The following is a 61034-nucleotide window of genomic DNA, read 5'->3' on the forward strand; positions in this document are numbered from 1 at the left end:
AAATAGTTAGATTATTTTTAGCGAAAGACTGTCCATAGGGGGAAGTCATCTCCATCGTGATAGAGGACTTACTGTTGTTCGGATGAACAAACCCCAACGTATGGAACATATTGATATTGCCTGAGAGGTGAGAAGGATAACCTCCTAACTCCCGAGGCGCTTCTAGATGTACAGAGCAGTACTCGCCCTAACCACCTTTCGTACCCTTATGAAACCCCAACCCCACGACCCCGTTGCCGAATTATAAACGCACACTTTTTTTGGCTAGGAATCTATAGTATAAGACCGAAATTAGAGTCCGAAGACGGACTCTTGGAGAAACTTCTGTGGAAGAAACCGTGGAGTGGTCTCATGAGTCTTCAAGATTTAGACGAATACTCACGAGGAGCTCGGCTCCCTCGGGATACCTGAGGAATGAATCGGGACGTTGGGCAATGAGCGGCGAGGAATCACTAAAACTGTTTCTCGACGCTCATTTTCCGACGAGTCCGATATCTAGCAGCACCAGCTTGGGAAGTATGCCAATTGCCTTCAGAACCCGGGCTGGCTGCTGGATGAGCACCCCTCCTTCGGGCCCTTCAAGTCGCCTGGTCCTGATGGCACCTGTCCAACTGCAGTAGTTCATACTACAACAAAAAAAAAACATACAACGCAAAATTTCAATCCATTTACAATTTTATTTATTTAAACACTTTTTTAAAACTTAAAACATTTATTCAGTATTTTTAGAATTTTTCTGAGTAAGCAGTTTTATAGCCCATTGAATCTTAGCATAACAAAGTGTAAGTTTCAAGTCACTACAAAATACCGTTGATTTTTGACAATTTTTTTCGCCGAGGTCTCACGCTTCTACTTCCATACAAATGTTCGAATTTTTTTATATGGAATAAAAATCTTAGCATCGTCACCAGAAAAAACAATTCCTTAAAATTCTGGTTAAAAGTTAAAAGACAGCAGGGCAGTGCTCCGAGCTCTGAAATAAGATAAGATTATCTCAGATAGCATCACGAAAATGGCACTGGACTGCTACCCGCAAGGGAGCAGAGGTCGCGGTCGACTAAAGATCACTTGGCGAAGGTCGATGATGCGCGAACTAGCAGATGCATGGGACGGCGCAAAAACTTAAGCCCAGAACCATGTACGATGGCAGATGGCCTCGACCCTATGCTCCCGAACGGAATGAACAAGGGTGTAAAAAAACCTCAAAACTGGCATGGGACTGTCGTCAACTATTAGTAGTCATTGCATCCATGATTTGGGTATACCTTATATTGGTATCTGGCGAGATTGGGCAGATGGAGAATTAAGTGGAAAGAAAAGGTGCCGCCTTCCTTAGACTGTTATGAAGTTGAAGCAGTCCCTTTACTGAAGGTTACAAATGAAACCTTCAATTTGGAAATATCAGCAAGGATTTCCAAGTACAAAATTAGAGTAGCCAAATGCTTTCTAGCTCAGAGGAGAGCATTAAAGGATTGATCAATTTTGTTCAATTATGTTATGAAGAGCGGGGAGTACCACAGCACTAAATATGAATGTGCCCGGAAGCACACGACGTCGTAATTGGCATCTCACCAAAGCGCCTTGCAAGGTTCTTTAGTGACATATGTATGGGTGAGTTATCATAGATCAATTCTGGTTGTAGAGGCTGGAGATGGCGTCCTCTCTCCTCTAATGCAAATCTAATATAATCTCGAATTTAATATCTTGCACGTAAAATGTGATGGAAAGAAAATTAATTATTTTTTGATTAATTAAATATGGAATGTATAGGATTACATCGAAGCATCCACTGAATAAATGGAGACTGAGATCCAGCAGAATATACATACATATATTGGGTTAGGGGAAAAGTAATGTCGTATTTTGTCAATTGAGCGCGACATTTAAACATATCTTGCGTTGTACTTATTGCATCGGGTCACACTAAACGGCGATTTGAAGACAACGATCTGTCCTACAAGTGTCTCTTTGACAGTGTTGTGATCGTACATTTCAGTCTTAAGTTATAGCGCGTCAAAGATGGAGTCCACCAAGCAAGAAATTCGTCATATTTTACGTTTTTACTACCTTAGAGGTAAAAGTGCAACGAAGGTGGCGGCAAAAATTTGTGAAGTTTATGTGCCTGATACTGTAACGATTCGCACAGCACAGCGTTGGTTCGATCGATTTCATTCTGGTGTAGTAGATGTCGAAGATGCACCCCGTACTGGTAGGCCAATCGTCGGAGAGACTGATAAAATCGTTGAAATTATCCAAAGAGACCGGCATGTGAGCATTCGCTCGATTAGACAGGAGCTACATAGGTGTAGACCACAAAACCGTTTGGAACCATTTGCAGAAGATTGGATTCCAAAAAAAGCTGGATGTTTGTGTGCCAAAAAAATCTCTTGGACCGAATCAACGCTTGCGAGTCTCTGCTAAAACGGAACGAACTTGACCCATTTTTGAAGCGGATGGTGACTGGCGATGAAAAGTGGATCACGTACGGCAACGCCAATCGAAAATGATCGTGGTCGAGAAGCGGCGAGCCGGCCCAAACCATCGCCAAGCCCGGATTGATCACCAGGAAGGTTTTGCTGTGTGTTTAGTGGGATCGGAAGGGAATTATCCACTATAAGCTGTTCAACTATGGCCAGACCCTTAATTCGGTGCTCTACTGTGAGCAACTTCACCGTTTGAAGCAGGCGATTGACCAGAAGCGGCCAGAATTGGTCAATAGGAATGGTGTTGTGTTCCAACAGGACAACTCACACATCTTTGACGACCCGCCAGAAGCTACGGGAGCTCGGATGGGATGTCCTATCGCACCCACCATATAGTCCGGACCTGGCACCAAGTGACTATCCTCTCTTCCGGTCCATGCAAAACGCCCTTGGTGATATCAAGTTGGCCTCAAAAGAGGCTTGCGAAAACTGGTTGTCTGAGTTTTTTGCAAATAAGGAGGAGGGTTTTATAGAGGGGGGATAATGAAGTTGCCTTCTAAATGGCAACAAGTTTGCGAACAAAACGGGGCATATTTGACTTGAATCGGATAATTCTAAGTACGTTAAATAAAGTGTCGAATTTCGATCACAAATACGACATCTCTTTTTCCCCAACCCAATATTATTTGCAATCCCTAAAAAAATGTGGAATGTAGTGGATTATACTGAATCATTCCCTTTCATACATAAAATTATGATATGGAATAAAATGGAATGGAACAGACGGAAATCGAGCAGAACGGATTTTGTGCAATTCTTTTTACAAGGCGTAAAGTGGCCAACTAATGTAACCAACGTAATGAACTGCCCTCAACGAAACCAAAGTAATTAATCCTCTTCTCATCGATAGTTTATTACGATATTCATAACCACAGCTAAGCCATAAAAAAGCTATTCCCACACATTTATGTGTATTATTTGAAGTGTATGAACGAAGGGGGCTGACGGTGTGAGAGCGGTCGAATGACCGTTTCGAAGAGTACTGAGGGAGCAGCGGCTGATTTTAGTCAGCGCATGCGCTACAAAATACATTGGCAAAGAGACGCAAGAGAAATGGTACCCACAGCGATTGTCATCTCCATCGCTCATATTGATATTAGATTTGTCAACGCCATCAATGTACAGTTGGGAACGAAAACGACAGCAACAGTATCGTCAACAACAACATGCATGCATATACCCATACACCGCTCATGCATGCTTATACACATTTACATACATATACATGCCATTATATTGTAGTATGTATGCATGAGCATACCTAATCAAAAGAGTGATAAAAGCGTATAAGAACTAGCTAATAGGCAAAGCGGCGACTCTGCAATCGAAAAGCACCAGTAGCCACTAACCAACAGGGTGTGAAAGATTAAAATAAAAATGAAGAAATCTACGCCAACGACGCAGAAACAACAAAGCCAACAAGAACAACAACACCAACAAATATCTGTAGTAACGACAGTGTAACAACGAGAATCGAACAACAAACAGCGAGCGAGCGAGCGTGCAATTAAATGAAAAGTAAAAATAACATGGCGGCGGCCAAAGTGACGGCAATGAGAATGACGATGTAGATCGCGGAGTGCAATGTGCCCACTCGGCCACCAACAAACATTTGTCGAACGAGTCAAAGTCAATTCCAGTCCAACAGAAAGAAGGAATATGTACATATGTATGTATACAAAAAACGAAATGAAGTATGAATACAAAACAACAAAAACAATAAAAACAATAAAAACAAAATCCATTACAACAAATGTAGCAATCACAAAAGGAATGGGGTTGTTGCCATCATCATTCTCATCATTTGCTTGAAGCGGCTCAATGGTAACTACTAGACATTTTTTGTTTGCTAGCACAGCACAACAAAAGTCGTCAAGCATTTTTCAATAAAAACCAGTATTAGCAACGTACGTATATTTGGCTATAACAACAACAACAATGCAATTGATTTTGAACAAAAGATATGGTCATGCATGTGAACCGAACATATGAAATTCGTTGTGTTGTATAGCTGCATTGAAGAGAAATTCGTAAAGTAGTGTCCTAACGAACGAACGAAGTGTAAAGAGGGTGGAAGACAAATGCCTGCGCTCTAAAGTGATTAATTCTTGTTGTTGTTGGTACATATTTTAAACCTCTTCCTTTTTTCTTTCATCGCACTTTTTGAAATGCTCTGCGCATGGATAGAATTATTTCGTGATACAACATTCATTCGTTCGTGCCATTGCAAACCAACAACAAAAACGACCTAAAAATAAATTACTTTGGCAGGTAGGCGCGCACACCAAAAACTCGCACTCGAATACGCACACACACACACACACCAACATACTGGCACTAGCATACACAAATACCAACAAAGCATTATTCCGTACGTGTGCACGGCAAGCAAAGAAGCAGGCGCAATGGGTGAGAGGTAGGAAAAATGAAGAACGCACGCGGGTCGCGTAGCTACTGCCTCTTTACTTGCTCGAGTTCGCTGGCTGGCTGGCTCGCTGTATGCTTGCCTGCTTGCTTTGGCTGTCATTGTGTTAATTGAAAGCGGTGTTCAATATAGCAGAGGGTAATAGCGATCGCACAATACAGCAGTGTAGCAGCAACAAAGCAGATGTCGGTTGGTGTCGTTCACCGTATATGTACGTCGTTGCAGAAGGGGACGGGCAGCGGGCATAACAAATTCGCCAGATGTATTTTATGACATTTTTTCTTTCGTTTGCCTTCCGACTGTATACAGATTACAATCACCCCAAAAATGTTTCGCTTGCCTATTCGCGTTGCATGCGAGAACGGGATACGCTGTTCGAGTGCCTATGCCCATGCTGCTCGCACGCCTGGACATCTCTAAAGGTAGTAGACAATTTTTAGCATAGCACAAACGCGACCGGTTTTGTTTTTTTTTTTTGCTACCCGAACATTGTGTTGTTGGTTTATTGTCTGGCTGCCATCGCCTTTGCTCGCTATTGAATTGCTTTGGGCTGTAGTTGTTGGGCTATATATGTTTGTTTTGTTGTTGGGGAAAGTATATGTATAACGCGCCGTTGCTTTTCGACGAGGTGCAGGCCAGCAGAGTTGCCGTGTCAGTTGGTAGTTGCTTGAGTTGGTTTAGTTGAAGTGTGTTCGTCGTAAAGTTCAGTCGCATTTTGGTTCTTGTTCGCAGTATTTTTGAATTTGTGTGCTCTCTGCATGTGAAAGAGCAAGAGAGCAATTGCTTGATATTTGTACAACATTTTCTTGGTTAGCGCGAGAGAGAGAGAGAGTGCGAGAGCACGCGCATACATTCGAACAATTAATAGTAGTAAAAGAAGCCACTGAGCTGCCTTCGTTGATGTGCGCCAATATGAAAATCTCAATGTTAGCAAACCCCATGCAGTGCTGTCGTAGTGTATGGCCGGGGGAGTGTCGTCTGCATAAAAATTGAAGTGAATTACAATTTGAGTAATAAAGAAAGATATGAGAAATGCATTAGCATTAAACCTCGTCAAATAAAATCGTATAAGCGTCTATAAAAAAGCAAATCAAGTGTCTCGTCGTGTAGTGAATTACTAAAATCGCGAAACGTTTGAACTCTGTCGAAATTTTGTGACATTTTTTTGGAGCTTATATTGCATTGCCATCGTGTATTGTTTTTTTTTTGTGTGTTTGTACGCGTAAGTGTGGCATGTTTGTATATTCAGCAACGGTCCCTATACTCTCGCATACAGGTGCTTGACCTATTTGTATATTCCCACAAAAATATATACAAACGCACTAAAATAGGAATAAAAACTCACACAAAAATCGCAGTAAAATTTTTTAGCTGCGTTAATACACAGTGTCAATTTCTGCCTTTCTGTTCGTACATTTGAGTTACACTTCTGTTGTTTCTCTCTGTTTCCCCTATTATCTCTTGCTTTGTTCAATTTGTTGCTCATTGTGTGTGTGTAAAGTATTTATAAGTTGGCAAGGAAAAAGAAATCGAACAGAACTGACTGACTATGCTGCATGCAAACTTTTAAGTTATTTCAATTCAATTTTTCGTTGAACGATGGATCGTCGTGGATTGAAGTTTATTTCGAAAAGGTATTTCTTGTTTTTCATACATTTATTTAAACAAAAAAACAAAACGTAGTAATTTTATTTCCTAAACTTTTACTTTTGCTTCACACTATGCACACTTTATTGTCATCTGACGCTTGGTCTCGTACGAGAGTTGGTGATTGCATTCACAAGAGACTGAAAAAGCGGGAGAGTTAACATATTGAGAACATGGGCATGCGTTTGTTACACCAACAGCGCTGCCAGATTTGCTTAATATATGAAAATTTACACAAAGTAACTGTTGATTTTGCTGGTACTTGCACTTACTCGTAAATGGGGCATAAAGTTATTGTTAGATTTAAAAAAAAAATCGAAGGGAAATTTAAAATAGCAATTGATTTGATCAGTTGTGCTGATAAGATTTTTATTTTGAATACAAATTTTAAACCTTATTATTTTCACTTTAAAACAAGCTACTTTGAATTTGAATAGCGCATTCATGAAATAAAAAAATTTCAAAATAAAATATTCGAACCACTTTTAATGAAGTAAAATATAGATGTAGGATCTGCTTGATAAACTAGTAAAGTAAATATCGCTAAGAACTTCAAAATATTTATTTACATTCTGAACTATTTTCTAATAAGAAATATAATAAATATTTAGAAATTTTAGAAACAAATCGTACTTATTGAAGTGGCAAATGGAAGAGGCCAAGGCGAATATATTAAAGGTGGTATTGGTAAATCAGCTGATGTGTCATTTTCAATGTCAGCCCTGGATAAAACAAGTCAAAGTCATTTTTTGTTTAAAACCATAATAAAGCCAATCTTGTTATATGGAGTCGTTGTCTGGTGGAATTCACTAGAGAGGACGACATCAGTTAAAAAGCTAGAGAGAATTCAAAGGCCTGCACTCATTGGAATCAGTGGGCCCTTCGAACTACTCCCACTCCAGCGCTTAATGTAATGTTAAATGTGGTACCTATAGACATGACAGGTAGAATTGCCGCTGAACGTACCGCAATTAGACTGAGGGGCTTGGGCTATAAGCTCAATCTCACATATGGGCACTCAAGCATCCTCATAAACTTTGAGTTCATCCACTCGTCGACGGATCAGTGTGTGCCTTCGCTTAGTCCAAGCGGAACTTTCTCCACCCATATTCCATCAAGGGAGGAGTGGACCGGGAGCAGCACTTGGGGACAGGGCCTGGTTAACCTGTTCACGGATAGCTCGAAGTTGGACGGCAGAGTTGGAGGAGAAGTTTTCTGTAAATAGCTCCCTACCAAACTGAAATTCAGGCTACCGAATCACTGCAGTGTGTTCCAAGCAGAGGTGACCGCAATTAAAGAAGCAGCTGACTGGCTACTTACTAGCGGAATAACTATAAAGATGGTCAATATTTAGTGCGATAGCCAAGCGGCAATTAGGGTCCTAGGCTCTAATATGGTGCACTCGAAACTGGTCAGGGAATGCCTGGTCTCTCTCTCGATGGCATCAGAGTTCTTCAATATAAAGATAGTTTGGGTACATGGCCACAGTGACATTGCTCGAAACTGCGAAGCCGACGAGCTGGCCAGACAAGGGACCTGTGAGGCAATGTGTCCGCGAACAACCTGCGCTCTACTCCTGAAAGGATGGGCTCTGCACCAACTCAGCGAGCGCTGGGTAAGTACACGAACGTGTAGGGTCGCGAAGTCCTTCTGGCCACGTTTGGATAGGAGGCGTTCGAGGGATATTCTAAGGATGACGAAATCTCATCTCTCAAATTCCGTGGGCATCCTTACGGGGCACTGCCCGCGGGGTACACATGCCGTGAAACTCGGAATCACTTCGAGTCCTTTTTGCGTCAGCTGTATGGAGGATGAGGTGGAATCATCTCACCACCTGCTCCTCAGCTGCCCAGCTCTCGCGGGACTAAGATTCAAGCATCTTGGTTCTCACTTCTTTTCTGCGCCTGCTGATATAGCGGGTCTTGATAACAAAAAACTGATGAACTTCATCAGCAGCATAGAGAGGCTAACACAACCGCAGACCAGTCACCGTTCATAGTCCACATACACTCAACCCTCCCCAACCCTTTCCCTTCGTCCTATCGTCCTTTTCCTTCACCTCTGTTTCCCCTCTTGCAATGGTAACACAAAGGATGTACCAAACTCTTTCGTCCAAGTGAGCCCACTCTCTGGGTAACCATCACTACCTAACCTAACCATTCTCTGTCTTCTACTTTGACAATCAAATGCACAAATATTGTTGGTCTAGTGCCACTAACTTTGATGAATGCGCCTTTGAAGAGGCCTAATAATGCAGAAGTTAGTTTGATTGCTCGAGAACATTGTTGTTGCTTTCACATGCCAATTTTTCGTCAAGTGAGCCGAGCAGAGAGATAGCAAGCAAAGAAGTGGCTTGTAGAAGAGCCTTAATAATTACTAAGTTAGCTTGAGTGCTGAAGAAATATTTCCTCAGTAATATGGCAACACTAAGCCGTGCGGTTTTTGCTTTAGCGCTCAGAGAGTTGTGTACACTCTCGCTTACACAAAATGAATTGAGCAATGCTGCCACTCAACATTTCTTTTCGCTTTCGTGTTTGTGAAAACAAACGAACTGAAAGTGAATTGTTTGGTGCGAGTTATTTCTGAATCTGCGAAGCTAATAAGAATTTCATAAAACAATAAAACTTTGTAAAATATTGAATTCTAAATGTTATAACTTATTTAACTATTTGATGTAGAAAAATTAAAGACGGATTGTCAGCAGTGGCCATTAAATTTGCTTAGTAAATTGGTTTTGTTCGTATCCCCTGCCTGTTTCGCGCTCACACTCCATACACTATGCATCATGAACTATTCTTATGGGAATATATGCGCCCTTTTTCATTTGATGCACAATTCACAATTCACATTTGCTAGTTTTGTTGCTGTTGTATTGTATTTTTTTCGTTCGCTGTACACGTCTTAAGAGTGCAGCCAGGTAGATCTCGCTCTCACTGTTTGAACAACAACGATAGCAGCAGCCGGCAGACTTTACCCACCACTCTAATCAAGCGAAATGATTGAAAACTAGCCATTATATGGATGCGAATGTGTGTTGTTGTTGTTGCTACATTTATGCATATCTTAAATATTTTATTGTTAGGGAAATTATAGAACTTCAATGTATGCACATATTGTAATACTGGCGTTAAGTACATTAAGAGAGAGCAAAAGTTATGCTATGAATCTTTGTAAAGAAAAAGCTAAGTGCGATTTATTGGAGGTATTGGAATTGGTTGAAAAATGTCTGCAACAAAGTCACAAAGACGATTAAATAGTAAAGAAAGCACTTCATTAATGTTGTTGCAAAGCAGAAAATGTTTTTTAGAAGAAAAAAAATAAAAATGAAAATAAGATATGGGCAGAAAAAACTCCATTTTGTGATATATCCAAGTGAGCGGTATTATATAAAAATGTCAATATGAATTTCATGTTAATCACTTCAGTCAAAGTTAGTATCATTGAAATTAAAAATACCCAAAATGCATTTAATAATTGTGTAAAGCACATTTTGAATTTTTACTTCACAGCAAATACTTATTTCTTACTTTATTTTCTCATTACTTCTTCATCCCTTGAGAAATTTTTAGTTAATTTCCATTTTGTCAATACTTTTTCATTTACTTGCCCCCTGGAACTCTAGAAATTTGATGCTGATGACTCCATGTACTTGCCCACTTAATTTTTCATAAAAGCACAATTTTTGATTAAATTCACTAAATTTTAAAAATATTTTATTGCACTACTTTTATGTTTTAATTCTAAAATCAAACGCAAAAGGGATTAATTGTTTTTTAGAATTTATTAATAAATAAAAAACATTAAAACAGTGACCTGATGGATAACATTTCAGTGCAAAAAGCTCCGCTTTTAGTGAGAATTATTTATTTCTCAATTTTATGACTTATTGAAAATCAGCGTTTAAAATTACAGAAAATCATTAGCTCTGAAATCAAAGCTGAGCTCAACTGAAAAAGGGGATGTTTAATGGTTGTAACTAGCTAATATAAATATTTCAGGCCTTCTGTTTCAAAAACATTTCGAAAACGATATTTCTAGATTTAAATTTTTTTTTTTAACATTTTCTACTTATCGCCTCTTACACTAGTTTTCTACTGAATTAACATCAGCTTTTTTACTATTTTTTCTTTTTTTTCTTTATCTAACCACGTCTCGACTTGCCCTTGCATACTCTGCTTGCTGCTTGCTGCTTCTCTTTTTTTACTTTAGCTGTCTACCCGAAATGCACATTTATAAAAAAAAAAAATAATAATAAAAAAAAATAACCAGTTTCTTGGTTGCGTAGCTCTTGCTGTTGGTTGTCGTCGCTGTTGCTGCTGGACACTATACTCTGTTATTGTTGCCGTGTGATGTGACGGAGCACACTTTTCCACTGCACCATGATGAGCTGTGCAGATTATTTTAATATTGGAGATGGTTGGTTAGCTTGCAATGTATAGCAGTTGGCGTCGACAACTTCATTGCTGTCTGGCAATGGCGGTGTGCTGTTGTGTTCGCTTATTGTTTGCGAAGGAAGTAAGTGAAGAAGGAAATTGGAAAGGAGCAGAAAAAAACATATTTAGCAGACAAGGACTAATATTTGGGGAAAATATCAGATTACGTACGAGCGTGAGTTGAGAAAGCTGAAAACATAACGAGACTTAGTTGGTGGTAGAAACAACCGTAGCAGCAGCAAAACTACATGTCCCTCGAGGGTTGCCGTACACCACGCATGATACGCGTATTGAATGTTAAACATCATAGCATTGCTACTTGCCTGCGCCAGCCCTGCACTGGTACTTGTATTAGCAAGGGGTAAATTATGGCAATAATAAGTTGGCAATTTAGTTTGTGCTAATGTGCCATGCTTTGCATTCATTACAAACATTTTATGAGTTTTTAATGCTTAAGGGTTTGCCTATTCGATCTACCACCACCACCACCGCTGCTCAATAACACCGCATTTCGTGCACTCTCTTGTCATTGCTTGACTGCTGCTCTCCGTGGCCGACTGTGAAATTTGTCCACAATTTGAGCTTTGTTACATCTGGCAACCCTCTACGTAGTTTCAGCATTTATTTTTCATTGCCACGATTTCTCTACATTTGCTTGCATTTTGCATTCTTAATTTTAACGTACATTTGCTATTTCCTTCGCACGAGCGGCCATTAAACGTGTGCATCCGCCATCTCTTTTTGGCACCTTTGCTGAGCGGTGGCTGGCGAACCGGTTTTCGGGTTTTTGTTGGCTTTTTGCTCTTGTCTAAGAGACCGGTCGGGGTACACCATATTTGACAACTGCGCGAAAAGGCGCTGAATAATCGATAAATGTTGTTGTTGCTGCATGCGAGTTGGTTAGTATGTATGTGTGCATATTTGTACATATGTATATGAATGTGTGATTTTGTGTATGAGCCTGGGAGTGCATTGACGGCTGCGCCTTATATTTTTTTTGCTTGCTTTCGTTTCACCAACCACCATAGCAGCAGCAACAACACAATACAATGTAGCAGTAATGCAGTAACACACACACACACACGATGGAGAGTAACACACTCACACACATTCTTGGCAGTAACAGCATTATCAAGCTACGCTGCAAGGGCGAGTTTTGCGCGCTGGTGACGAGTAAGTTTATGCTTCTCTTTCTACCCGTCGTACATTTTAATTGAAAGAGTGGCGCAACGAAGCGCAGCCGTCACAACGAAACGAACGCCACCACCGTTGGCACTTTTATCAGCTGCTGCTCTTCCTTCCCCTCTCCCTCTCTCTAGTGAACACATTCCTTTTTCATTTTCTCTATGCCGGTTTATGTGCTCACATTCATTCGACACCGTTTCCACCTCCACCGCTGCGTCCATTATAATCATCAAAAGAATGGACGCCATAAATTTGTACAAAAAAGAAGAGCCCAAGAAATTCAACCCATACTAGAATGTAATAAGCATCAATGAAAAACAACAACAAAGCAAGCGTTGGCCGTTGTATTGTTGTGTATTGTATTAGTGGAGCGGAGTAGAGAGAAGAACTCTGCTTGTATGTATACGGGTGAGCATAAAACAGCGCAGCATTGAGGCGGCGCAGCACTCGATTAATTTTCATTCCAATGTGAATTGCGGACTGTCTGCCTTTTTTATGCTACACAGATATTTTTGTTGTTTCTTTTTTGGGTATATTAACGTTTGCTTCTTACTCTGCGTTTTCTTGCTTTTGTTGCGGTTGCTTATTGCTTTTATGCTAACTCACAAAGTCTTGCTGGTGATTTCGTTTTTTTTTCATACTGTAGATGTTATTGTTGTTGGTGCAATGTATGTTTCACACGTACTGGCTTGCCTGCCTTCAAGTGCTGTTCTGTTTGCTGTTGTTGTTGTCATAGCCATTGGCTTTGCTGCCGTTAGCCGCACGATCAGCCATCATCGCATCAGCAGCACACATTCAAGGTTTGCACTTCGTGCCTGGCGACAACTGTTTTGCCAAGAACAACTAAAGCAATTACAACTACAACAACTACATACACCGCTTAGTGAGTGCAGTGTTGTTAGCGCAGTATAGAGCGCTGCGGCGACACTACTGCACCGACGTACGTGCGGACGGACGGCATTGAACGACAGGCACGCAATCGTCGGCCACAGAGTTAATGTTGTTTGTCGATGAGTTTCAGTTTTCTACTGTTGCCCCATTGTTTTTGTTATTTCGTTTTCTTTTCTTTTTGCCTTTTTTTTGTGTTGTTTTTGTACCTTTTGCTGACTTGCGTTAATGATGATGTTGCCGATATTTCATTTTTAACAGCAGATCTAAAAGAATTAATAGCATTGTGCAACGCCAAGCAGCACAAGGCACAAAAAGAACCGAAAACAAAAAGAAGGATACGATCGCAAAAAGCAACAAAAAAATTAAGTCGTACGTTTGTTCTTTGATGATTTAACAGCGGCGAGTGCATTCGCTTTGCTCTTAAAAAATAATGTCTTATGCTCCATACAAAGCCGGCGCTTTGCACTTTCCACGTAGTAAATCTACGAAACCAGTCTCTTTATGGGGCCTTCTTCTTCTTCTTCTTGTGTGTAAGTTGTTATTACGTTTTTGCTCTACCCACCAAACCAAAAGGTGATGAATGCCTGCCTTAATTTATAAAAAGTAAACCGCACATACTTTTGAAAGCAGGCAGTTGGAATGTATGTATGGACGGATTATATTAACAATGTGTGTGTGTGTGTGTGTCAGGCGGCTGGTGCTGTAGGTTTGAGCGTGAAATACCGGCGGTAGATCCTCAGCTGGAAGGCAGTATTTGCTTATTACTTCTTCAAGTTTTGAACGTCGTAAGTGGCGAGTATTACACACATTTTTTTTTTTTATTTCTAAATAATTTTTCGTTCCTAAGATTGCGTGAATATAATCTGGAATACCTTCGTTTTCTGCACGGTGATGCCCCATTCTCATGTTACTCGTGAATCTTTTGAAACCCTTTTGCATCATTCGACGGACTTATCGGCGAACAACTAATCTCGGCGAATAATCACTAAGAGCGGAATAATCAGCAATGAATTATTTTTGTAATGAGGAAGAGCGAAAGCTACTCTAAAGTAATGCGAAAGCGGTTCCAGAGTGGGCGAAGGTTCCAAACGAGGGGGAGGGGTTTAATCTCCGGACATACCATTGCTGCTACGGCCGCTTCGATGATGCATTAGGCATTTTTAACCCTCCTAATCGCAAAAAAAAAAAATTAATAAATAAAACAAAAAAATTAATAATAAAAAAAAAAGTTATAAAAAAAGTTAATTAATAAAAAAAAAGAAATTAATAAATCAATAAAAAATGAATTAAAAAAATGTATAAATAAAAAAACAATTAATTAATAAAAAAAATAATTAAATAAAAGTTAATAAATAAAAAAAAAGAAATTAATAAATAAATAAAAAATGAATTTAAAAAAAATGTATAAATAAAAAGAAAATTAATAAAAAAAATTGGTAAAACATTAGTTTTCACTATAACAAACAGTAAAAGTCTTGCCGACACCAGGTATTGCGAGTACATCGCACATTTCGAGCGGTGATGTAAAAGTGTGGGGGAACACCACTGATTTTTCAGAAAAAACTATGTTTTGTTGCATTTTCTTAAAGTAGATATATTCAAAAATATATAAAAAAAAATTTAACTTAAAATCTTGAAAATTGACGAAGTTATACCCAATGCAATAAGTGCAGGTAGTGAGTTACAACGGCCAATGCAAACGCGTTTTTCTCAAAACGACTTTTCTGAACACGGTGGCCTCGATTTCTCGAAGACTTATGAACCGATTTTAATTTTTTTTTTAATTTTTATTTTTTGTTTAATATTAAAAAAAAATTTTTTTTTTTTAATTTTTTGTTTTTTAATTTTTTTTTTGTAATTTTTTTTTTTTAATTTTTTTTTTTTAATTTTTTTTTTTTAATTTTTTTTTTTTTGTTTTTGTACATGTAGGTATTGGCTACAGTCGTACATAGCCGTTTTTAAGAATTAGAAAAATTACAAACAAAAAACAACAAAACAAAAAGGGTAAGAACTCAAACTCTTTTTCAAACCTGCACCATTTTCTCAAAAAAAGAAAAAACCGCCATTGATGTATAGATTACGCATTTTTGTGGTTTGTTGCTTTCAGATGATTTTTCACTGCTGTATCGTGGCCACCAGGGTGCACCAGTTTTTTATGACGCCATTGCATTAATTCTAATAACAATTGTAATTTTTAATATTTTTTAATAAAAATTTGTGTCAGTATAGTTGAATATATGTTAAATAAATTATAATTTGTCCGATCCTCAAATAATCATCCCTACTTATAAAAAAAATTCAAGAAAATCACTCAATTTTCACGGGTTCACAGTAGTGTTCCCCCTTAAAGGAAGAAGTAGGTGATACGATTTTCTTCACTTATAGCCAAGTTGAAGTTTCGTAGATTTATTGCTTTTCAACCTGTTTTTGTATGACTATTAGAAGCGATGGGGCTACGTGAACAAGACAGCAATATATCTATAGCTTAGGAAACCATAGCGCAACATTCGAGTACAACACAGCTACGATGAAACCCAGATGGTTATGTGACTGAAATTACTAAATTCCCTAAATTGCTTCCCTAAAATTTTCCTAAATTTGTATGTTATTTTATTTACAAAATCAATTGGCTTTTTTGCCTTTCAAAACTAACAAACGAACGCAGACACAAACAAACATCTGCCATTCGGAGGCGGCATTAAACTGTAGGTGATCCCTCCATTTGTTGACCGTGGCATTCTTTTCGGGCATTTCCCAGTGCACCAGGCCCTCCTTGTCCCATCAAACACATATCACGATCTTCTTTGGATGAATGTCCGGCTTGCCTCTCGCCTTTGGCGTATTTCCTGGAGTGGGTGGCACTCTTTTCTTTCCTTCATATGCTTATGATCCCGTGCTGCTCGATGGCAGGCGAGGTGCTGAGCAGCAACTCGACTTTCTTTTATTTTCTGTTGTTGAGCTCGTGAGGCACCCAGACTCCCAATTTTTCCATAAATCCCATTGAATGCAGATGATTGAGAGTCATTTTATGATCGCAGTTCATTTTTTCTGCCAATTCACGACTGGTTTGGCCACCGTTCTCCTTGAAAAGTTATTTGAGACGTTCTTCATTGAACTCAGAAGGCCTGTCGTCGATGCCAAAGTTGCCATTTTTGAACTTTGTAAACCATTTCCATACACATCGCAAATGTCCCGGGCTGCTTCGGACGCTTGTTGACCTCGATGAAAAGCAAAGAAATTGTCGAAAATGTTGATTTTTGCTTCCTGGGTATTCCATTCATTTCTAAACCTCAAAACTAGTAAAAAATTAAATAACTCAAAAGTTCAATTAACATTGTTTTGTGGAGCAGAAAGAGTTCTATCGAATGAGTGCTTACCCCTTGCCAAACAGCAAACAAATCATTATAAAATAAAAGAAAATATAAAAACGCTATGAACTTATTCCCCAATTTACTATATAAGCCATCACAGCCGGGTATGTTGTTTACTTATAAACAGTCAATCTTCGATTATCATCATCATCACCATCGTCATCGTCACCTTTTCGCACTACTTCGCACAGTTCTTTATAAGCTTTGGTCTGCTCCACGTGGGACCTCCATACATCTCGATCGCTTGCGACTTTTTTTCCAGTTTCTTAGCCCAAGTTTAGTGATGTCCTCCTCTAGTTCGTCGGCCCATCTTATTCTCGGTGTTCCTCTTGTTCTAGTGTTCAATGCTCTGACTTCTACCATTTTCTTCTGCGCTCGCGTACCCTCCATTCTTCTTATATGACCCAGCCATCTGAGCCGGTGAGTTTTGATGAAACGTATATCATTTTCGCCATTTATAAGTTGGTCTAGCGCGTCGTTTCACCTTAAACGAGAACGCCACACGCCGTGATGTGTGATTGATTGCTCCAAAAAAATTTTCTGAGTATTTTTCGTTTGAAAGTTTGCAGTTTTGCAGCAGATAAACTTCAATTAGCGTCCGGGACTCACTCCATAGCATAAGACTGGTCTAATGATAGTTTTGTATAGAATCAAATTGCATTGTCTGTTTAGTAGTTTCGATTTGAAGCGTTGCGTTAGAGACGCGTACGATCTGTTAGCTGCTTCGGTTCTCTTATCGTTGGTGCGGCTTCTACTTAATTTGAAGTCTGTTAGCTGCTTGGATTCTCTCATTGAGGCCTGTTGAGTTGTTTCTACTCAGTTTGACGCTTAAGTAGGTAAAGGATTCCACGAAACCATAGTATTCGACCACTGTGCAGTCAATGAATCATTATTGCTTTTTTTTCATTCTTCAAAGAGTAAATAAAGAAGTCACAAAAATTAACGATCGACATACCTGCTGGCCTGTATGGAAAAATGCAGCAAAGGAATTGCACCTGGCATATTTAATGGCTTTGTAGCAATAGAATAGTGAAATTAGTACTACGCACTCGTGCACTAAAGGCTTCATTCTACCTACAGCAAAAAATAGTGGAGTAGATATGAGATGTACGTAAATAATCATAATGAGGAGGGGTCGGCAATTCAAAAGTAGGGGAATCGATTTGTACAGAAGTTGTAAGAAATAATATGCCGACCTTGATGATTTCAACTTTTGTTAGTGAAATTTTTACAAAATATTAAGTTGAGTGGAAACCTTGAGTCTTATTTTTCTATTTTTTGCGTAAAATTTTTGCGCAAATGGTTGAGAACTAATTTCTGGTCGCTCTTTAGCACCTGCGCGATACTCCGACTACTAACATCCCGGGCAACTACGATGATTTCTGTGATTTTATCGACATTTTCGAGATTATCAAGATTTTCTTTAACATCAAAAATGTCTGAACGGAACCGACAGCTCTTGCAGTATCGGCAACATAAAGACCGATCGCGATTTCAGCGGCCTGGCTTGGATTTTCGCATTTTTCGCCTTTATTAAAGAAAATCTGTAAAATGTACCAAATTTTCGAATTTTATCTTTGTTGACTTCCATTGTTAACACCCTGTAACTCACAGCTGAATGGAACAAACAAAAACTGCAAAAGAATTTTTTTTAGTGTGAAATGTCACCTCGAGAAAGAGCATAAATTTTAAATTGTTTGATCGATACTTTACGAGATATCGATCATTACAGAGATCTACTGAAAAAATAATGAAGATAAGAAGAAAATAACTTTAATGTGATAGAAAAAAAACAAGATAAATAAGATAAGAAAAATTTAATAAATAAAAACAAAACACATTGTAATAAATAACAAAAAAAATGTAAGAAACAAAAAACAAAAAATATAAATAAAAAAATAATAAATAAAACAATTAATAAAAAAAAATAAATAAATTAAACAAAATTAATAAATAAAACAAAAATTAATTAAAAAAAATTCATAAATAAAAGAATTAATAATAAATAGAAATTAATAAATAAAACAATTAATAAATAAAAAAAAAGTAGATAAAAAAAATTAATAAATAAAAAAAAAGTAGATAAAAAAAAATTAATAAATAAAAAAAAATTAATAAACAAAAAAAAAATGCATAAATAAAAAACAAATTAATAAATAAAAAAACTAATAAATAAAACAAAAAATAATAAAAAAATTTAATAAATAAAAAACAAAAAAAATGCGAGTAAATAAAAAACCAAAAAAAATTTTAATAAATAAAAAACAAAAAAATTTTAATAAATAAAAAACAAAAAAAATTTTAATGAACAAAAAAACGGAAAAAATTTAGTAAAGAAAAACCCAAAAAAAAAATCAATTAAGAAATAAATAAATAAATAAAAAAATTAATAAATAAAAAATTTATAAAATAGAAAAAATTAATAAACAAAATAATTAATAAATAAAAAAACATTAATGTTAATAAATAGAAAACCAAAAAAATCAATTAAGAAATAAAAAAATAAATAAATAAAAAAAAAATAAATACAAAAAAAAAAAAATAAATATAAAAAATTAATAAAAAAGAAAAAATACTAAATAAAATAAAATTAATAAATAGATAAAAAAATTAATAAATAAAAAAAAAAATTTAATAATAAATAACAAATTTATAAAATAGAAAAAAACTAATAAATAAAAGAAATATTAATAAAAAACAAACAAAAAATGTTAATAAACAAAAACAAAATAATTTTAATAAACAGAAAACAAAAACAAATTATTTAAGAAATAAAAAAATAATAATAAATAAAACAAATAATAAATAAAAAAATATATAAATAATAATAATAAAAAAAAATAATAAATGAAAAAAAATAAATAAAGAAAAAAAAAAAATTTATAAATAAGCAAAAAATACTAAATAAAAAAAATAATAGATAAAAAAAATAATAAATAAAACAAAAAATTTATTTACACTTAATATTCATTAATATTTAATTTCTACAAAAACAATTTATTTTAAGTGAGTTCTGATATTACTGTCTGTTACCAAGTGTTTGTTGTTCTTAATTCTAAGCCCGTTTTGGGGAATTTTAAATCCAAATTTAATTACAAGTTCTTACTGAAATGAAGTATTTGCTTGGGGTCTTAAGAATGACAGAAATTTAATTTTTTTATTTTGTAATTTAAATATTCCAATTAAAATTCCTACCAAAATGAACATATTTGCTAGGGTCTTGACAGAAAAATGGCAGAGTTTGCAAAAATGGTCAAAATCGTACCTTTTAAGACAATTATTTGTATCTTCTGATACAGTATTTTGCTAAGAAAAATTCAAATTTATAGTTCATTCATGGAATGGAGTTTTCGTACAACCCTTTTGCTTTGCTGGGTACTTTCTGTCGCTTTTTGTTTGCCACTTGCCATTCTTTCTATGAGTATGCGTATGTGCGAGTGAGTGTTTTCAGAATTTTTTTCCCAAGTTGGTGACAGGCTTTGCACGCAAACACCCTCTACCCCGCGCTTATTGCTCAGCCACACACACACTCGGGCAAACGTTCAACAAAAGCACGGTGGTGGCAGTTGAAAGGGTTCCCGTGGCAACGCACCGTCAAGTTTGGTCTGCGTTTGTCATTTCCAAATGCTGTTCTTGAGTGTGCTGCTGTTTCTTGTTCCTGTTTTCTTTTTTTTCTGTTTTTTTTTTTTGCAACAGAATGTGAAGGTTACACAGGCCATAGCCGGCATGGCCACATTCACGGGGGGTTGCTTTGGGAACACAGCAGCTTGCTGTAGTGGTGGTAGTCAGATTTACGCGCTTCTACATTTTTCATACACAAGTCGAACTTATAACTGTATGCCGTAGTGCGTAATCCATAGAAAAGGTGGTGATTTTCTTCCGGATGCTGCCTCTGTGCTCGCACACGTATACGTACACACACACACACACACCCATGCTAACATAACACGCTCAGTAGCCCATGTTGCTCTTCGTATTACCGGGAGATTTGTTGGCGCGCTGATCGTCCCATATTTTACTTTGTATTTGGCTTTGTTACTTTATCCATGTGTAGGATTTAAAGTAATGCCAAAATAAGCAATTTCACTCACTCACTCATTTACTCACACAAACGCCTGTGTACGTACACTCCTACTTACATGCATATAAATACATAAGTTCTTGTTATTGTTGTTGGGCTCTTCGTCTAGCAGCAGTCGACGAATGTATGGTTGGTGGTTGCTGGTTACGCTAGGCCATTTTTATGCAGGCAAATGCAAAATATGAAGGGCAACCATGACGGTGTTATTCGCAATGCAACAACAATAAGTGAGTAATTTTTGTAACATCTCACAGCAACAACCATATACACACACAAATAGCATAACAACCGTTTTGTTGTCATCTCGGTAGGAAATTCGACTCAACAGTTTAAATCTTTGCTGTGGGCAAGCAAACTTTACAAAGCGAAGTGCCTTCAAGTCTCATCTGGCGGAACTACAGCAACAGTCAGGCAAAGAATAAAACATGGGGAGGGTATTTTATGACGTTTTAATAAATTAAAATCAATTAAATTCAAAAGGAAAATCGATTTAGGCTTATGATGCTCGCTGGGCTTCGACGGATTATGGCGGAAGGCTTATGAATTTTTTGAAGTGAGAAGAATACTCAATCTGACTTTATTGAAATTGAAACAGGAGCGTTGGCCGGTCAATGACGTATTTTCATATGTGGCAGCCTCTGCATGTGAATAAAAATTTAATTTGGTGGAATACAGACTTTACGTAAAATTAAATTTTGGCTATTTTTAGAATGAATATTTTCTTTTTACTACAAATGATTTATTTTTGAATAATTTCGAAGATTTTGAAATCCAATCCATTTAGAAGTTGTCGTTACTTATTCATATCTGCCAAGCTTTTTAGCACTAATGCGCAAAACAAAAAATGTAATGATTTACAGAATTAGAGAAAATTAATAAGTAAGGGACGAAAAAGAAACAAACGTAAAAAAACACATTTTTGGTTGTTCTATCCTACAATGCAGAATAAAAAAAAACAACTTTAATATACGTTTGGAGAAAAGGAAATCCATTATTTTCTCGGTAGATGGTTGTAGTGATCGATATCTCGTAAAGAATCGATCAAACAATTTAAAGTTTATGCTCGTTGTCAAGGTGACATTTTGCACTAAAAAAATTCTTTTGCTGTTTTTTGTTTGTTAAATTCAGTTGTGAGTTACAGGGTGTGAACAATGGAAGTCAAAAAGGATAAAACACGAAACTTTGGTACATTTTACAGTTTTTCTTTGTTATGGTAAAGGCGAAAATGTGAAAATCCAAGCCAGATCGCCGAAATTGTGAATAGTGTTTATGGTGTCGATACAGTAACAGTTAAATAATTACGTGTAATTTTGGCTTCGTCGTTTCCGTTTAGGCGTTTTTGATGTTAAAGAAAATGTCGACAATCTCGAAAATGTCGATAAAATCACAGAACTAATCGAAGTTGGCCGGCACTTTAGTAGTCGTAGCATTGCTCAGGAGCTAAAGATCGACCATAAAACAGTTTTAAACCATTTGCGTAAAAATTTTACTGGATTTATTTTTCCCCAAACTAATATTTAAAAGTGATTTACTTTTTCGGCAGTGGTCATGATCAAATCACAAACAGGCCTTTCAAGTTCGTTTTTCTTTGTTTGACAGTATTTTGTTTTGTCAGTCTTCACTGTGCGACGACGTTTATTGTAACAGATATTAATTAGAAAATGTGCTATTTACTCAAATAAGCGCGATTTCGCTCGAATAACGTATAAAATGAATTAGATCTCATCACGAAATCTTTTATATATAAAAATGAATGTTTGTGTGTATGTCATCGATAAACTCAAAAACTACTGGACCGATTATTATAAAAATTGGTATATATATGTATTTTTCCACGGAGAAGGTTTGTAGAATATGCTCATTGATGCCACTCGCCACCAAGTGGCGATGCAGACTAGCAACTTCTGCCCCGTTCAACCGTTTGTCATAAAAATTATTATGACCGTGTATTTTTACACAGAGGAAAGGAATATGACATGTTCATAGATGTAGAGTGATGAACTGAATATTTGCGTACTGATTTCTCTTTAAAGTTATTTTTCTTAAATTTATTTTAGTTGTTGGCGTAGCAACAGCTAGTAAATTAAAAAATCTCACGTCAAAATTTCATTTTGAAAAATGTGAATATTTTCAGTTTTTACAAATGTCTAACCAAAACACCACTGGTTTCATGTTCATTCAAGTTCGTCTCGGCCGTTCAATTGAACATATCGCCAAAAATAGTTTTTGTTTGGCGGCAGTTTTAATTAAAATTTTTAATATTTTGCACTAAAAAGTAGTACACCTAATTCTCGTTTTTACACGAATTTGATTTGGCACGAGTTAAAAAGAAAATACAATTATTTTTTTGAAACGAATTGTTTTGTTTTAACACGATGTGCAATATTTAATGCATTTTTCTTGAATCTAATAGAGCAAATAGAGTGAGATTTTTCGACGCATTTACGAAGCGTTTAAATTAGTCTCGGGAAAAGTATCTGAGACTCGCTAGATTTTGCTCACGCCGTCTTTTTTATGATATACGAGTTTTTAATGAATTAAAATGTATAAGCACTATATAAATTCTTAAGCCAGCCGAAAGCCTCCGATACTAATGCTGCACTACTTTCAGTTTGTATAATAATTTTATTGTTATGTAAACCTTTATAAAATAAAAAAATAAAAAAAATAAATTCTTAAGTGAATTCTAAAAAGAATTTTTTAATATTGCTTTCACCTAATTCTATTTTTACACGATTTTTTTGGGAACGTATCTTTCGTATAAAAAGAGAATGAGGTGTACTGGTACTCAGCGTACACATTTTTGCATTATTTCTTATTTTTTCCTACAGGGTTATCATACCAATACCATAAACAACAACAGCATCAAGAACAACTACACCAACAACAACAACTGCTTATGCTAACTATTGCTTGCTCTCATGCTTTGTTTTGTTGTTGTTGTTTGTTTTGTATTATTGTTTTCTTTATTTATAGGCATCCATTCCTTTTGTGTCCTCCTTTTTGCTTTTCCATTTTCATTGATTTCGCATTGCGAATCCCTTACCAGTTACAATAAGGAACACAGCAGGCAGGTGAGCTATGCGGATCAGTGGCGTGTAAGGAAATTGGCACAAAAATAAGTACTTTCTGAAAATTCATGTTGGCTTTCTTTGTATTCATTCTTTTGTTTGAAAATTTGCAAATGTTGTTGTTGCTCGCTGTAATTGACAATTGTTGCAATTTCCATGCGGTACGCTCCAAAAATATGCTACCAATGCCACGGCTTGTAGGGATTTTTCGAAATTTTTTTTATTTCTTTCCCTGCCACTCCGGTTATTGAGATGACATTTGAGAATCATTGTTGGATATTTTGAATATTTGATTTTTGGTCTGCAGCATTGCTGATACTCGAATTAGTATTCAAAAAATAATGTTTTCTGTAAGCCAATGGAATTTTAGGACAATTTTTTCTCCGCCTCGGGTAGTTCTTGTTCGTGAAAAATTACACAAAAAAAAAATTGAAATTGGAAGTTTGTGTAGCTGTGGAGTTCTTGTAGTTTGTGACTAAGAGCACACAATTTTTGTTTTTATAAAATTATCCAAACCCGGTTTGTTTCACTACAGTTCCAACTTTTTGTTCCTTTTGTCGGGATTGTCATTTAAAGTTTGCCCTGCTTCTTATAAAAAGGAAAGAAGCATCACAAACAGGTTTGTGTTCTGAAAGCTTTCACATTGTAAATACACGATTCGCTTTTTTTTGAGAGAAAAAATGGAATAAATGAGGCCCATTGGACCAAGACTCAAAATTCGTACTCGTGTGATGCCAAGTGGAGGAAAAAATATGGGGGAAATAAACATACAGAGAGACGAAAAAATGGAAGAAGTCTCCGAAAATATCAAAACTGCATATTGTAAGGCAATGATCATGTCATGAAGGCAGTTGAGCTGAAGATTTACTGAAGTTGAGTTGAAGTTGAGTTGAAGACTAACCGAAAGGATAGATATATAATCATTGATAGTCCACAAACTCTTGCCGTCTCTGTGATAACTTCCAGGCGACTCCAATGCTCCTCCAATGCTTTAAGGAGCGCAGCGCTATAGCGCGGAGAAGGTTGAGACATTTCGACCATTTGCAACCGGAAGAAAGGCATATACGCTCAATCTAACCCAGCTCTATCTTGAATTTAATCAGGGAACTGGCTCTGGACGAGGTACTGTGATAAGTAGAGGGCACAAAAGACCATGCGGTCGAAGTGCAAACCTCCAATAAATCTAACTCTAAATCTAACCGCAGTTAGAAGTTTGAAACATTAAACTTTTGTGGTAGGAGGGCCAGTCACAGGCTGAGGCTGAGGAGAAGAAATCGATTTTGTTGAGATAAAACCTTTATATTGCCTTAAACTACGCTTAAGCTACCGAACTTTCTACTAAAACTTAGAAGTAAAAACGTTCGGTTGGTGGTAGGTATCATTACAGGACACAACCCATGGGATCAGCATATGACCACCATTGGAATGATTGAGGTCCCGATATTCCTGTCTTGCTTGGAGAGGGCGGATAGCACTGAGCTCTTTCTCTATGAGTGTCCTGCCTTTGCGGGAACAAGGCTACGAGTTTTGAGTTCCGATGTCATGAGAATGAGTAATATTTGTTCTCTAAAACTGGAGGATATTTACAGATTTGCCAAAGAATCTGGAAAATTCTCCCACGACTAATTACGTCTGTCTCTCTCTCTCTCTCTCTCTCTCTCTATTCTTTCCTATCTCTTTCTCTGATACTTTTCTCCTTCCCTCCTTGACTATATACCCTCTTTCCAGAACTTTAAATACAATGGACTTTTTAGCCTGAGTGATTTAGGAGCCACAAAATCTGTTGGTGATCCATGGCTCGACCAATTCAAATTTCATTTCATTTCACGCTTAAACTACCTGGAGAAGATCTACCATGAAAATTCATTCATTTGGTTTCTTGTGAGCCCAAGAGTATCTCCAGTTTTCATATACTCCGTTGCGTACACTTTCGCCAAGACGGGAAATCTATCGACTGTCATGCCGTGTAATGTTTCCTTTTGTTTTGAGGGCCAAGCTCATGAGATATTAACACGATTTGCTATTAAAGCGCTAGGAGACATGTGCCTTGAATGTTTCCCTTTAAAAAAAATGTATTTTACCGCCACACACTTCAACTCCTAAAACAGGCCCTTGCCTCATGCGGTAGTTATCTCCGTGAAGCTACAAAAGCATGCAATCTGAGTGTATTTCTGCCATGAAAAAGCTGCTCATAAAATCCATTTGCTGTTCGGAGTCGGCTTCAAGCTGTAGGTCCCTTCATTTGTGGTACAATATCAGGACGCACGCCACAAATAGGAGGAGGAGCTCGGTCAAACACCTAAAAGAAATGTATGCACCAATTATTTATATATTTTATTTTTTATGAATGGCTGCGATTCCTGATGAGGTCACTTATGAGCTATGAGCTGATTGCGCTTGTAATTGCGTTCGCACGATTTTAGGGAGGAATGTTTTTCCTGTTTTCTGTTTTCAGCTGAATCCAAATTCATAATTTCTCTCAAATATTGTTGGCATCCTGGCAAATGAGTCTTAATGGGACTCAGTTCTTTTATGTAACTTCACTCTCCTTATCTTGTACGCGACTAGCTCCGTCCGTCAATTGTTCCCTTGCTTTGAGAAAAGCATTTTGATGTTTGAGTTGTTAAAAGAGAATTCGAAGAAGGAGCTGAAAACGGTCAAAAAAGCGTTGGAATAAGCGCAATGTCGCTAGTCTTTTAAGGTCAACGCTCCAGTTTGTGGGCGATCTTCCAATTTTTACTCTTGTTTTCTTCTTGTGCTCTCCATTCTAGGACTCTCTTTGTCCATCTGTTATCCGCAAAGTGCGCTATTTGACCAGCCCAACTCCAGTTTGCTTTGGTAGCTCTTTTGTTTAGATGGTAACTTTTGTTTTCTGTCTCGGAGCTGCATTTGAGTGAAGGCGAATTCAATAGAGGCCACTCGAATCAGTTTTTCCTTCAGAAAACAAACAGAAATACAAAACAGAAATTTTGCACCGGTGGAATAATGGCTCTATCTGTAAAATGGCAAGAGATTACCGCTCAAAATACACAAATTTAGTTTAGTAAATTTCATTAAAAAATCCTAAACAAATATTTTTACTTTATTCTAACTTGATACGGAACTTTTCAGACTACATTTAATACTTTTAATATTTTTTTAAATTTATTATATTTTTTTTTAATTTTTTTTATTTTGTTTTTATTTATTTTTTATATAATATTTTTTTTATATTTTTAAATTTCTTTATATTTTTTTTAAATTTGTTTAAATATTATTATGGCTGCCGCTGTAGCCGAAGGATTCACTGCGTGACTATCACGTGGCAGTAGCTTGCTTCGAAACCCATTATGAGAAGAAACACCAAATGATAGGAAAAGTTTTTTTAGCGGTCGCCCCTCGGAAGACTATGACCAACCTTCGAGCATATGTCTTTCATGAAAAAAGCTCCTCATAAAAAACCATCTGCCGTTTGGAGGCAACATAAAATTGTAGGTCACTGCATTTGTGGGAGAACATCAAGGCGAACGCCAGTATAAGGAACAAAGGGTGTAAGGGCCAATTATGAATACAATTGGATACAAGGTGGCGGACCTCCAAATATTCCAACTTGCTTTTTTACTCTGTAAATTTTCACCTCCACAAAGCTTTACTTTTTGAAATCGATCAATTGCATTGGATCCAGTGTTAATTCCAAATGACTCAATGTGGATTTCGTTACTATTTGTGCTGAGAGGATTTACCATGAATGTTGTTGTTGTTGTTGTAGCAGCATAAACATTCCCCATGCATATACGAGTAATGCTGCTGATGTGACAGACAGTCCTTGGCTGGATATAAATCCGGGTCGTTCCACTAAAGTGGTTTTGCTGGTTTTGAATTGCGCAAATCTGTCAGCAAATTCATTTTTAATTTTTTTTTAATATTATTTTTATTATTATTAGTTTTTTTATTATTATTATTTTTTTATTATTTTTAATATTTTATGTTTTATTTAGTTTTTATTTTTTTTATTATTTTTTTATTATTTTTTTATTATTATAGGTTTTAATATTTTTTTTTTTTATTTTTTTTTTTTGTTTTTTTTTGTAACTTTGTTTATTATTATTATATTACTAGTTTTATTGTTTTTAATATTGTTATTATTTTAAAATTTTGTTTTTAATTTTTTTTAATATTTTTAATATATATATATATTGTATATTTTTTCTTTTCATCTAAAAACAAAATTTTTTCTATAATTTTTTTTATTATTTTTTTTGTTTAGTAATTCGTGTCGACAGCTGATCTGGTTTCAACGTAATATTGCTTTAGAAATTGCAAATGAAGTAATTTACCCCTGTGAATATCTCCTGCAAAAAAAATACATTTTTCTTCAACACAATCCAGTTCTTCTTCTACCAAAACAGAGGCTGGGATTCCCCTTTCTTGCAGTTTTGGAATTCAGCTCATTTAATTTCGCTGTCATATCCACTCTGAAGCAAAATTTTTGCAACCATTTTTCATTCTCTAAATCAAGGTGATTAATGCCTTTTTCATTGAGGAATGCATTTATTTCATTCAAGCACAAGGCAAAGCGTTTCAACACCTTACCTTTGGAAAGCCATCGCACTTTATAAGGGGGAAAAGAAGGTCGAAGTACTGAGTAGCCATTTCGTTTAAGAATTCTTTGCGGTCAGTGAGTGCAAGTGGTTGATGCATAGAATCGGTGGCTAATCCTCATTAATCGATTCCGAACGATTTTTAAATGTTTTTTTTTTTTTTCTTTTAATAAAATAAATTATTTTTGCATATGGAACCAGCTGGCCGCAGCTGCACATCCAAAGAGTCGTAGTTCCCACGACAGTCGGTTCTGCGTAACCGGAACGACCCGGATTTATATCCGGCCAAGGGCTGTCACTCCAGCAGCATTCTTCTAAACATTCTTCTTTTAGTATTCTGCTCAACAACAACAGCCGTATGTGGCTCGTGAGCCGCAGGTTTCTGACCCTTGACCTAAGGTCTTCCATTGGTAAAAAAAAAACATTTTTATGTTTTTTTCTTCTTCTTTTGTTTCTTACCAGTTACCCATTAACTCAAAATTGCACTGCCAACATGAAACCCAATACTGTATTTGTTTTTTAAAAAGCTACTTAGCGAAAAGTACGTCCGGTACCCTTCTCATTTCACACATAAACACAGCATTAAAAGTAACATTTTCCCAAAAAGTGGCTTCCTCAACGCAATTAATTTTTTTTTTTTTTGCTTTTTTTGTTTCTTAATTTACATCAACTCGAACCTAATCGAAAATATGTACATAAATTAAAATTTTTTCTCGTCTTTCACACATTTTTATTCTTTTTCACGCGCACACTTTTGCCTGTTTCTCTCCATGTTTATGATGGTTTAGGTAGCTGATGGGAAAAAAATGAAGAAATGAAAAAATGGGATAAAAGTAAAAGGGTTTCATCCCTAGATGGGACTTTCGTATGCCTCTCTATTCCACATTTCGAGTGAAAAACATCCCTTACACGCACTGCAGAGCCAAAAAAAAAACAAAAAAAAACACATTTCTCTCCCCTCTTACGCTACGTTCACTGCCGTTGGTTGTGTTGCACGCTGATCGAATTAGTGGCATGCAACAAACTGTGAAGTAAGCTGTAATGGGACATGCGCACGTAGGGGGCTGGCAGGCATGTGGAACGTTGAAAGAATAGTGAGTGTAAAAGTAAAAATGGAATAGTGTAAATACCTAAGAAAAAATTGGCGGTCAAAAAACGCGGCATATGAGAATTTAGACAAAAATTTCTTAGCGCATATTTTGGATTTAAAATAATTTACATTTTCGTTAACAAAAATCGGGGAAAAAAGATTGCACTAACTGTACTTCAATTAAAAAAAAAAATTCTTAAAATTTTTGTACTGAATTTTTACGCTTTAAAATCAATTCAGCAAACCATATCATCGATAGAACTCAAGTCGTGCGTGTAAACAATATATGATAAAATCTGATGCCATCAAAGTTAACTCAGGAGGACCTCAAGGTAGCCATTTCGGGTCATTTTTGTTCGTAATCTTTCTTAAAGATATTCCAGACGTTTTTTATCTTGACATTTCCTTGTCTGATGTATGCAGATGACTTGAAAATTTACAGTCATATTGAGGCCGTAGCTGACTGCATGCGATTTCAAGAGGACTTAACAAGATTGGATGATAACTTCTTACTTCTTAATGCCAGTAAATGCCAGCACTTGTCCTTCAGTAGACGCAAATTTGCGATTGATTTCGATTGCAAGTTTGGCACTACCACCCGCACAAAAATTTGTAAAGAGAAAGACTTAGCTTAGATAGGCTGGTAAGTCGTGTATAGGAACACTCAAAGTCTTACTTGGAAATATAATAATCGTTTGTGTATAATCGCTTTTTGTGTGACAGGAAGTTATGTATGTACAGTCGGCTTCTTGTAATAAATCAATCAACAAAAGTAATAAAAATAATCAATAAAGAACAACCTCAAATAGGGCTCGCTTCTGCTTATGCAACTCTGAGCTTCATCATAGGAAGTGGTTTTATTTTGGTTTCGTGCAAATTTACTTACTATGAACTACAATAGAGTCTACGACTAAGATGGCTGGGACATCACAGGGCGTATCTCAGAACACCGGTGGGAAAAAAGAAGCAAAGTACTCTGGATTCTGTCGTAAATGACGCTAATGACGATGAGCGTTGCCAATTGGAGGGAGCTGACTAATGATCAAGTTAAATAGAGGAATGTATAGTAGCTGTGGAAGCTGTGGACTGCCAAAAACTGTGAAGCTAAAGATAATGACCAATATGCGCTTCTCTATTCCTACAACGAGTCTAAGCGAATCCTTCATTGTACGAATCAGTACTGAAAGTCTTCTTCTATCAGCTGCTCATGCCACCTTTTCTTTCACAACTTCAACAAATATGGTTTCTTTAAATGTACACTTCATTTAGGAAAGCGATAAAAGTCACAAGATGCAAGATCCGGCGAATAAGCTACTGGTATACTCTGTCTGGTGGACGACAATTGAATTTCAAACGAACAACTCGCCAATCGAAGCTGACAAAAACCAATGGACATTGAAATACGAGAGCGCAAATGGAATTGGATTGGCCATACGTTGCGCAAGCCAGCGACCGACGTAAGTAGAATGGCACTGGACGGGAACCCACAGGGATTGCATCGCCAGGGATGCCCTAAAGAATCTTGGCGACGAAGCTTTAATGAAGAATTTTTAAAAATTAACGAATCTCTCTCGTGGATCCATATTAAGACAAAAGGGAGAAGTAAACAACTTTGGTTAAACCAAAAATTTACGTAAAGAGTAAATCTTACAAGCTAATTGTAACATAAAGCGATAGCATCGAGGCCCCACGCTTAAATTGTGTATATGGAGTACTTTTGTTTTGTGTCTTAAATTCTATGGTATAGGTTGGTTATTTTAAGGAATTTGGTTATTAAAGATATTGAATCGGAGGTTGGGGAAGATGGATGCATCATTAGATTAGAGTTGCTGAAGATTTGCCTTCTGCGGGCGGTGTATAGTGAGCAATGAAGGAGGATATGGGGTATGGTACATCTTACGTCCGGGTTGCACGTGCACGTAGTTGGGTTGGTGTTGGCCATGTAATGTCCATGTGTAGTAGGGTGTCCGTTATTTACCAATTTCATTATTTTTCTTGCGACGCCCCCTAAAAAATTATCAAATCAAAATCAGCTCTTAATATTCAGAATAAACCTTGCCCCAAACACGATATATTGCCTCGGGCGGCGGTGGCACGGATGTAGGCACACGCTCCCGAATCGAAAAAGCCAGCGGCGCGTTCGGGATGTTGTACCCTGCATGGCAAAACAACAACCCGAGTTCCAGTTTAAATTCGCTTACAAGTTTTTTGTCAACTGCTGTCTAAGGATTATCTTCCAAATTTTCTGGCCAAAAATAATGCCAAGCAAGGAATTGCTCGAAAAAGCAAATAAAGAGCCACTAGTCATTTGGATAAAGAAGACGGAAATGGAAATGAATTGGGCACATTTTACGCAAAGATGCACGGTAACATAGCGATAAAGGCAATGGAATGAAACTCACTGACAGCGAGAGGAAGAGCGCCTGGCAGGCCAAGAGAAACCTGGAAGAGAACTGTGGATCACGAGAGGGCCAACTTGGGTTAAGCTGGAAGCAGGTGAAGCGGTATCCCCAGTAATCGGACGAGATGGCGCGTAGGTGTGTTGTTGGTGCCCTATGAACCGCTAGGGAATCAAGAAAACAATAGAGCATTTGCTCATGGTGCCGTCTGTATAACGATTGTGATTGGGCGAGTGTGTGAATCCGTTTGAAATGAACGGGCAGAATTCTGTTACCGAGACCCCGTTGACGTGGCAACCGAAGTTACTCTTGTAAATTTCTATTTCGTCTGTAGCAGCGTTAGTCTGTCTAGTTGCTAGTCACACCTTCTATTCACTCCACTCGGGAGCATAGGACCTCGACAAGACTCAGACTTGCGTTAGTTTGGTTAATCTATTTTGCTTTCTGACAGGGTAGGTTATTAGCCTGTCGCTACCAGTTCTAGGTATTGCGAATGCCCACCTGTCGTTGCTTAGGAACAACGCCTTCTTACTGCTTGAAGCGCCATCTGTGGGTAAAATTTTTCTGGCAGAAAGTTCACCCAGAGGGTTGAGGACTTCGCACAATTTGATTTGTCTGGCTGGCGCCACTGATGCCATGTGTAACTGTGTCTTTTTCTTTTTTATTTTTATTTTTATTTTTTGCTTGTTTCAGCAGGCACAATGCAAATAATGCCCTGACTTTTTTGAGCGGGAGTAAGGATTGGAAGGATAAGGTTGTTGGGTTTGAGGAATTAATTTTTTTTTAATATTTTTTGTTTTTTAATTTTGTTTTTATTATTATTTTTTTTATATTTTTTTTTTTGTTTTTTATTTTTTGTTTTTTGTTTTTTAGATTCATGAGAACTATCGATAACGATAATTATGGTTTGGCAGTAAGTTTAGGCAAGTTATCATAATTCGTTTAACACCAGAACAACGCTTCCGAGTCGTGGAAATTCACTTTGAAGTTCATAGAGCGCAATGTTGAAGAAGACGCAGAAATGTCGATTTGTCGTCGTTCTGAACTTGTATTCCTTAGTCTTTCGACTACGTGGAAAATTTTATTTTAATTTAGTTTTAATTTAAGGATCTTCGCTTACGTGGCTATAAAATACTGCTCGTGCAAGAATTGAAACCAAATGGCCATCGTTTGGGTCGCATTTTTGCTCATTGGGCTCATTTAGGTTTATTATTCAGATTTATTGGAAAAAGTAGTCAAAAACTGCTATGGAATTGCATGGACTATGTAACTCGTAGCCGCGACGGACATATGCCGGATATCAGATTCAAAAAAAGTGACATGAAATTATCTACCAGATTATAATAAAAAACAAACAATTCAGTTCAACATATCATTTCAACATTCATTTCTGATTTGTGTTATCATTTTTACGTCTCAAGCTGTTAAAAAAACAGTCGATATTTCTAGAGCAATTGGAAGCCTAGGTTCTAAGTTCAACATGAAAAATTTGATATCCATTTTAGAGAAACTATAGACTATAAAACTTCGATCTCAATGATATTCAAGTAACTCCTATGCTTTTTAGATTAGATTGTGAAATAGATTACAATATGAAATATCTTCTAATTATTATTGTTATCTTTAAAGTGTAGAACATTTATATACACGTATATCTATGCACAAAGACACTTCTCACCAGTTTTGTTGGAAAAATTTGTGGTAGCCTATAATAAAATTCGCCAACACAAAACAACTTCTAGTTTTAAAGTCCTCGCCTCATTTGAAATAGCGTTTTTTTGGGTGTTTCTTTAAATGCGTGTAAAACAGAAACGAAAAAAGATTTTTTATTTTTGTTTTCAGTACTTTATTTTTTGATTCATTGTTAAAATACAAAATTTTTTTTTGGCCATACGAGGTTCGTTCAAAAAGTTGTCAGACTTAAAAAAATGCACTTCCAGAAAAAGGGATGTCGCTGGCGACACGGATTCCGGGTCTCATAGGCGTCTGAAATCAAAAAGATGAAAAGGTTTTTGTGCAGTATGAGTGTCATTATCGTGTGAACTACGATCTTAAAAAAAATATTTGACAAAATGGCAGACGTTCAAAGATGAAAAACCGTTTTTTGACCCTTTTTTCCCCAAGTTTTAATTTTTTGTTAGCTACTCATTATTTGTATTAACTTTTTATTTTTATCACCGATTTAAAAATTAAAAAAAAAAAAATTAAAAAATTTTCCGACCTTTAAAATAAAGTAAAAAGAATTGTTTTGCAACCTTTAAAGTAAAAAAAAAAATATTTTATTTATTTTTTCTTTATTTTAAAGTCCCGAGAAAAAACCCAAAAATTTTTTCCCGAACGATCGTAGTTTACTTGATAACGACACCAATTCTACGTCATTTAAATTTTATTGCATCAAAATCGGTTCAGTAGAACCGGCTATATCTGCGTTCATTGTCCTTGTGAAGACCATTTTTTGAAAGCTGGCAACTTTTTGAACGAATCTCGTATGCTCAAAACAAAATTTTTATTTTATAACAATAGATAAAAAAATAAAATACTGAAAACAAAAAACAAAACTTTTACACGCATTTAAAGAAAGCCCCCAAAAAAAACCCATTTCAAATGAGGCGAGAGCCTTAAAGACAAAAAAGAAGGTGTACTCTTATTTGTTATTGCTTCTTCTGTAAAATACGAAAAATGTTGCTCAGCACTTTTGTGCCTTTCCGTTACTATATACTTTCATATTTAGTTTTTTATATTTCTTAAGTTTATTTAAAATTATTAGAATGGCTTAAGGGTAATTTTTGGTTTTTTCTTTTGCATTTTTCTGCTTTAGCAAAGTCTTATACTAACATCTGCCTCTTTTTGTACTCCTCTTTGCGTTTTAGAACGGATATTGAAAGCGACGTCACACATCCAACGCCAAACAACATCTACTTACCTACTCAGCCCCTAAAGGACAACTCGAATATTAGAATTATCAAAGTCAATTCTGAGTACACGCAGTCAGTGGATAGCACAACAGCTGTATTAAAGCAACAACAACAGCATCAGACGGCTACCACTACTACTACAACCAATAGCGGTGTTAATAGCCATTTAAGCAACAACAGCAACGTTAATACAAACAAAAACAACGAACGCCCATTGAAGTGTCTCGAGACGCTCGCACAAAAGGCGGGAATAACCTTTGACGAGAAATACGATTTTGCCAGTCCTCCACATCCGGATACGCACATCAGTAGCAATAGCAACAACCACCACCACCACCACCACCACCACAATTTCAACGCCACCTATAAGCACAGTTTAGGCGGTAGTAGTGGAGTTTCGTCATCGTCATCATCATCATCTTTGTCATCGTCGTCGTCATCATCAGCATCATCATCATCGTCATCCACATCATCAGCATCATCATCCACATCGTCGACGTTTGTCAGCTCATCTACACCGACGGCAAACGCTACCCATTCAACAACACTACACGTCGCCACACCGCAGAAAAACTTCACACTGGAGAAATCACAGAGTCCAGCCCAACAGGTGGCGCCCTCGTCGGTGCCACTACAAATCTCGCCCGAACAATTACAGCAGTTGCAGCAGCTGCAACTACAACATGGCTCACCATTTACTGCCATACAGGTGAAACAGGAATTTCCCACACACACTGCCGCCACACATCAGTTGAGCGCCGCCGGCGCGGGTGGCGAACTGAAGCATGCCGGTCTGTTGGATCCCACACAGGCCAATCAGCTGCAACAAATGCAAATGCAATTGGCGGACCCCTCAAATGGCGCACCCGGCAGCCCGGCCAACCAGCAAACGCCCAGCAGTGCTGCCGCCGCCGTCGCCGCTTTGCAGCAACATTCGACTACCATTAGCACCATGTCGCCCATGCAGTTGACTAGTCAGGTGCTGGGCGATTGGGCACAGGGACGCACGGTGCAGTTGATGCCACAGCAAACGGCGCTTAATTCGGGTTTCCTCTACCCGCAGCTAGTCTCCGGCAATTTGATACACTCGAATTTAGGACAGCAACCGATACAGGTGGGTGAAAGTGCGGAATTTGCTTGAATCTAATTTTTTAATCACAATTTATTGCATTTTCTCTGCGCAGGTTATCGCCAGCAAACCATTTCAGGGCGGCACGCCCCAAATGATTACCACCACCACGCAAAATGCCAAGCAAATGATAGGCGGCAATGCGGGCTTTCCCAACACCTACGCGATACCGTCCAGTCAATCACCGCAGGCACTACTCTTCACGCCCGTGCTGGCTCAATCGCCGCAACAACAACAGAACATATTTAATTCCATGGCAGCGGCAGCAGCTAATGCTCAACAACAGCAACAACAACAGCAGCAGCAACAACAAAACGCCAAGGCAACAAGCGACGCACAGAAAAGTCTGCAACAAAAGGTTGTGCAGAAGGTGACAACCACCACGAACACCGTGCAATCGGCAGCGAACGCCGCTGGCGCAGTGGCTCAGCAGCAACAGCAACAATCGACGCAGCAATGTGTGCAGGTGTCACAAGCGACAATGCCAACACAAATTATTAGCCCATTGCAGGGCACCACTGGGACGCCGCAAATGCAAATTGGCCCTTGGGTGCCGTTCTGGTCGAATGGCCTGCAGCAGTTGCAGAATCCAATTATAATACGCGGCACACAACCAGACGGCACGCAAAGCATGTTCATTCAGCAGCCGACGTCGCATCAAACCATACAGGCGCAGCAACAGAATCGTAAGCCACAGTGAATTTCGCGTTTGTTAAATATGTTAAAATGCCTCTGTTTCTTCTTTGCTTACAGCCATCACCCTGCAGTGCAATGTCGCACAGCCTGCAACGAAGCCACGTCAACAAATCGAGGCGCTCGCACCGAAACAGCAGCAGACGCATCAACAGCAAACTCAGCAGCAGCAGCAAACGGCGCAGGCCGTCGTCGCCGCTGCCGCCCAGCTACAGCAGCAAGCCGTAACGGCCAGCCAATTGCAGCAGCAAGTAGCCCAGCGCGTACCGCAAATACTGCCGCAAAACGGCGCGCAAATACGTCCGGCTAGTTCGGTGTCGACGCAGACTGCGCAGAATCAGAGTTTGCTGAAGAAGATGCGCACCAAGCAGCAGCCAGTGCGGCCGGCACTGCCGACAATGAAGACTGAAAATGGCCAGCAGCAGCAGGTGAAGGCGCAAACGGTCGCCACAGCAGCTGGCATGCAACAGCAGGGCGCGACCATGCATCAGGTGGTAACGCCAGCGGGCAAAATGGTTGTGATGAGCACCGGGCCGCCAATAACAATACAGAATGGCCAGGCCATACAGCAGACCAACGCGGCTGGGCACGTCGACAAGCAGCAGCAACAGCAGCAGCAGCAGCAAATCCAAATACAACAAATGCAAAAACAACAACAGCAACAACAACAGGCATTGCTTCAACAGCACTTGCTGCAGCAACAGTTCGCTTCGGCTATACAAATGCAACAGCAGCAACAACAACAGCAGCAGCAGCAGCAGCAGTTGCAACAGCAGCAGCAACAGCCGCAACAGATACAGTTGCAGGTGACACCACAAACATTCATTACACAGCAACAGCAGGCGCAGCAACAACAGCAGCAGCAGCAGCTGCAAACTCAACTGCTGCAACAGCAGCTGGTGCAGCAACAACAACAGCAGCAGCAACAGCAGCGCGAGCAACAGCAGCAAACGCAAAACATAATACATCAAATTGTGGTGCAACAACAGCCACAGCAGCAACAGGCACAAGCGCATGCACAACAGCAACAACAGCAGCAGCAGCAGCAAACACACTTACCACCGCAAATCGCCGGCGTACCTTTCTCGGTATCCTCTTCGACGCCGTCGAGCATAGCCTCATCCGCAGCCGCAGCATTGCAGCAACACGCCGTTTATCAGTCGAAGGCATCGACGCTGCCGACAACTTCAGTGGTGACTATTACCAATCAGGCTGGGCCGCTGGTCACCAGCACTATTGGCATTAATCAGGCGACGCCGCAGCAGCAGCAGCAAAGTTTGCTGGCAGCCACTCTTGCTGCCTCTCAGCAGCAGCAACAGCAGCAGGCGCAACAACAGCAGCAACAACAACAGGCGCAACAGCAAGCACAACAAGCACATCAAGTGCAACAACAACAGCAGCAGCAGCAGCAGCAGCACCAAGCTCAGCAGCAATCTCAAATGGCCCCACCAGCCGCACAACCACTGCCGCAGCCCAGCATGGTGTCCACACCCACACAAAGTCCTCTGCTCGGGCTCACCTCGATGATGAACGCTTCGATGGGTGGCAGCATACAAGCCTCCTCACCGGTTACATCAACGGCAACAGCGGCGGCCACCATGGCATCGCCACTAAACAGCGGTGCTGGCGGTGGTGTTACGTCCGTGTCTTCGCTGCCGAGCACGCCCATCAAGTCTATGGCTAACGACCAGCAACAGCAGCAACAACAACTACAGCAACACCAACAGCTGCAACAGCAATACAAAAGTCCTTTGTCTATTAATTCGCCCTCACAAATGTCGCTGGTGGGTGGCATTGCGTCAGAAGCGAATCGCGCGTTGCAAGTTTCATCGGCTACATCGTCGGCCAACAACAATCAACTGGCCAATATGAATAATTCTAATGCTGCGAATTTGGCAGCGTCGGCGGCTGAGTTGAAGGAGACAACAGTAAAGTCAACAATGGAAGCACCTAAAGTTGCCACACCCCAACAGCCGTCCGTTGAGTCGGCTACGGCCTCATCGTCGTCGACATCACCATCCACACTACAGCAGCTGCAGCAGCAACATCAGCCGCAGTCCAACCCAACTAATGCCACAAATGTTAATGCAACTGCCACTGTAACGGCAACAACGGCCAATTCGCCGAATGCAGAAGCTACCAAAGCTTCAAACGCAATGGACACCACCCCGGCGCCGGCAACTCCAACTACACCCACCACAGCTACGTCAACTGCAGTGTCGCCGACGAAAAACGTGGCGAATGTAACGTCGCTTACTCAATCCACCACAGCATCGCCAACTAAAGGTAAGAGGGAAGGCGAACATTTTTATCCCATTGAATGCAGGACGCTTTTTGGTACTTCGTTTTGTGATTAGAGTGAAGTCGTTTAAAGGGAAGGGAGTGTTAATAAAATGTAAGACAGTAAATTTAAAAGGACTATGTGAATTGATGTTCCAAGTAAAAATTTAAATGCTACCTGAGCGCTCTCAGCCTTGAAAGGCTAGAATCTATCCCTGCACTGGAGCTTGAACGACTCCTAAAATTCGCGAACAGTACGCACATCTTGAGTGATGGCTGTTTTCGCTAAATAGCACTCTGATCTGGTATCGCTATGGACCAAATTGGTCTCTGCGTGGCTTCGGCCAGCCAGTATAACCTAACCTAACCTAACCTAATATTTTTAACAAAAAGGGAATTTCGTTTTTCAAGGAATTACTTTTCTGCCTTTTTAAATGTTTATTTGCTCATTTTACTGAAACTATAGTTTATTTTTCCTTTGTTAATTAATACATTGTTTTTTTATAATTTTTTATTGAATTTATTTTTTTTTATAAATTTCTTTTTTATAATTTTTTTTTCAATAATTGTTCTTTTGTAATTTGTTTTAAACATTTTTTTTTTATAATTTTTTTTTATAATTTTTTTTTTATAATTTGTTTTTTATAATTCCTTTTTTATAAACTTTTATTTTTATTAATTATAATTTTTTTATTAATTATTTAATTCATTTATTAGTTACTTTTACTAATTAATTTTTTTGCATAATTCTTTTTTTTATTTTTTATTTTATTTTTTTAATTTTAATTAATTTATGTTTCTTTATACATTTATTTTTTATAATTTTTTTTTATAATTTTTCTCTATATTTTTTATATTTTTTTTATAATTCTTTTTTTTGTAAATTTTTATTTTTATTACTTTTTTATTAATTAATTAATTTATCTATTATTTCCTTTTATTAATTACTTTTTTGTATAATTTTTTTTTTTAATTTTAATTAATTAATGTTTGTTTATAAATTTCTTTTTTATATTTTTTGTTTAATAATTGTTCTTTTGTAATTTTTTTTATAATAATATATTTTTTATAATTTTTTTTATAATTTGTTTTTTATAATTATGTCTTTATAAATTTATATTTTTATTAATTAATTTTTTTATTAATTGTTTAATTAATTTATTAGTTACTATTATTAGCTAATTTTTTTGTATATTCTTTTTCTTTTATATCGTTTTTCTTTTAAATAATTTTTTTTATAATTTTTTTTGTTTATAATTTTTGTTAGTATTTTTTTTTTCATAATTTCTTTTAATAATTTGTTTTTTATAATTCTTTTTTTATAAATTTTTATTTTTATCAATTAATTTTTTAATTAATTGTTTAATAAATTTATTTGTTGCTTTTATTAGCTAATTTTTTTGTATATTTCTTTTTTTATATTGTTTTTCTTTTAAATAATTAATGTTTTTTTTTATAAATTCTTTTTTATAATCTTTTTTTAATTTTTTTTTTATAATTTTTGTTATAATTTTTTTTAATAATTTCTTTTTATAATTTGTTTTTTATAATTCTTTTTTTATAAATTTTTATTTTTATTAATTATTTAATTAATTTATTAGTTACTTTTATTAATTAATTTGTTATATAACTCTTCTTTTTATAATTTTTTAATTTAAATTAATTTTTATTTTTTATTTTTTTTATAATTCTTTCTTTATATTTTTTTTTAATTTTAATTAATTAATTTTTTTTACAAATGTATTTGTATAATTTTTTTTAATAATTATTTTTAAAATTAAAAAAAAAATTTTGATTATACATTTTGTTTACAATTCTTTTTTTATAAATATTTATTTTTATTCATTAATTTATTTATTAATTTTCTCTTATTAGTGGTATTTTTCTATTAGTTCGGGAAATAAGTTCGTAGCGTTTTTACCATAGGCAAACATTTTATTACTAAAACAGAAAACAATAATTATATCAATAAGTTAATCAGCTACATATTCGCTGTCGCTCTTTACAATCTCTTCCCACCTCTCGACCAGTTTGTTGATGCCATTTCGCCAAAAATCGCCTGGTCTGTTGTCAAAGTAAAGTTGAGCCAGTTTTTAAGCTCTTCTTTGTTATCGAAGGTAACGCCACTGCATCTGGTTTGACAGAGAGCGGAAAAGATGGTAATCGGTCAGTGTAAGGTCCAGAGAATTGGGCGAATGCTGAAGGACCTCCCATTCGAGCTCTCGGAGTGCGGCTTTTACGACTTGTTCAACATGGGGCCTGGCATTGTCGTGAAGTAGTATTGTTTGGACATGTCGATCAAGTCTTTTCAGTCGAATAGCCTCATTCAGGCGGTATAGTTCGGCAATGTAGAGCTCTTTGTTGACCGTGGCATTCTTTTTGGGCATTTGCCAGTGCACAATGCCTTGCCAGTCCACCCAAACACTTTTTATGATTTTCTTTAGATGAAGTTCCGGCTTGACTCTTGGCTTTGGCGTATCTTCTAGAGCCAGCCACTCCTGTTTTTTGCTTCATATTGATGTATAGGCATCATTTCTCATTTCCCGTGACGATTCGGTATAAAAAGCTCAGTTTGTGACCGCGTGTTTGCTCGATGGCGGGCGAGATGCGGAGGAGCAATTTTATGAAGGCGACTTTCTGTGTTTTTTTCGTTGAGCTCGTGAAGTACCCAGGATCCCAATTTTTCGATAAATTCCATTGAATGAAGGTGATTTAGAACCTTTTTATTATCGCAGTTAATTTTTTCCACCAATTCACGACTGATTTGGCGACACTTCAAAAGTGATTTGAGACTTTATCGAAGGCCTTCCGCTGCAGGACGTGTCATCGACGTTAAAGTCGCCATTCGCCATTTTTGAACTTTGCAAACCATTTCCGTGCTGTAGACTCGCCTGCGACACCTTCTCCATACACATCGCAAATGTCCCCGGCTGCTTCAGCAGCTTCGGTAGCTTTTTCACCTCGATGAAAAGCAAAGAAGAGGTCGAAAGTGTTGATTTTTGCCCCATGGGTACTCCATTTCTAAGCCTTAAAACTAATAAAAAATTAAATAACTCAACTATTCAATTAACATAGTTTTGTAGAGCAGAAAGAGAGTTCTATAGAATGTGTACTTACCCTTTGCCAAACAGCAAAAAAATCGTTGTAAAATAAAAGAAAATATAAAAACGCTATGAACTTATGCCCCGAAATTAGTTAATTAATTAAAAAAAAAAATAACACTTTTTTTGCTACCATTTTTGTCCAAAAAGTTATTTACTTTTTCCACTTACTTCAGCCTTCTGAAGGGGGGAGCCTTGTTTATAAGGTCAAAAAAATCAATTTTTTTTTTCGTTTTAAGCGATTCCTAATATATTTCAGAATATTCACACAAAGTTACAGAGCCTAATTCTCAATATTTCCGTAGATACAAAGCCAAAGGTAGGCGAGCGTTAGGTAGTTACGCTGTGACCGGACAGCTATAGTACAAACTTTATTTTTTCTCGACTTTTCATTTTTATGATTTCTTTGAATTGGCGTACATGAATGAAAAAAAACTAATGAACCTTTTGAAATGAATCATAGCTTGTTCCCTTCAGTATTAAATTCTCTTCTATTTGAACTAACAAAATAGATAAAAAAAATGTTTTCAAGATTTTTATACCAAGTTGAAGTGAATTTTTTTTTTTATAGAAAGGCATTTTTTTCTTTAAAACCTCCAAAAAGTTGAAATTTTGGAATTTCTCTCAGTTTTCTTAGTTCATCTAGAATAAAAAATCATGATAATTAGAAATCCATTTGAATTTTTTACTTTAGATAATAATTACGAGCTGTTCTTGTACGCCAGTTGGCAACTCCAGCGTTGATGCGCTCTACTAATTTCTATGTTAAACATTTTTTTCAACTTATTTTAACCAGTACAAAAATTTTTTTATACTTTTTAAATGTTCATTAAAAGATAGAAAAAACTTTGTAGTGCTAAACTAATTTTTTCCTTAAAAAAAAACGCAAAGAGATGCAATTTTTAGACCTCATAAACCAGGCTCCCCCCTGAAATGCGAACTCTTCTAAGGGAGCACCAGAATTCTAATGTCAAAGCTTTAATAATTGAATCATGGTTTCATCGTATTATATTTTACTTTATACTATTTTTTTCTCTTATTTCATTCAATTTTATTGTTAATTTGTTCCTTATAATTACAATTATATGTATTTTTATTTTATTCCTTGTTTGTGCGCCATAATTTTTTGCTACAAATAACGAAACCTGCAGTTTTATGTGTTTTTTAAATTGTAAAAAGCATTCATGGGCTCATATTAGATAATTCGTTGTTGTTGTACAATACAATATAATACAAGCCTTTCCCACAACACAGTGCCAATTTCGAAGAATACTTCTGGCTTACAGTCATATAAATCTAGTCCCTTCCGCGACGGTATTTCAGAATCAAGAAAAATAGTCTCTGATATTTTCATATTTCCCTTAATAATTCTCAAATATGAAAATAATTCTGAATTACTTACCCACAGGTGCATCTGGCAATCGTATACAGGACAGCAGCAAAACCCCCAACGCCGAGGCGGAAAAAGCTGCCACAGCTGCCACAGTTGCTTCCTCTACAAATGACGAAAGCAATGCCCCAGCTACCAAACCAACAAATGCCGTCTCGACGAGCATATCCAACAGCATGCCCAAGAACACGTCCAGCATGGCAAGCGTCAAGGTGGAAAAGGATCTGCCGAAGGCCATGATCAAGCCCAATGTGCTGACGCACGTCATCGAAGGTTTCATCATACAAGAGGCCAACGAACCGTTTCCAGTGACGCGCCAACGTTACACAGACAAAGATGCTGACGATGAGCCACCCCGTAAGTATCGTCAAGTTATTAGCAAAATCAAGCTAATCATCCCACAACACAATGCACACTCATCATTTTTTCCCCAAAAAAACTTTTACAGGAAAGAAAATTGCCGTGGATGAAGAGGCACATAATGCAGTCAACCACCAGAGCAACGGCCCCACTTCACTACCACCCGATATGATTGCGTGCGAGCAATGCGGCAAACCGGAGCACAAAGCGAAACTGAAGAAGAAACGTTTCTGCTCGCTAACTTGTGCCCGCCAATCGAAGGCGGCTTCCATGAACGAGCAGCCAGCGGAGGCACCCACACAGAGCAATGCCAGCAACGCCACAACTACAGGCAATCAGCATACAGCTGGCGATGCCTTGGTGGCGAATAACAAAAGCGCTGCCGTCGACAACTCCAGTATTACGAGCAACGCAAACAGCGCTGCTGCACCTGAGAAAATGCAAACCGAACCCATACCGTCTGCGCCAATCACTGCCTTTAACAACAATAATGGCGTTTCGAAGCATGAAAATACGGCCGCTGTGGCTGCTACTATGGCCGCCGAAGCGCAACAGGTTGCAAATAGTGCGGCGAACAATGTTGGGGGCGCAGCTGGCACTGCTGCGGCGCAGACGGGTGCCGCCGTACACAGCGAACGCCCCGCCATGGCCGACTGGAGTGTGGCTGAAGTGTGCGAATTTATACGCCACCTACCTGGCTGCACCGATTATGTGGATGATTTTGAGCAGCAGGAAATCGATGGGCAAGCATTGATGCTGCTCAAGGAGAATCATTTGGTGAATGCGATGGGCATGAAATTGGGGCCAGCGTTGAAGATTGTCGCCAAAGTAGAGTCGATGAAAGAGGTGGCGCCCGTGCAGAGTGCCGATAAGGAGGCGCCACAGTAGAAGCGACGTTTGGAATTTGTAAATACAGCAAAATAATATTTTTGAGGCGTTAGTTTTCTTCGATAGCACAGACATACATTTAAGCGGAGATGAGGAAGTGCGGCAGCATTGTTTGTTAAGTAGGCTTTGTACATAAAATAGTTGAACAAATAATTAATTAATAATATAAATATTGCGTACATTTTGTAACTCCTACTACTCCAGAAATTGCAACAACAACTATACAAAGAAATATTTTTATTTTAAAATTTAGTGTACAAGAAGTATGAGTATACGCAGCTACAGCTGCTACGTTAAGTGAGGTTATGTTTAATTTTGCGCTATTTTTAGATATCACATTACATACTAACGCATACATATATATATAATACAATATATAAGTATATGTGTCATTCGTTCTCTTGTTAAACATTGTTTTATTATTTCGCTAGTGTCGAGTTTTTACGCCACTTTTTCTTTTGTTTTGTTCACAATTTTACTACTGAAATTGGGCACTTCTCTCTTTTTAAGTTGTTTATATAATTAATATATATGTAGTAATTAGTGTTTAGGGCACAGGCTTAATTTCAGTGCTGGAGTTTTGCACGCCGTGAAGGCTTTTGGGTCGTCGTACGCTCCGGTCGCTATGGCAGGTGAAAACTCAAAAACCTACAGATGTAAACTCAAAGAGTATTTCTTATTTTTAAAACTAATCACTAAGTAATATTTAAAGTTAGCTCATAAGTATGTAAATTTAAATGAATATTCATATAATATTGCTGCTAAAGCATATTTGAAATAATTAAATAAATGGCATTCACTACAAGTAAGTTTATGTGAAAAATTCATTACAAAAAATGACTTTCGTTTACTTTTTTTTTTGTTAGGACAACTAGCAAGTGCAGCACTCAGACATTAATTAAGTCCATTGTACGACACTTGGATTCCCTTTTAATATTCTTTAAATCTACCCGATTTCCGAAGAAATCTGAGTAGATCTTGGAGTGCCAAGGAGCCAAGGTGGTCGCTTCTTAGGGGGTTACATGGGTTTCGTTGGTTCAAAAAATCGATTTATTTTTTTTGGCTTATTATTTTCTACATCTCAGGAATATTATCCTAAATTTTCAAGTCGATCCGAATAATAAATTCGGAGATACAGCCTTTGGAATGTGTGCGCTCCAAGCCACTTTTATTATTACTCAAAACTTTAGACGCGTTTTTCTCGGAACCGTGTTTTCAAAGTCGGTTGTCAAATGTTCTCGAAAACTACTAAACCGATTTTGTTGAAATGTTACACAGGAGTTCGAAATACAATTTACTCGTGCTTGAACGAAGGATTTTTTTTTTCAATTACATCTATTTAAAAAAAAACAAAATGTCAAGCAAATTTGACCGAAACTTTCATTTTTTTGGAAAAATGTCTGCCAAAATTCCAATTTTTACTTTTTTTTTCCTTCGTTCAAGCACGAGTTTATGGTCTTAACTAAAGCACTTATTTTTGTTTTTTCATTTTTGATGATCCTGTCAGGAGTTATGCTGACAACGCGGATGCACCTCTTTTCCGAAGGTCATCGGAAATGGCGTCACAATGGAGGAGTTTTAATTTTTTTTTTTTTAATTTTCAGAAATTATTCTTTAAATATGTATCTAAAAGACAGAAAAAAGTTTGAATTAAATAAATAATTTTTTACATAGAAAAAAAAAATTGAAAATAGGCCTTTTTTTACCCGACGAAACTCATGTAACCCCTTAACACATCAGTGCTCAAACCTGATTCGAGCGAAGGCGGGGCGGGGCAGACGCACAGGAAGTGGTCCGCCGTCTCAGAGTACACTGTCTAAGATGCCTACCGTTTGCATGTGCTTCGCCCACAGAAAGTGGCCCGTCATCAGTCGAATCAGCTGTCTCCACTCCCTGATGATCCGAGCTCAGACATGGCTAGAAGACCATGGATTAAGTTGGCCACAGAGAAAACATAGCTAATCCTTCTAACCAACAGACGTATCCCATTAGAAGTAGATATACAAGTACTCGAAGCCACTTTATCGACAAAAAGTCAAATACCTAGGAGTGCAATTAGAGGGTATATTCAGAAACGCATTATAAATGCGCAGTAATTGCAGCGCTGGCAGCACTGCCAATGTGACAAGTGTTGCAATTGATGGATTGGCAGTATTAAAATTTTTCCTGCAAATAATGCGCGACGTTTGATACAAAAATGGCGTTTTGGAACGCGATGCATTTGCAGTACTGCCATATTTGCATTTCTGAACGCATTGCCAACACTGCAAAAGTACGTTGCGCATTATAATGCGTTATTGAATATACCCAGACATAATCATGCTGCCACAAGAGCTGCCAAAGTAAGCGGCATGTTGAGTAAGCTCTTGGCAAACCTTGGAGGTCCAACGCAGAACAAGCGAAAACTTTTAATGGACACGATGAACTCGATTCTTTTACACGGATGCGAAATATGGGCAAGATTCGTTAAGGGTGCAATGCCGGCGGAAAACTCTGCAATCTGTGCAACGCACCTGCGCTCTCAGAGTGGCTTCGTCATACAGAACAGCGGTTTTAGTTAACAGCGGAACCATCCCTATAGATATTCTAGCACAAGAGCGCAAACGGAGATGGGAGGCAATAAACACAGGAACCCCAGTACCACGGTTCTCCGATATTAGAATTCAAACGCTCACACTTTGGCAGGCAAGATGGAACTCTGAACGGTACGGTAGATGGAGAGCGAGACTCGATACTCGATCTAAAAAAGTGGGTAGAAAGAAAGCACGGTGAGGTTAACTATTGCCTCACGGTCACAGTTTTTGCCCGGACATGGGTTCTTTCGCAAGTATTTGTGGCGAATGGGAAAAGTGAGCCTACCAAACTGCATATATGGAGATACTGAGTATGATGATGCGGAGCACAACTTCTTTAAATGCGAGAGGTGGAACATAGAGAGAACAGCTCTGAACCGAGCTATTGGTGTATTTACACCTGAAAAATTAATCGAGAAAATGTTGATAGACGAAGAAAAATGAAAAGCAGTCGCAAATAGAGGATATTATCCGAAAAAAGAAACGTGAAATGGAAAGTTATGCTGAAGAGTATTGAGCATAGGTTTCTCAAAATAGGCGACCCTGGACGCAGGGTGAGTAAGTAAGTGTCCTTCTTAGGACACCCTTCTACCTCGAAGCAATGGGGAAGCTGTCCCGTGGGTGGAGGGAATAATCCAAGAGAAGAGGAGGGATGTTTTTAGTGGAATCACCACACACGTAGTAGCGACGGTTACTATATGGTGCGAATTAATATTTAACCCAACCTCACCGCCAAAAAAAAAAAAAAAACTCCAAATACATAAATTTCGATAGTTAATTGTAAGGGGTGGTTAAGTTTTAAGGGCCGGTGTTGATTTTGTATAAAACACAATTTTTTTAAGAAATTATTTTCATTCCTCTTTATTACGATAATATTGGTATGACTCAATTACGTATGGAGCAAAATATCGATCAATTGGCCGCCGCGGCACACCTCCATCCGATAGTCCAAATTTTCGATGACGCTGAGGCATAATTGAGGTTCTATGCCGTTAATGTGCTGAATTATCTCATCCTTTAGCTCTTGAACTGTTGCTGCCTTATCGACGTACACCTTTTCTTTCAAATAACCCCAAAGAAAGAAGTCCAACGGTGTCAAATCACATGATCTTGGCGGCCAATTGACATCGCCGCGACGTGAGTTTATTCGGCCATAAAATTTTTCGCGCAAAATAGCCTTTGTTTCGTTAGCTGTGTGTCAAGTGGCACCGCCCTGTTGTGAAACCACATATCGTCCACATCCATATCTTCCACTTCGGGCCATAAAAAGTTCGTTATCATCTCACGATAGCGAACACTATGGCCCCTATTATGAGTTATATTCGATCTTCGATATTCGTTGGTTGTCGAAGATCGAAAATCGAATGTCAATTTGGTATTATGAGCGGTGCAGCCCTGTCGAAATTTTCGTTGAATACCGAATTTAGAGTCGAATGCAATTTTGCTTTCGATTGCGTTGCGTATTGTTGGTAAACTTGTTAAAATGTAAGTTGTTTGCGATTATTTATGGTTTTAGAGTAACCAAATAATAAATATATACTAATGTTGTTAATTTTATGCAGGTCGAAAATCGTGAGTACCAAACAGCAATTAGAAAGGCTAGTTGCATTAATGAAAGAGAATCCACAATTCGCAAAAGGGATTTGCACCAAAGTTCAAGCAGCAAAAAAATGGGAGGAATTTACAACGGAGCTGAATTGCTTGGGACCACCAGTTAGAACGGCAGCAAAATGGATTAAGGTTAATATAATGGTTTTTTTTGTGATGTTTATAGAAATACATTTTTATTTTCCCTTGGCAGGTATGGGCTGAAATACGTAGAGGAACTGAAATATATACATATTTTTTTCTAATGACGAATAATTGAATAAAGAAAATTTATAACAAAAATAAAACAGAAACTGTGGCGTAAAGGTTTCTATTTAATACTTTTTAGATTTTTCTATAACATTCTAAGAACTTCATTTCTTATGCTGTATTTGCTATAAAAATGTGCTTTTCTTTGTTGCAGATCAGCCTCTGTACTACTAAATTGTATCCAACTTTGGCAAATATAATTTTCCAGGACATCTATTTTTTCCGATAGCACAACAGACACAGTGGGTTGAGCAAGTCCTAGCATACCTTCATTACCAATACTCAATTGGTACGATCCCTGAGCATAAAATCGCAGAACTGTGACTAGCTTTAAAATATTTGGAAGATTTGGCTCGGGTGCACTGCTGCAAGTGGTTTTCTGTACTGGACAGTAGGTCCATAAACGCCTCTTTAGATGATCTAAAGTTCTTTAAAAATCTGTAAGGAAATTTATGTCATATTAAGTACGTCAACACATTTTGAAAATTCTAAACGTACTCAGTGGAAGCCATTTCTAAGGGGTTGGATGCGCCCCTCAACTGTTTTCTACTTCTAGCTAGTTCCGCTAATCTTTTATCGTCTGATAAATCGTCGAACCACAACTCCGTTGTACTCATTTTCACAAAAAATACTTTTTTTAACTTTTAAAAATGTTGTTAGCAAATTTCAGCGAATTTCAATACAATACAAGCGAATTTCAATACAATCGGTTTTTTCCTTTATTTTGATTTGCTGTATCACCTGAGAAAAAATTATCTATTGTAAATGCGTCGAGCGATCGAAATTCACAATAGTCCTATTTTTCAACGAATGAGCACCATAATACCAAATGAAAATTCGTTCGATCAGCATTTTCGACTATAGTCGAAGATCGAATGTTGCTCATAATAAGGGCCTATAACACAGTAACTGCCTGACCGGCCTCATTTTGGAAAAAATACGGCCCAATCATGCCGCCGGCCCATAAACCGCACCAAACAGTCACGCTTTGTGGGTGCATTGGTTTTTCGGCAATCACTCTTGGATCATCATTCGCCCAAATGCGGCAATTCTGCTTATTGACAAATCCACTGAGGTGAAAATGTGCCTCATCACTGAAGATGATTTTCTTCACGAAGTGCGCGATATGCATTTTGATTTGAACGCCCGTTTTCATAATAAGCCTGAATAACTTTAACGCGTTGTTCGATTATGTATCTTTCCATGGTTCAAATTGAGTTAGTCTGAAACTAAAAAATATCAAATGAAATCCAGAAAGACACTTGACGTTTAGGTGTGGTTCACATTCAACATCGGCCCTTCAAATGTAACCAACCTTTATAATACTGAGAGACAATAAAAATTTCGAGTCGCAAAAAGCTGTCAAAAAGCTGGAGTCTTAGAGCAACTTACGATGCAAACAGATCTGTTGTTTTTCCCATTTGCTTACCTGACTTTTTACTTTTCAATTTGATAAATTGCAAAACTTCAAAACTTGAATTTCTTGTATTATTTATTTTTGCACTGAGATATTTGGTGTGAAAATTTTTATTTATTAACTATTCGATTTACATACTTAACTGTAAATATTTTTCATATATGCATTTATTCACAATTGTTTTTTTTTTAACACCGCCAATATTTTCATAAGTTTTTATTTATGCCAAAGCCGCAATCTGTGCGGCTACTTTTAACTAAATTTACTAAATTTTCCTTTTGGACTTCGAAAGCGAAATTTTTGTGAGTTACAATAATTTTCGAAATTGTAGCTTTTTAGCATCATTTTTTTCGATTTACTGTAAAAACTCGTTTTGTGAGCGTGAATTATTTGCAAAAAAAGAAGTATTATTTTTCATATTTTTTATTTTTTATTTTTAGTGAAAATTTTACTTAGTGGTTCCTTTTAATTTAATATTTTAATTTTGAATGGACTTGCTCTGTATTTTGAGAATTGGCAATTTGATCAGGAATTATTATTTTGACTTTTTTTATTTTTGTTTTTCGTTAATAATAATTTTACTTTAAAAATTTGACTATTTGCTACCTTTTATTAAAAGTTTTGTGTTCGTAATTAAATTTCAAATTGACAAAAATGTACTATATATATATTTTTTAAATTATTTTATCTATAAAGTTGAATATTGTATTTTTGAGTTATTCTGTTTTTTAGATTTGTGATCGGCAATTTTATTTTGTGATTTATTAAAAGTTTAGTTTTTAAACTTTTCGGTATTAATTGTGTTGTATTTTTATTGTAATAATTAGTTTGTGTGGAGCTATTTTGTGTTTTTGTTTCAGAAAATCGTTACTGTTTGCTTTTAAAGTAATTTTTGGTTTAATTTTTTTTATTTGTTTGTGGATGACTTTCAGTTATTTAATTACATTTTTTCAGGTCAAAAAAAAAAAAAAAATTGAAACACTAAATCGATTTTTTTGTCTATTGTACCATATAATTTCCTGTGGGGTCTTGTTTAATAGCAACCAAAATTTTTAAAAATTATATGAGATTTGCTATTTATATTATATTTCTGGCCTTGGACTAGTATTGCCAGACGCCCTCTGACGTTTCCATTGGAAAGAAAACTATATTAATATACGAAAGTTTGGGGAAAAAGAAATCCATTATTTTTGCGCAAAATTTGACCTTGACAACGAGCATGAACTTTAAACTGTTTGATCGATACTTTATGAGATATCGATCACTACAGCCATATACTGAGAAAATAATGGATTTCTTTGTCCTCAGACTAATATTTTCACATAAACGGGCTCAGAACCTTTTGATGTTTTAGCCATATTAGTATTGCTTACAGGGGCTTCAAAAATGTATCACGGCAAAAAAATGAAATTAAATTAGGTGAAGTGGATATCCTTCGTTGCACCCAGGCCAGTTAGAGGCCACTTGTGATACCACCGGAACTATCCTATCCTTGCTCTACTTGATAGCTTGAAAGCTGGCTAGTGTGAGATTCGCAACATCCGCAATGTTGTCCAGAAAAGCAATCTCAATCGTCTTCTACACAGAGCCAGTCACCCGCATGGACAGCTTCTACAATAAATAAATAGTCATTGGATGGTGTTCGTAATCTACTGCCATGCCTTGCTCATAGACAGTGGACAGAGAGGGCACCTATTACGATTCTTAGATCCCTCCTACTTAATTTAAGCAGACTCTTAATGCGGCCTTTGTTCCATTCGGGCCACGTTTTCTACTGATAGCGCAGGTGTTGAAATTAGCAGCAGTAATTTTGTGTCTGTCTATTAATAGTTTAGATGTTGCTAAGGGTATGGGTATGTCGACCTTGTGGTGACTAGTTTGGAGCGAGCGGTTTAATCTAGCTAACTCATCGGCCTTACAGTTGCCTTTAAGAAATGAAAAGAAACCGTGAACTTTTTAGTGCGACCATTTTTCACAATTTTCAACATGGATCAACAAGACAAGACAAGAAAGCCTGCCAAACTAAAATTATTATATGGGGAGGAGATACCATCCTTTAGCACCGCACTGGTACAATAAATTTTCTCATTCGCTCATTGAGCATTCCGAAAAGGTGGCCGAAAAAGTTGTTGTACCGGAAAATGTGAAATCAGTGCGCGAAATCATTGAGCAAGATCGCCATGTCACACACCGTAAGAATGAGGCTTCCTTGGGCATTTGTATGACGAGCAACAAAAATATTTTGCTTGATTACCTTGTCGTATTTTATTAAATTATTTAATTTTATTTTTTGAACAGTAAGTTAGGTTAGGTTAGCCAGGTTGCTTGTCTAAGACACGACACTCGGTGTAAGTAAAGCCCATTGTGAAACCTGCATTTGATTTCCATCCCCTAACTAAGTTGTTTAAGCAAGATTTTTAGATCTTTTTATTCTTAGATCTTTTTAAGAAGGTAACCAGTCACTCCAGTAAGATATTTATCTTGGTTTCTTTGAAGTACAGTAATCACACCTGTAAGGACGCTAGTGGTTGATCTGTTGAATCCAAGCAGACATTTTGACCTTTTAAGATTCAGTTTTACCCCGAGCGCTTTGGAGATCCTGCAGTTAGTTGTCAGAGACCACCTTCTGTAGGTTGGCGCGACTACGCTCAAGCCAATCGCAGCGTACAGTTCGTTTAGAGGGATGCTTATGTCCACTATCACTCGCTGAAGTCTAAACTCAGAACCTTTCCTTGTACACTCATCTGGTCTTTTATTTCCCTCCACTTCAGAGTGACCGAGTGTTGTTGGATAAACGAAGAATTTGGGTCCAACTAAGGTAAAAGTGTCTCTTGGAAAATAAGAAAACCTCTTTCAACCACCAATTTTTATTTTTCATTTGTTAGGCCAGAAATATAAATAGCAACCCTCGTACGTATGTACATATGTGGAATAATTTAAATTGCACTCGGTTTGTTTTTATATTTCATTGAAATTTTTGTGGGGTTATACAACACATGGCCAGGACCATTTTCTCTGACAAAAGTGGGATTTTCCTATGGAACCGACAAACTATCCCTAACTTCAAAGTGCCCTTTAACTAAACTCATTCTTCAGCTGCTTGAAAGCACGGCAAATGTGGAGTTAAATCCACTACTCTGTTCCACTATTTTCAGGGCTATTAATCAACTCATCTTTAAATATATTATATTGGCTCGAGAGTTTTACAATCTTTGAAGCGCATACAAATTTCGAGAAACGGACTCTGTCAGGGATAGAAAAAATTGGCTGACCAAAAACTGAACGCAATAGCCACCCGAACAACCTTCAACCTGCTTGGGTTCGATTATATTCCCAAGATTAGAGGTGAGTTATGATTAGAGTCCGTCTGCGACGGACGCGGTATCCGAAGTCAAGAGCTTTATGAAATCCGCGGGGCTCCTTTAATAAAGAAATATTAATGGTAGCTCAGATTAACCTTCGCCATGCTAGTTTCGCCCCGGATAACCTCTGTGTCATCCTCAGGGAGAAAGACATAGATATCTGCTGGTTGAAGAACCCTGATTTCGGCAGTTTAAGATCATGGGCCTCCAGAGCAGACATTATGATATTTTTTATGCCCAGTCGGAATGTAAGCCTAGGGCTTGTATCCTCGTTAGGAATACTATTAATGCCTTTCTGACTTCTAATTTCAGCTCGCCAGACGTGACAGTAGTCCGTGTATAAGCATCTAGTGGCCGCTGCTACTATTTCGTTTCTGCAGACATGACCCACGAAAATGCAGCACCTCCTGAGCAAGTGGGGCATTTGGTGGACTCACCTTCATTTAATAAAGAGGTCATCCTCATCGGCTGCGATGCCAATGCGAGACATACCATTTGGGGAAGCAGCGAGATAAATGATCGCGGTGAGCCTCTTTTTGATTTCATTATTAGCCCTAATCTCCTTATTTGGAACAAGGGCAACAATCCCACGTTTGTATTTTCACCATCGGAAATATCAAACGGTTGGGAGGAGGTTCTTGATATAACTCTTTCTATTTATTCACCTGCCATTAGGGTTGATAATTGGAAGGTTTCTCAGAAAAATACGTTTTTGGATCATAGGTTGGTCCTTTTCGAAATCATTTTCGCACGGGAAACCAGATCTCCCCACAGGAACGCTAAAAGAACTGACTGGTTTCTGTTCAATAGGGTTTTCATAATAATAAATTGAACATGCGAACTTTTTTCAACTCATCCACTGATCAACTGGACAAACAGGTGGAGCACTTGCAGCGATCCTATCAGACGGGCTTCAAAGTGCCTTGTCCAGTATCTTTTAGCAAGAAAGACTTTCCTCCCTGATGGAGCAAGATGCTGACCGACTTAGAAAGAAGGTTAGGAGGTTTTTAATTAATGCTACCAAACTAAGAACTTTGAAAATTACCGTATAATTTTGAGTGAATACAAAAAAGCCATTAAATATGCGAAACGCAACTCCTGGAAGGAGTACTGCGAATCCATTGAACCCGTGAAGGATTCTGCCAGGCTAAGCAAAATCCTTTTGAGGGACCACTCCTGCAGAGTGCATTAGTGTAAAATGGGAGGATGGGAAGTGGGCTAAATCTGCAGACTTGTAAAATTCACGATTTGCTCAATAAATAAGAGAAAGAGCGCTTATCAGTCATTGTTCTACTCTAGACGAAAAAATTATAAGACCAATATGATTATGATGAGGCCTGCTTGGATTCAATAGATCAACCACCAGCGTCCTCACAGGTGTTATAACTGGTCACTATTGATACCCTAGCCAGTAGAATGGCAAAGAAGCCTTGACAAATATCTTGGCGATTATTTCTTTGAGGACCTGGGATTTTCGCAAAATGCCTCACTGGAGAGACCTTCTTAAAAAGATCTAAGTGGTTTACCCCTTGGAGTTTATACAGGTATACCCTTCCAAAGATGGCGTAATGAAGCCACTTGCAAAAACGCCCGACAGCCGTGGCCGACTCTCAATGCTAAAGGTACGGAATTTCTGCTAAGAAGAGATAAGCACAGTCGTAACACGCTGATTTCAGTTATTACGGGGCACTGTCTAATCGGTAGGCACGGCCAGAGAATAGATGTGCAAACACATGACTTCTGCAGAAGTTGTCTAGACGAGTAAAAGGAAGAGATGATCCCGCACTTTCTGTGTCACTGTCCTGCTCTATCCAGACGTAGACTCACCATTTTGGGCGGACATTTCTTTAATGAATCTCGGCTCTGTCGAAATTAAGGATCTTACGAAATTTTTGAAAAGTACACATTTGTTTTAGGAGGGATAAGGGCTAGTTCCCCACGCTGCATCACAAAGGGCTTTGAGTCTGTGTGTGCCTCAGTGGACAACCGCTTCAGCCTAACCTAACCTTACCCTTTGCGGACGAGTTTCGGCATATAACCACCCAAGCCGTTTTACCGTTCCGGACACGTGTCGTCATATATCCGCCTAAACTAGTTCGTAGCTGCAAGGCTCGCGACGTCTGTCGTTCTGAGCGATAAGATACGCATAGGTATAGTAAAAAAGTATTTTTTTTATTCAGTAGGGGCCATTAGCGATGAAGTCTTATCTTCCTTATAATGTAAATTTACAATGTGAGACGACGATTAAGTCAAAACGAATTTTAGTTCTTTGATTTAGTCTTTCAGGATCACTGCCAGAGGAACTAGCAGGCTTTTTATATATTTTATATTTTATCCTACGCACGATGGCTAAGCGATCTAGAGATGATACGTTAGATAGTGACAGTTCTGACGAATATTACTTTGAATCTGATAAGACAAAAGATCACGGCATTACTTCGTTAAATAGAAGCGAAATCTGTGCAATAAGGAGTCCATTCCGGCATTTCAACATTAGCAGTGATAGCAGTTTGTTTATAATTATTTATTGATTTTATGAAAAATGTTTCTTGTGTTAAGTAAAGCCTTAGTTTTTATAAAGTGCAACGTATTTATTTTCTTTACTGCGCACTCCAATACCTCTCGTCCTCAGCGACGCTCGTCCTTCGAGCGGCTCCGTCCCCAAAGGGTAAAGCAACTTAGTTAGGGGAGGAAAATCAAATGCAGGCTTCACAATGGGTCTTAGGTCAAAATATTATAAAAAACTTAATCAAAAAGAGGCCTCAACGACTACAACAAATTATAATCAAGGGAGGTTGCAAATGACTAAGTTCCAAATTATAAACTCTCCCCTAGAATTATATTTGTTTATTCAATTCAAGTGAAATGTGTGAGTATTTCTGGATATTTTTAAATCATTTATCATTAAAAGTTTAAATATTAAAATTCATGTTTTTGTTAGCCCTAAGCTGGCAAAAAAAAATGTAGGAAATTTAGTTGGTCTAATAATTTTTGCAGGTTTTGTATCGCAAGATTTTCTTGAAGTACTTAATAACTCTTTACTATTGTATATACATATGTATGTATATGACTACTATAGTTTAAAATTCTGATTTTTGACTCCTTCAAAAACGACAATAACAGAATACTTAACTGCCTGGTAAGGCGTACAATTTTTTGTCATCCTCTATTACTTAAATTTATTTTAATTTTAATTTAAGTGTATTTTACATAATTTTAATTTTATATACATATGTACATATGTATGCAAGTTTTTGGTACATTTTTATTATTTATTATTGTTTCATTTTATTTTGTTTCGTCTTTTTAAAGCAAATATTTCTCACAGCCTTCTCTTGATATTCTTTTAAAAAAGAATCTTGACTCAAACGCATTCGACACTTCCATCCCATTGGACTTTTTCAATCAGTTTCACACGATTTACAGTAACACATTTCGCTAAAAAAAAACAACAATTAATTAAAAATTAATTGCAATAAAATTCACACACTAAAAATATTTGTTTTTTTACGCAAAAAATCATGCTTAAAGCTCTATGGACTATTTAAATTTTGTTTTATTTACTTACTAGCATTGCATTTAAAAGCGTTTTTTGTTTTGTATTTGTGTAGCCATTGCTTAGAGTTTAATCATTGAGTGAAATTGTATGGTGCAAAATATGAGTGTAGCGATTTCTTGTGGCAGGGCTGCAAGAAAGAGGTTTGTCTGACTACGAGTACCTTTAACCTTAACCTTAAACAAAAATCGGGCGTAAGGTAGAGCTGCGACAAAGGTGGCATAACATCAATACAGGGCTCGAGAAACTTCGGCTCAAAAACATCGAAGTTCTAATTTTTTCTTCCGAAATTCTATTACCTTTTATTTGTTGTAACATTTTGTTTTTACTACTAACATCAAAACCCACAGCTTTTGTTTTGAATTTCTTTGAAATATCACCTGCTTTTCCACCGGGTGCGTCTGGTGAGAAATTGTTCAGTGCCGCAAATCAGCTTTATACCGATAGACGGTGCCGCCAGCAAGGTGAAAATGCCGATAAGAGTATATAATAAATGTAAAAATAAGTTGAAATTAAAGGGGTTGAGACATGCTCGTATGTACGAGTATCTTTTTTGCTTTATTATTAGTAAGAATACTGGATTTTTTTTTAAATCATTCATAGTTTGTGCGTCAACCTAAATCCAATCAATCTCCTCCAGCTCTGGCTGGCCATAGATATCTGCCTGTTGGAGGTCTCATAATGGTATCAAAACAGTGCTTCAGTGTTACTTGAGGAGTGCCGGACCGGCACTTCAACCATTTCGCCTACCTACCTATAGTTTGTTATTTAGACCCTATACAATTTTCGGTGCGGTTTCGGTTCAGCTTTGGCTGAAATTGGTCGAAGTTCGGCTCAGTTTGGTTGGTTCGGCCCTAAAAATTGATCTGCGGTCGTTCTCGTAGAACCATGAAAACGAAAACTTTTAAATCTTCAATAACTTGTACGAAAACAAAAATCAAATTGAAAGGATGTTCATCATATCAAATTTCGTATTCAAAATTTTACAGAAAATTTAGATGTGCTGTTTTATACCCCACTGAATTATAATATTGGGGAAAAAGAAATCCATTATTTTAGCGTTAATTTTTTTAGTGCGAAATGTCACCTTGACAACGAGCATAAACTTTAAATAGCTTGATCGTAATTTTACGAGATTTCCATCACTACAGCCACAAGTGCAAACAGTGACGGTTTGAAATTTCATTTCCGAAATCGCTTTGATTATTGATAATTTTTATGTAACGAATGATCATCAGTCATAAAAAATGTTATCAAAATAAGCTTTATTTGGAAAAAAATTAAAAGAAATATTAGGGACCAAAATCCTCCAATATTGAAGCAAAAAATCGATGCTAAAAAATGTGAACCAAAATAAACATAAATAAAAAAATATTCTTGACTAAAAATCCTCCAACATTGAAGCCAAACATCGATGCTAAAAAGAGATCGAACAACAAAAATTGATGTTTTGAACACTCAAAAATATCTCAAAATATCGATGTTTTAGAAATATGAATTATGTCGATGTCGAAGTCGTTGCCCTAACGTAAAAAGAAGACTACTTTGTATTCGTCACTGTATTTTGAGCCCACAAACAGCACCCATTTTTGTTGGCCGCCTACTTCGGCTCTTCACCTTTTTGGTACTGAAACATATATTGATCTGCCATTATGGAACACTAAAGCAAGCAACTGGACTCATCAAACAGAAAACAACAAAGAACCAAAATATCGCCTTTAATGCGCCATATAGTATGACCCCCCGTGGCTTACTAAATGCATCAAGTAGAAAAATGCTTAGAAATTTTTACTTCATCTAATACCTTCGATGTAATTATTTCAGCATCTAATTTTGGCTCTAGTAGGTGGAGGTGTTGCCTGAGGGAGGCATTTCTCAATGAGCCTCACGTTGCTAAACCCGTTAAAACCTACCTGGAAACACTGAAATGGGAAATCCTATTCCACCCGCCATATTCTCCAGATATTGCGCCGTCCAATTATCACCTGTTCCGATCGATGGCACATGGTCTAGCAGACCAGCAGTTCCATTCATATGAAGACATCAAAAAATGGCTTGATCCGTGGATAGCCTCAAAAGATGAACAGTTTTACCGCGACGATCTACCAGAAAGATGGGAAGAAGTAGTAGCCAGCGATGGGCAATACTTTCAATGTTTCACTTGTAATCATTTTTTCAAAATAAAGTTGTATTTTCATCAAAAAAAAAACAACGAGAATTTAATTGCGAAGAGTATATTCGTTATGCATGAATTTTAGTAAATTTCTCTCTTTAAATTTACCTCTTTGGTAACACTGTGAAACATTTATGCAGCCTTGCAAGATGTTAGTATATTCCACAAGGTACTCACCTTCCATATCGATACAGAGGCGGCTTGGGACGGTACTTCGTGCTTCGTATTCCCATACACTTCTTTCCATCACAGCTATTACTGCCTTAATGGCTAATTGTCTGCCTGTGAAGGTATTCACAGCAGGAAAGACTAGTTGCTTTGCGAACTCAACTGCTTCGGTTGCAAAGCAAAAATTTGGAACTAAACCTGCTTGCCGAAAAATTTGACTTATAAATTATTTAGCAAGTTAGAGGAAGTTAGAATTGCAGATATCAACTCGAAAAATATCATTATTAGGATAGGGAATCTTGAAAGTGTTCAGCAGTATATGTGTGTATTTGTATGTATTTTAACATTTTTTTAATAATAATTCGAAAGACAGTCTTGTCGTAAATTCTAAGTGAATAAATCTTTCCGTAAATTACAGTATTTGCAAGGTAAATCTATCAAAGTTGGTATCGGTGGACCAGCTGGTTTGCTTTTTTTCTTTCGCCGTCTACATTCGGATGCCAGCATAAAATGAAAGGAGGAAAGTCGTTCGATTCTCAGCGTCATCGTATGCTTCCAGCTCCAACTGCATGTCGGCTGTGCAACATAGTTCGTGCTTTTCTTTTCATTTTCTACTTTATTTTGTCGTGACATTTCTTTGTACAAATCGTTGTTGTTGGTCTAACGCCACCACCTTTAATGAATGCGCCTTCTGAGTTTATAAAACATTTTTCGTCACATTTTTCCAACTTTGCACCGAAACTTATTGGCCTGCTTTGTTCACATGGAATTCACAACGAGGCCGAACGTCATTACAAGAAAAAGCTTAAATTATAAATCTATAGAAAAATTTTCCTTGCATGGCACTCGTCAAGTAGTTTATTATATAATTTTAGAAGGAGGATTTATTTTCTTCTACATTCTATTTTTAATAAATTGTGGAATTTTGTTTTTAATTTTATAAATATATATTTTTTAATTTAATCTCTTTTTGCTACTTTTTATTGTGTAATCTTTTACAATACTAAAAATTTAAATATCGGTTTTGTTCATTTTTATTGTTGAATGTTTTGCCTATTTATGTTAGCATTTTTATTATTCTGTTCACACTTTTTTTTAAATATATTTCTTATGATTATTTTTGCTTGAATTCTTCATATTTATTTTTGCTTGAAAAGACCACAGTTATGAGTTGTTTCGTAATTTATATAAAATTGTCTGCCACCAGCCATCATTGGTATGAATGGAAATTAAAATTAAATTTTTTTTATTTAGTTAAAATGTAATTTTATATATTCTAAAGCTTTCGGACAAAGGTTAAATTCTATGACTCTTTCTAGTAAATAAAAGTCGGAATTTTTTTTTGAGTTATTATTTATATTAATAAGTTGTAGTTTTCGTAATTTTCTCTTATATTTGTTTTTTTTTTTAATTGATAGGTAACTAATTTTTATTTTTATGTTTATAATTAGCTTCTGTTTGCACATCTTCGTTAAATTACAGCGAATGCTACCGAAATAAACAGCTTCCGTTGGAA

The 61034-nt window shown here is 37.1% G+C and overlaps 1 protein-coding gene across 1 annotated transcript; it reads left to right on the forward strand.

Annotated features, from left to right (window-relative positions):
• The first annotated feature begins 5573 nt into the window (after positions 1–5573).
• On the forward strand, positions 5574–45221 carry LOC128857127 (polyhomeotic-proximal chromatin protein). Its single transcript, XM_054092704.1, has 6 exons — positions 5574–6542; positions 34527–35685; positions 35756–36386; positions 36454–38679; positions 43183–43521; positions 43613–45221. The coding sequence occupies exons 1-6, from the start codon at positions 6508–6510 to the stop codon at positions 44410–44412; spliced, it is 5190 nt and encodes a 1729-aa protein (XP_053948679.1). The 5' UTR covers positions 5574–6507; the 3' UTR covers positions 44413–45221.
• The last annotated feature ends 15813 nt before the right edge of the window (positions 45222–61034 follow it).

The sequence above is a fragment of the Anastrepha ludens genome, chromosome 3 (assembly GCF_028408465.1).
Source record: "Anastrepha ludens isolate Willacy chromosome 3, idAnaLude1.1, whole genome shotgun sequence".
Classification (NCBI taxonomy): Eukaryota; Metazoa; Arthropoda; class Insecta; order Diptera; family Tephritidae; genus Anastrepha; species Anastrepha ludens.

Excerpts from the sequence above, each read along its gene's own strand:
- LOC128857127 (XM_054092704.1), top strand. The coding sequence starts at position 6,508 with ATGGATCGTCGTGGATTGAAGTTTATTTCGAAAAG. Across the intron at positions 36,387-36,453 it reads ACAGGCGCAGCAACAGAATC|CCATCACCCTGCAGTGCAAT; the intron begins GTAAGCCACAGT and ends CTTTGCTTACAG. Across the intron at positions 43,522-43,612 it reads TGCTGACGATGAGCCACCCC|GAAAGAAAATTGCCGTGGAT; the intron begins GTAAGTATCGTC and ends AAACTTTTACAG.